This window comes from Solanum pennellii, chromosome 1 (assembly GCF_001406875.1).
Source record: "Solanum pennellii chromosome 1, SPENNV200".
Taxonomy (NCBI): Eukaryota; Viridiplantae; Streptophyta; class Magnoliopsida; order Solanales; family Solanaceae; genus Solanum; species Solanum pennellii.
This window is the reverse complement of record NC_028637.1, coordinates 71,890,763-71,962,851: the sequence shown is the minus strand read 5'-3', so window position 1 is coordinate 71,962,851 and position 72,089 is coordinate 71,890,763. Positions and strand designations below refer to the sequence as shown.

The window sequence follows — 72,089 nt, the reverse complement described above, 5'->3', positions numbered from 1 at the left end:
TAAAATGTACAATGGAAGTAAATGACTAGGATCCTAACTAAGATGACTTAAGGGAGGTTATTTAGGATAGGTGGAAGTAATGAACCCATCTAGACATTTCACAAGTATCTCCTTAGGAAGTCCTAGAGAGGTAATCTAATGTGTATGATTATGCCTATGTCCATATGCATGACGTTGTAGTATTGGTCTACTTGTTGTGATGAAATGCATGTTATGAGCCTATATGAAGTGGTCTTGATTATATGCATAATGTTGGTCATAATGACTATATGATGAAGGTCTTGCCTAGCTTGGATGAAGTTACCTTTACTTGTTATGTTGATGTATGAAGTGTTAAGGTTTATGGTCTCATGAAGAGTTAACTAAGTATGTGTGAGGTTATGGGGCTTCACATGTACATTGCACTAGTACACTAAGATTGGGGTCATGAACAAGGTCTTATAATGATGTATTTGAGAAGAAGTAAATCTATGTGCAAATTGATGTAGCAAACTGTAAAGCCAATGGAGCCTTGATCTAAATGTGTCTTTATATATTATGCCTATATGAGGATATCTGATGACTCGTGTAGGTTGTATATATGTTTTACTTGTGGCCTTAAGGTGATGAATTGCACCAAGTATCACTAGGGGATCACTTAGGAGGTTAATGACTAAAAGAAAAGATAGTTCACTATAAAGAAGGAAAAGAACTCACTGTAATGTGACTTGAAAATGTCATAAATTCTATATGTGATTTTTTATGATGTTTGACCTTTGAATATGTCTATATGAAGTATGTGAATTATATAAATGCTATTGTATAAAGGTTTTATAAATATTTACTCAAAAGGGGCATGATGTATGATTTCAAGAAAATGTCCCTTTTAAATGCATATTTTTGCATGGTTGTCATACTTACTGCATTCTTGTACTAATCCCATTCTTCTCTACTTTTTATACAAAGTGTAGGTTATGGAGTCTTAAAGTATGTTTTAAATGGTTGAGATCTTGATAGATGATTTTCAAGCTCAAGGAAAGGAGTCCTTAAGTTCCAAGGATTTCCTACTCATGTCTTACAGTAAAATGTTTAAATGTTGTATAGTTATGTATATGTTTTAAGGGTTGTGTCCCTAATGTACTCTAAAGGTGTTGAGTCTAAGATGGCAAAGAGATATATGAAGTAATGTTCTAGCATATGATGTGCTAAGAAAGTTTTAAATTTTCGGCTAAATTTACTATGACAATGCGATGAATAATAACTATGGGCTTGTATAAGACCTCCGAGAGGTTGAGTACGCCATGTTACTTCTAGGGGGTGCTCCCCGGATGTTACAGTATGTTCCTAACATTGGATAATTACTACACATGACATTTATTTAGGAAGATCACCTATGAACCTTCAATTTTACCTCTCACGGCATAAATGCACAAATTATCACAATCATGAAATAAATTACGGCTTACCATAAAAATCAAATGAATTCGTCATAATATCACAATTCAGTGCTAATACAATCATGATTAGGTATTAGCCAATAGTTTGGAATCATACCTAAACCCTACCAACAATGCAAGAACAAAACCCTAGCTAATTACGTTTTTGACTTTAGAATTGGGGGAAAACTAAGAGGGATCCATGGGTGGAAGAACCCATATATGAAAATCTAAACATACATTGATTCAAAAACCTAAGGAAAATTTGCTTCAACAGAGAGAAATCAACCTAGGTTGCTGCCCCAACTTCCCTTCTTCTTCTTCACTTCTAGAGAGAGAATTTGGGTTCTTAGATGAATGAGTTAATGACTTAGTTTTACGGTCTTATTAAGATTATATAGGTGGTTACATAATTAACTAATTGACATCTATTAACCCCTAATTAATTAATGACTTCACCCCCAAACCCCTAACTAAACACTAAATGCTTAAAACTGTCTTGACCTGTGGCCCACCCATCCACGGACCGTGGATGGGTATACTGCCCGTATTTGAAAGTCTTAGGTAGGGTTCAGAGGCTCAACATTGCAGGAATTGACCCACCACCCCAATCTACGGGGCGTGAATCCACCTACTGGCCATAAGTGGCCAAGCGTAGGTGACCTACAATTTGGCAGTTTTGGGGCTGCTTTGAGGTCCTCCTCAAGGACCTCTCAGGTGGTTGTACCTTGACGCTTTAACCGTTAAACCTCAATTATAAGTATAGAAATCATTTTTACGACTTTTAAACCTCATACATACTTTAAAAATCTTACGAAAAGCTATAGAACTCACTAGTTCAACTTACTAATTTTCGGGGCATAACAAACTAGGATCAGTTGCCACATTATGACATTAACATGGGATCAGTTTTCACATTTTAGAATAAACATTGGATCGGGTACCACGTACCATACTAACAATTTGGGTTTGCGTTCCAGGAGAGGACTTGTCATATATGTGTAATTGCTCATATATCTGGAAATGTGGAACTGGACATGTTTTTCTGAAATGATTGGTGGATTGTACATTATGTTCTTATATTTAGGGATTGCGATGTTGTAAGTTATCAGAGGTACATAATTATGTAATGAATTGTGAATGGTAAAGTCTCAAGTCGTGTTGTAGTATGGTAAAATGGGAACTAAGGGTCCCAGTGCTATATTTGCTATTTAGAACGTGGTCATGGGTAATATTGTTGAGGTTAGGGTATGGTAATACAAACTGATAGTAAGCCTTTATAGGTGTAAATTGGGGTTATAAGTTGACTAGAGATGGGAAAACGCAAGGGTGTGTCGTGAGTGTTTGGCAGGTTGGTAGTAGTATCTTTGCAACTTACTTAAGGGATTAATTGATTAGGTGTAATCACAAAACGAAGTAAGTGAGGGGTTAGAGGCTCGTGAACTATTAGGATATTAATATTCGGAAGGGTAAGGCCAATCAAAATATAAAGGTGAAGGAGCGATTAGTCTTATTTCATGTTTTGCTAGTTGATTTATTATAGTACGCGGTGAGTATTCGGGTTGACTGATGATGTCTACCAGTACATGTGGTTGTATTGATACTACTCTTGTTATGACTTTTGGGTATAGTCTGGTTACAGGATCAGTGATGTTTCATAGATGAAGACGAAGGAAAATCTCAGGCAACTTCTATTTTTCCTTCCGCATGATGGAAGCTGTGTATTTTCATTAATATGTCTTACTTTTTACTCTTAGTAGCTCTTGTACACATACTTGAGGATGTAAATTACTTTACAAGTTTTAACCTTGAGTCATTTTAATCTCTTGTTTTCATAAAAATATTATATGAATTTCCTTTATTTGACATTTTTCTTAATTTTCCACAGGATTTTAACTATTGGAATATCGAGGGTTCTCCTATCTAGGTTATAGCGCACGTTCCCACACGACCTGGTGTGTTGGGTCGTGACAATCCTCATCTATTTCCATGTGTTCCTATTATAGCTTGGGGTATTTAGTTTCTCATGATTTAATATTTTGGTTTTATGTGTCTTAGATATTTTCATGTTTCCTCACTGATGCATATTCATGAAAAGCTTAAACTTTTAGAAAATAAGTGAATTTGATGAATTTCTCCGTGTTTATGTGCATTTGAGTATGAGTTGCATGAAAAGCTTAAATTTTGAGAAAATGAGAAGACACTTTGGATATGATTTAGCTTGGAGTTGATTTTCTTCCTTGGATATGTACATTTATGTGATTGCATCCATGTTGACTGTTAGATCTCCTTCTACCCTTCTTATGATGTCATGAGTTTCATTCGAGGATGAATATTCACAAGAGGGAGATATTGTGATATCTCGAATTTGATTGAAGGCGTGACCTACGGCTCCCACCGACGGTTGGTGAGAGTATTTAAGAACTGTATGTGGCATCCGCAGGTGAGAAGAAAAATAAAGTGACTTTTTTTTGGATATCTCTTTGGACTTACTGTAACCATGTATAGTTCGTATGTAGACCTACAAATCGTACATAGGACCCATCGTTTGGAGGTCAAAATTCAAGTTCTTGAACCCCACACACGGTCGACCAGGATGATCCGTAATAGGACGTATGAATCATAGGTCCAAATCGTAGGTGAAGGTTCAAACAATTTTATTTTTATGACTTTTAGATATTATACTAATTGTTTTAATACAATACACTATCGTTCTTACCCTATACCCTAGGTCTTATATAAAAAAAAATTTAACCCCCAAATTTCCAATTGAACTCATTCTCCTAAATTCTCAAAAGTTGGTCAAAGTTCTTCCCTAATATTTCTCTCTCTAAAGCTTGAAGAGGAAGTCTGGAGTTTCAAGATCAAGTCTCCAATTCACTACTGATCGTGGGTTTTTGACATCAAGGTATAATAGTATTCACCTATGAAGTTCTTTCCTCCATAGGATTCCTAAATTCTCCAATTTTACAAGTTAGAACTCTCCAATTGAAGATAGAGTTTTCTTCCATCTCACGGGTTCCTTTCAATTATGATCCAATTAATTATTTTATGTCTTTTATGCACGAAATTGGGTTGTTGCATGTTTTTAAGTCGAATTCACTTGAACCCATGAGTGATCTATGATTTCTAGATTTTTGTCATATTATAAAACTTTTGAATTTATGAAGATATGCATGTTTCTTTATGAAATTGATTTAAGGTTGCTTTGAGATGTAATCATCATTTTTTGTTATTAAATGATTTCTCACATACTACTCTAAACGATTGTGAAAGGATTTGTTCACATAAAGAATTCGTAAGGTCGAAAGATTTTCTCACCTAAGATGAATTGAGATTAAAGAGCTATTCTAATGAATTTTAGCTTGGATTGGATACTTGATTGTACTTTTTCATGGGTGATTAAAAGAATAAGATTAATGACTATTCTGTGGGATTTATGCTTAGCACCGAGAGGATATCAATATGGAATCTCTATTGTAGTTGACGTTGAGTTTCTAGCAGCGATCTCTGTATCCCATAACTATGTGCCACCATAGTTTGATCTTGTATAAACATTATATAGTGGATCCACCTAAGCTAGAAGTTTATGGTTCTTACCTTGGCAAGTAAGGACATCTCTTCTCGATGTGGGATTGTTACCGGATCCCATGTTATAGTTTACATTCTTAATGTCGCCAAAGGAAAACTTCCCACAATAATGAACTAAACTTACTTCTATAAGTATCTAAAATATGTTTTAAAGATGTTTAGGTTGGATTGAATATGATTCCAAATTACGTCTTCTAACATATTATTTTATGATTTAGCTTTGTCACTGCATGTTATATAAAGTTTCTTCTAGCAAGATTACATAAATCCTATACATTGCTATCATACTTAGTACATTTCATGTTCTAATACATACTTATGCCTAAATTTTTTCACTAATGTAGGTTCTGACACTTCAATTTCATACACTCGTGGCTAGTGATCGCATATAGAGATTGAATATTGGTGAGTCCTCATGTTCCAAGGACTGAGACTATTTTATTGCTTTTATATACTTTTATTTCAAATTGTGTATGTGATGTATGAGTTACGTCTCAATCACTTCCTTATGATGTAATTGATGGGGCTGAGAATTACGTTAGACTTTCCTTTTTTTTTTATCAAACTCTTTACGTATTAAAAATGTCTTTTGAACTCTTTAAATTCTTGTATCTTGTATGATGTATGCTAAGTGACTGGTTTAGGGGCTTTCGGGGTCCTCTACGCCATGCTACGAGTAGGATGTACTTTGGGCCGTGATAACAATATAATATAATTCAATAAATTTCAAACATCATTATATGTATGAAATACATATCGACTAAACTTAATGTTATGTATCAATCACCACAAAAAAAAAGATTTTGAGAACAATTATATATAAAAAAAAGTATCTTTTATAAAATATAATATTTTTCAATGAGTATAAGATACATATATAGTAATGTATCATGCACAATTTTATCAGCGTGATAGATAAATACTAGTTTATACTATATTATTTGATACATAAAATCTATCACACATTAATTCATCAATCTCAAATCAAACAACTTATGGACACAATTACTTGTTTAATATATCCTTTAAGAAAAAAAAACTTGTCAATTTAAACGAAATTCATAAACAACAATGTATCGTGCACTAATTATTTAGACTTGATATGCAAATTTAAATTTATACGAAATGTATCTTATACATAGCAACTATCACCCATGTATTCATCTCAAACATAACATCTTATGAGCAACAATTACTTATTTAAAATATCTAGTATAAATACAATACATACCAATTCAAACAAGATACATATTATAAAATGTATGGATCCATCAAAGCTATATATCTCTTCAACCTTTTTGTCATTTGTATCAATGCATAGCAGATACAATGAAAAATCAGGCTCTAGTTTCTTCACCTCAACGATGTATCAGATCTACATATTTTTTTCTCAACTCGACAATCTCTAATTAAGTTGCATTGACTGATTTGAGATTCATAAAATCAATATTTTGACGAACAACAATTCTTTCACTTTTTTATCGTTCATACCTCACCTCACTTTTCAAGATTTCGAAATGCCTCAATAAGATTGACAGGTTCATGTTGTATCAGTACAATTTGTCGACAAGTTTGAAAGGTTCTTTGATGTACATGGAGAAGAAATTTGAATTTGAATATGTGATCCTATTAGGATTTACGATTGACTAATTGAAAAGTAAGAAGAAATATGTACACGTAATTTATGAGATCTTAATTCAGTTTTTCGTTCCCCAATTTTTTTAGCATAATAACTTGATACATTATGTATCAGCACTAATGTATCCAACCTATTAGTTATGTATGCGAATGTTGTAAAAATTAAGAAATTATTGTAAACCCTTACATGATGTGATTCTTAAAGTTTTTACTTAAATAATGTATAACGATGATATCTTTATTTAAGAATTCTCATTTGACTTCAACATTACTTATATGAATTAAATGATAAAAACAATGATTTTTTTGTTTTGTATCTTCTAACAAAAATAAATCACAATATTGATATGTTTTTCATATTACTAGGAGGATTACACAAAAATCATAAACTAATATGTATTGAGCAATAACTTATTGTAAATATTTCTTTCTTGACCTGTTTCATTTAAGCAAATTGACTGGTACTTCAACATGATAAGAGATCACAAGACCCAATAACAAAGTCGATGTAAATAAAAAATATACTATAAAAAACTTTTTTTTCTTTTGGTTCATCCACATAGTATCATAAGCTTTTAGATAATTAATCTGAACTCGAAAAGAGACTAATTTATTCCTCACTAATAAATTTTTTTTATGATTTGGCCATCTCGATAACGAAGTGAATATATTTACATGTATGTATAGTATATATCTATTAATATAAAGTATATACAATTAATACATTGTGTACATATTTTGTTAATAAGATGGCCCAAAAAGAGTTTTCTCAGAAAGAAAATGGTGTAAATTAGGTATATAGCATTTTTATATTAATATTCTCAAGATATGACATTAGAGTTTGTATTTCAACATATAACGTTTAATATATCAAGTTATAGCATATTATTAAAAAATAAAAAGTTGATTTTAAATAATTTAAAACATTTGTTTTTTAAAAAAAAAATGAAGAAAAAATCGGACAAAATTTTTAAATGGAAAATGGCATCTTTTATTATTTAAATTAAATACAATTATTAAATGTGTTAATTGATTAGAACATATTAAGAAAATTTAAGAAAATCAGATTAATTAGTTACCTTAAAACTCTCATTTAGTAGAAATCAAATTAAATTTTGATTTAATTACTTAAAAAGCTCTAACAAATTGAAATTTACGTAAAAGTTGTATTTTTTTCTAGTGTTCACGATTCTCTCAGTATTGCAGCAGATATTATTTCATTTTTTTAGTAATTGAAGAAATTTTGCCTTTGAAAAAATGTGATTTGTTGTGATGGACGACATTGTATCAATATTAATTAAACATGGTGGAAGATGGAATTCATCAAGTTAGTTTTTATTATAATTTGTTGATTTTTTTTTGTTATTTTAGGATCTGAAATATAGATTATTGTGTGTTTTTGGATGAAATAGTGTTTTGGTATAACCCATATTTGAAAAAAGCACGTAACAATATATGAGTTTGAGTTTTAATAAAATGGAAGATTTGGGTAATACGCGATTTATGAAAAAAATAGAAAAAATGAAATTGATCGTACAATGTTTTTAGTAACTAGTCAAGAAATAAGTATTTATAATGTTGTGGATTTGAAGTGTGAAATTTGTATTAATCGTGTATGAAATTTATATTATTCTGTTTGTATGATTTTTTGTTTTGATGAGAATGGTGTTGTTTGTTTGTTTGGATGATGGAATGATGTTTTTTTAAAGTATGAATTATGTTGTGGATAGCAATTTCTGTATGTTACATGATGTAAATTTTTTAAAATAATTGTGTATGAGTTGTATGTGAATTATCTATCATTTTCGAAATTTAGTGTAATTTGAATAGATGTTTCTGTTTGGCAAAGAAAGGTAAATGTTGATTTAATTGTGTATGAATTTTGTATGAAATTTGTATTTTTTTTAGTTAGTATGTTATGAAAAGAAATATGTATATATTTGGCATGTGATGATGAAAGTTATAATAATTGTGTATGAAATGAGTATGATTTTTTTTTTGTATGAACAATCTTTTAAAATTAATTTCGTTATGTTATGTTGAAATGTATATTAAGTGTGTATAAATTAGTTTGCAGTTAATATGCATTACGTTGTACTAAATATTATTTTAATGTGGTGAAACAGGTAAATATATCGATTTTCATATGGAGGGCATCATATATGATGTGTCCACTCTGTATAGTGGTCTAGTTAGTGCGATAATATCGCAACTTAATATAGATGTTAATATAAGTGCTATTGAGATAAAATATATTGTTAGCTATATGTGTCCACCTTTTAATATTCACAATGATGTTGGAGTAAGGATTTATCTATATCAAAAGAAAGTGAATGTGGATTTCTTTACAAAATATCCATTGTGCATCTCTTTGACAGATTGTGAGATGTATAATCAAGATCCTGGAGTTATTATTGATAGAATACATTCTGAAGTTAGTTTAACATAGAGTAACATTTATTTATACTCCAACAATTCTATCCATTTGATGGGAGTTAATTTAGATGGAGTTGTCGATGAGAATAGTGAAGGAGATAATGATGTAATAAGTGACCATTCCAACCTATTTGTAGCTGAGAATTAGATTTACAATAATAGGGAAACACTTAAGGAGGTGATGATGCACGTTGGACTTGTCAAAAAATTCAGTTTTCGTGTAGCACGTTGTAATGCATCTCAGTAAGTACACATCATTGTTTTAAGTTCTTTTTTTATTTGATTTGTTTTGCTGTATAAAATTTAAATGTATATTTTCTTATATGTGAAACGGTTATCACCTGACTTGTCTTTCTGATACTTGTTCTTGGATGATGAGAGCATCTAGTTTGAATAAATCAAATTTATTCAAAGTTAGGAAGTATAATGCTGAACACACTTATTCTGTTCGAGATAGAGTGTATTCAAGACGTCAGGGGATAAATGACGTTGTAGTTGTCTTAATAATGGAGAAGTATATTAATCCATCTACTGTATACACTCCAAAGGATATAGCTGATGATATACTGAAATTGCATGGTCTTTCGCTAACACACATACAGGAGAGGAGGGCTAAAGAAAAAGCAATAACATTGGTGCGTGGAGATCCGTCCGAATCATATGCCAAATTACCAGGTAATTTCAATGTAAAGTATGAATTTAAAGTTTTTTTAATGGTAAAAATTAAAAAAAAAAAAGAAGAAGACCATACAGTGTGTTTTCATAATGAATTGAATTTGTTTAGTTTCCTTTATGTATCAATTATGTATCCTTTATGTGTGTTATTATAATTAAATAGGTATAAAAGTATGTATCATTTATGTATCAATTAAGTCTTTCTATGTATCCATTAAGTTATATATATGATATTTTAAGCTGTCAATTATATAATTGTAAAGATTTTAGGTTATTTATACATATTGGAGCAAACATATCCTGGATCGGTTTTGAAAATAGTAAGAAAAGAATGTGATAAATTCTTATACGCATTTGTTGCATTAGAAACTTGTATTAGAGGCTGGGAGTATTGTAGGCTTATTGTAGTTGTCGGGATTAAAATGTTCATATGGTGGTACAATGTTAACTGCCAGCACGATGAATTCAGGAGGCATATTTTGATCCCATTTAATTTTACGCTTATATAATATAATAAAATATGATATAAATTATGTTTCTAATTTGTGTGATATTTTTTTTAAAAAATGGATCATGTCATATACTTCCATTAGCGTATGCGATAGTGGATTTCGAAAACGACCCTTCATGAACTTGGTTCTTTGAACAGTTTAAGAAAACGTATGGAGTTAGATAAAACATGTGTTTTATGTCGGATCGAAATGAGAGCATATTGAAAGGGACTGCTCTGAATCCGGACATTATGCCTGCATATGATACTTATCATGCAACGTGTTGAAGAATTTCAATAGAAATACTGAAGATTTGAAGGTTTTAGTTTTTACACTAGCAAAGACTTATACAAAACAACAGTTTGAGACTATTATGAGAAGAATAGACCAGATAGATCCGCGAATACGACTTTACTTATTTGACATTGATTATAAGAAATGGTCAAGAGCTTACTCAAATTGTAAGTGCACATGGACCATGACTTCAAACAACGCCGAGTCTTTGAATAATGTTAACAGGTTAGCAAGGAGGTTTCCGGTAATTTCATTTTTTTTTTAATTTATGAGGGTAACAATTCAAAGATGGATTCACAAGCACAATAAGGAGGCTGATAAAACAACATCTAAGCTGACAAAAAAATATGATCTTTATCTACAAAAAAGTATTTCTTTGTCTTGCAATATGAGGGTATGTTTTTTACTCTATTTAATAGTAAATAATTGTATTTTTGCTTTCCAATATTTAGTGGCATGTATATTAACAATATAACATTGAAACTTTTAATTAGGTGATACCTTCAACTGTTGATATGCATGTTGTAGCGGAAGGATCAAAGTACATAGTAAACTTGAACACAAAGTTGTGTAATTTCGGGAGATTTCAACATTATGAGATACCATGTGGTCATGTAATTGCAGTTCTTTGATAAGAAGCATATGTCATTCCAGTTGAACCTATACCACGTGAGAGTACATTGGATATACCAAATTATATTTCAGAGCATAAATTGATGTCACCCGATCCAAAAAGATCAGCGGAAAGACCAAAACTAGAACGCTGGAAGGGGTTTGCTGATATGAAATTCAAAAGATCAAAAATCACATGCAGTAAATGTCATCAAGTTGGACACAATAGAAAGACATGTTCAAATTATCCTGTGCAAAAAAAAATGATTTCTTATTGTTACACTTTTTATGTTGTTTTGACTGTTAGACACAAGTTTTGTTTTATGGAGTGCATTTGCTATCATTGAAATTGATAAATTTTGGTTTCGTAAAAATTTTCCAAATATAAATAACATTGAAGAACAATTTTTTCGAATGTGAAACATTGTATATCATTATTGTTCAAATTCCATACATAGTATTTAGTGCATGCGAAATTTATATTAGTTAGATCAACTATTATGTAGTTAAAATTAATCCCCATTAAAAAACTATTCATATAAAATTCATACAAATTTCATAAAGTATTAAAATTCAGTAAATCATACATTTATTCGTTTCTCTTCCATATATTTCAAAGTAAAATATGGCATACGTAATTCATACAATGTTCATACATAAGAATAAATTATTTTTAACATATTTTGGTACATTAATGTATTGTTAAACTAGTTCATACAAAATTAAAATATATTTCATATAAAATTATACATGGTTTATACATATTTATACAAAAGTTAATACATATATAATTCATACAAGGTTCGTACGTAAGGATAATTTTTTTTGTAACATATTTTACATTAATGTAATGTTAAATTATTTCATACAAAGTTAAAATATATTTCATACACTATGCATACATAGATGATACTATTTTTTACAATGATTAATATATGACATACGTAATTCATGCAAAGTTCATACATAATGATAAATAATTCATACAAAGTTCATACATAATGATAAATTATTTTTAACATATTTTGGTACATTCATTTATTTTGAACTAGTTCATACAGAGTTAAAATATATTTCATCCAATATGCACACATATTTATGTGTATCAAAAATATATATTTATGTGGTTTTGTGTATAGATGTAGTAATCAGTTCGTTCAAAATAAGGGGTAACATTGACAATTTGTATAAAACAATCTGTATTTCATATTAAGAAGAAAAACTGAAAATAACATAAATAGTTCAATAGTTAAAAAAATATATCATTCAAAATAATGCAAAGGGTGGAATGACCTTTTTCAACTTTCTATTACGTGGTCTTGGAGTAGGATAATTGGTGGTGTCCATAACTTGTTCTTTTGGCGTGCGAGGTCCACCATACTTGCTAGCAATTGTACCCGTAACTTCATTATTACTTATTGCGCTCTCTTCATTCTTTGATTCTACATAATGCCAAAGTAATGTGGCATACCTCTGACGATTATATGTTGAATTGATACCAATATCAGACACATCAATAACACCATTGTTGATATATTCAGCAAAAAGAGGTGTATAGACCACAATCAATGTAAATAATTTGAAATTAGAAAAAAATTATAATAACTATATAATGATGTCATTTTAGATGAAATAAAATAGAGTATAGTAACTATACATACTTGGATCTGTCTTCTTGTTGAGGAACATCTGTCACATGCTTGATATCAAGAGGTTCGGATTGAGTCTTGTGTTGATATTCAGGGAGATTTTTCGCATACAGATCAAGCTTTTTGCCATAAAATTTGTGCTCGCCAGAAATAATGGTATCATGGTTGCAAGTTTATCAACAACTCCTTTCACTTTCTTGTTGTGAACAGATCCTCCACTCATCGAATCGTATACATGTTGACATCTAAATTTGATTCGAAATACAACAAGCAACCAATGGAATTTCTCGCTGACATTGACAGGGATAATTACTTCATCAATCTTATCCCAAGCAATGTTAACAAGCAGCTTAAATTCTCTAATGCACTGTCCAACATCGTGGTCGGGGGCAATGCATCTCATGTTGCAATCTGAGTGTCTCTATTATTTCTCAATGTTATCAATTCACGTCATAAACCAACAGTCAACAGTGTTGTATGAAGTTAATGTTTGGGAGTATTTTGCCTTCTTGCAAAGATAATACATAATTGTATTAATATGCTGTTACAAAAAAAAACATAAATAAAACACATCGATACTTCATACACAAATTATATATAAAATGTATATACATGTTTCATAACCAATTCATACACAAATCATACGAATATAAATTATATACATGTTTCATAACTAAATCAATATATACTTCAATGCATACACAGATCATATTATATTAATAATTTATATGTATAGAACATTTTACTGAAATATATATATTAATAGTTCAATACATACATCAATGCATACACAATTCCTACTATATTAAATTAAGACAATACATACTTCAATTAACATGTATTCAGACAAAAACTAACTTACAGTATAAAATTTATTCAAGTGTTATAAAATAATCATTCAATATTGATTCAAATTATATCTTTACTCGTCCTCCCAAAGTCTGCACAGTTGACTCATTATATTGAAAAAAAATTCTGCGATTTTGACAACGCCAAAGTCCATTTGAGGATGAAATGTATTTTTAACCTTTGAATAAGCTGCTTTCATTTGAATATTGCAAAAAAGATTGTATAAATTTTGAAATTGTGAATTTAAATAAAGTAAATTTATTAATAGACATTTATACCTGTCACGTTTGTTTGAAACATTTTTGATAATCCATTGGTTGAACTCCTCGATGATGTCATCTGGAACATCAAACCCATTATGACTTTGGAATGGATGTTTGATTTGAAAGAAAATATATACTCTCTTTGAACTGCTTTCGCCTTCCGACAGTCGAATATAAGGAGAAGATTCGTGTTTGCCGGGATTCTTATGTCTTGGTTGCACGTTTGGAGTTGTGGTAGCATTTAGAATTGGATCAAGTTCAATAATATGTGTCATACTAAAATCAAGATAATCATCCAATGTTGGTGGTTTTGAAGTTGATGATCCAGGTACGTCAGCGTTGAAAAATCCACCAATTGACTTTTGAGCTTCATCTACATAAGATAAAAATCGTTATGTAAAAATAAATTTTTAAATTGAAATACATTTCATAATAACGTTTATATCATACCATTAGTGTTTGAAATGTGGATGTGTTCATCCATTGAAACAGACGGCATATTCGTTGGATCTTTAGTAGATTGTGCAACATTGTGAGTGGCGTCGTCCTGATATTAGTTTTCAGAATGTCAATATATTCTGATTTTTTTGTATGAATTAAATTAACAAAATTCATACATGTATGAAAAACGTGATGTCATACATTTCTATAATACTTTTATACATTGTTCATATATATATAAAAAAATCACTTTCATACACAATTGATACCACAATATACATTGTTTATATATATATATATATATATATATATACACACACACACACACACATTAGGCAAATTACCCGTACTTCGCACGGAATTGAAATATTTTATTAGGCTTACATATTATCATTAGGTAATATTTGTATTTTTGATTCATAATTGGCAAAAACATTTCATCGTAAGGCAAAGTGTTTCTCTGAAATCTTAAAGTGCTATATTTTTTTTAAAAAAAATCGTCAGACAAAAATTAGGGTCATAGATAAACTTTAAGTATTAGTAAGAAGTCTAAGAAAATCTCTTCGAAATAGTTGGTAAGATGTTATGAAAAATTATAAATTCTAAGAAGTCATAAAGAACAACATTAGAAGTAAAAAAAGAAACCAGAAAATATTAAAAAATAACACTCCCAAGTAAAGTGGAACACCACGTCCATACAAGATCATAATTAATTAAATTCAAATGGATGATCTTGAACTCCTTTTATATGAACCTCAATCAATATCTTTTTTATTATTGTATAGCATATCAAGTATATGCTAAAAATGACCCTAAAATTGTTATTATCATAAATATTTTTTGGCAGTGTCTCAAAATACTCATTACTATTTTTAAGGTTTCATATCACCGGCCTCAATTTATTTGAATCAAAATATAGTTATTGTTATAGTTATAGTATGTAGTTACAAAAAATTAATGCAATTATCAACCAATTAGTAGGTGACATCTGAATGTTCTCAATGGGATATACTAAACAAAATTTTTGACACATAACATATTATAATCTCACAACATAGTTTTGTGAGAACTTGAACACACAAATATCCAAAAATAATAATAAAGACGGCCTCACTTTCCTAACAATCAAGGAGAAAAATGCATGTGCTTAATATATTTTTCAAAAAGATAGTCTTTCGGGCAGTATCCAAGTTTACAGTTCACAAATTTAATTGAAAGAAGTCAGAAAGAGTTATTACTTCGTAATCAAAAATTAAAAAAGATTATCAAAAGAATCTGTTATAACTACAATAAATGATCTTTAATGATAATTAATTCACATGCAATTGGTACTCTGTATAACTGTCCCTAAAGTCTATAACAACATTGAATTCAATGATAATTAATTAATGTCGTTAAAGGTTGTAGCACTTTTTGTGAATGTGCATATTTATTGCCGATAAATAAATATTTATATTGTAGTGTATTTTGGACATTTGTTAGTTTCACAAAAACTTGATCTCTTATTATGGTAAAAATAGAAGAGAAAAAGAAGTTGGACAAATTAGTTAAAGATGTGGAAAAATTTTCTCTATACAAATATTCTAGCAATAGTACAATGACATACAAAATGTTTGTATCTAAGAAAAAACAATCAAAATAATCTAATTGTGGCAAGCAAGAGAACAATCATTTTGGTTCTTTTAACAAACTTTATCGTTAGTTCCGTATTAGTTATTAAATATTTATTGTTGTGTGCTATTAAATATAGATAGCACAACCCACAAAAAAATTTCCCAAAAGTACATGAAGAAACTTTGTAAAAGGGGATAAAAGAGAAGATAAATTTTCAATCATCCTCGGTGAAATTTTTAAGATAATTAAAAAAAAGTCACCAAAATAGCAAAAAAGAAGTTGCAATCGATACATGAATCACTATGATTTATACTAAAAAATTCAGTTTCATGAAATAGGAGGAAGAAAATTTTGAGAAATGAAACACTTTATACGAAGCATAATTAATGTATTTGAATAAAAAAAAACACATACAAATAATAATGAAAGAAATAAAAGATTTGTTTACTTAAGAACCAAATGTATGAATTCAATCATCAACCATTTCAACAGCGTTATCAGTTGTACATTAAGAGGTTCAAGAGTCGTAATGTCGCATTGCAATTGAAATCAATTTGCCTTGTTTATATGAGCTGACACTTTAACATATTTAAAAAAACGTCACTAAAATAGAAAAAAATTACCATAATTAGATGAATAACTATGACTTATAATAAAGATTAAGCTCCATGAAAACTTTCAAGGATGAAACAAACTTCATAAAAACTCAATTAATGTATTTGAATTTGACTACCCTATAGTGGGAAAACCCCCAAACAAATTACAGTATCAAAAATTTCCTCTATTTATATAGAAAACATAGGGCAGTGTGAACAAATATTTATTGTGTCTTATCGGAAAGGACACAACTCTTTGGAAAACTTACAACCCTTCAGAAAGGTCACTACCATTCATAAAAGTCATAATTTTTCATAAAAGACGCAAGTCTTAATAAAAGTCACAACTCTTCAAAAAAGTTAACAACTTTTCATAAAGTCACAACTTTTTATAAAAGTCACAACTTTTCATGAAAGTCATAACTTTTCATGAAAAGGGAAGGCTAGTTTTAAAAATAAATAAAATTTAAAAGAGAATTATTGTTTCTGGTGGCGCCACATAGGCGGCCTAAGGTTCTCTTTATATATATATATATATATATATATATATATATATATATATATACACACACACACACACACACACACACACACACACACACATAAAGACACTTTCATACATAATCAATACAACATCTATACATTATTCATATACATCAAAATCTATACATTATTCATATACATTAAAAAGACACTTTCAGCCAGAATTAATACAACATCTATACATTTCACATATTTATATGAAATTTTTCTATTGTTCATTTAAAAGTCATACACTAATTATAAATGTAAACACAAATGACATAAAATATCAATACATACTATGATCAAACAACATCCATACATATAAGACACATTGATTCATACATGTTGTTGTGCATCTGGTGTTGGTTGACCTCTTGACAATCTAATCTCTTCAATTATCAGCTTAGTCGAGTTAACGATGTAAGTCTTGATGTCAACCATGTGCTTGTCAACCTTATCAATGTATTAAAAAAATATTAAAATAATAAAATAAAATATAGAGTAATTATATTAGTTCATTAAAATGAGATTGAAACTAACATTAACTTTGAGATATTTCAACTCCGCCTTAACCTGTTCATTAAACAGTAATAAGTTTTGATATGTAAAATGTAATATCTAAAAGCTATTTTAATCGTAAATTTTTATTTATACCTCTGCAATTTCAGCTTTCAACTTTACATATTTTTGTTCAAAATCAACGCCGTGTTTTTCTGATGTTCCTTGCTCTTCAGAATCATGGTGACTGGGAGATTGATTTAAAATGGTCTCATCCATGACATTTAACTCTTCTTCAGTAAAAACCATATTTCTGAATTTATGTTGCAGGAAAGAAAAATATGAGAATGTGTAATAATTAATAGTTACTTTACTAACATTCAATAAAAGATTACCTGATTGCCATGTGTTCTGAATATCGTTTTCTTCAAATCATAAAAAAAAATAACGTCATTTGTTGTATTCCAGTTCAGGATATGCGGTGTGCGATCTGAAGCATGGATAACAATTGTGTTATCAAATGGATGACAACACTCGTAAAATCATACTTGCAAGGCTATATGGAACTGGCTGAACTTGAATGACAAAGAATTTTTTTTGCAACTTACGACTGCACGCTTTTTAAGTGTTAATTTTAAAACTCATTCCCCCATGGAAATATGACATACGGGTCCGACTCAACTAAATCAAAATATAATTTGGGAATTGATGGTTTTGAAGGGTCTAAAGCAGTCAGAAATGACGAAATGAAGTACAAAAAATTCCGATTTTTAAAAATTCGTCCTCTCCCCAAAAGTTTTCTAATCTAAATTTGTGATAAAAATTTGACTTTCGGACTTTGTCCATATCCCCAAAATATTCTTGGATAAGTCTATTTGGAATAGACGGATTAGAAATAAAATCAGAAATTGGTCCAGATTTCAGACCGGTTACAACGACAAATTTTTTTAATCCAAAGTGTAACTATGTACTATTTACGTTGATAATGGACATGTCATCTTTGTCATTTTGCAGTTTCAAGAAGACAAATATGGCGCAACAATTGACATTGGATTTTTATGTTATGTAAATCATAAAAAAACCCAAATGGTGTTCCTTGTAAAAATTGTTGGAACCTATCTTGACCGAGGATGGTCAATAGATCAGCGAACACATTCATGTTGATACATGAAGACAAATGTGTTTGTACCTTCTTCTCCTATAAAATTGGTAAAACTAAATTAAGACTTTTAACATAATACATAATTTCATAGAAACAACATTGATACACTGCCATATTAATGGAAAACCAACTCAATTCATACACAAATCATACAAACTAATACATCAACTCATACATAATTCATACAATATCAATACATATTATAATTTTTTAAAAAATTAATCTGTGACTTTTAACCTACAAAATAAAACTCATGCAGTACCAATACATCAAAATCAAACATAAAATATACAGTGATAATACGCATAATAATAGTCAAAATTATACGATACGATTATGAAATTCAAAGTGTTCGTACACAAAATTGAAAATTCAATTCATACACGATTAATACATAACTCATATAATATTCATACATAAAACAATTGTCAACTAAATTAATGAATAAATTCATATACAATACAAAAAAATCAATTCATACATAATTCATACAAATTTCATATAGTATGCCAAATAAAATAAAAAATTAAATTCACTTTCATATAATATTTTAACCAAATTCAAAAATAATCGTTTTACTGACCTTCACAACTTTTTTGTATTTTTTTGTGTGTTATATCTCTGACTCCTTCTTTGATGGCATTCTTGTCGAAAAAGGAGAAGAGTCTGTTGTCCTTAAGTGAAGAAACCTCTCTTCTTTGTTAGAGTTTTCAAATTGAAAAAATGAAGGAAAGAAATGGGTCACTAATATGGGTTAAAAGGGATTTTTTTAAAAGGAAAAGGTCTGATATACCCCTCAACTTTGTCATTTGGAGCTGATATACCCCTCGTTATGAAAGTGGCTCATATATGCCCTTACCGTTATACAAACGGCTCACATATACCCCTGCCGTTACAAAATGACTCACATATACCCTTCACTTAACGGAAGTTAAAAAAATTAGTTTTAAATTTATATTTATTACTTTTAATTTTTAAAAAAATTATTTAGGGGTATATATGATTCTTCTATCAAAATTCAAGGTATATTTTAATTTTTTTAATACATAAATTATTTTTTGACTTCTTTTATTATAATTATTTGAGTTTCTTATTTTTATTTTATTTTTTTCTTTCATTCTTTTTGTTTAAAGAAAAAAAATTTAAACTATTTTTTTTGTCTATATTGTAATTTGATTTTTGTATTCGAAGAAAAAAATTTGGTCATCTACAATAAGTTTTACAAGAATATTATTGAAACATAAATAAATTTGATTATCAAAATAATAATTCTAAATTAGTCATTGAAACAAAAAAAGGTCAAAAAAATATGTTTGACGAGGATTAAAGTTACTCATATGAGATTATATATTGTAGAAAAAAATAATAAAAAAATTAGATTAAAATTATCTTTTTTTTCATTTCCGTTAGAGGAAAAGGGTATATGTGAGCCATTTATTTATAAGTAGGGGTATATATGAGCCACTTTCATAACAAGGGGTATATCAGCTCCAAATGACAAAGTTGAGGGGTATATCAGACCCTTTTCCCTTTTTAAAATTTGGATGGGTTTTTTTTTATTTAATGTTTTTTCAGAATTTTAATTTTTTAGTATAAAAAAATATATATGATGTGGCCGAATCGTAACTTGCCACATGTAAAAAGTGGTTTTGCAAAGCCACATTTAAAAAATTTAATGGTATAAATGAGTTTTTCTAAACGGTAACGACATAGATGACTAAGATGAGCCAAACTTTTAACAGATGACATAAATGAACCTTTTCTGAAAATTCGATGGCATATTTGAGTCTTTTTCCTTTATTTTAAAAACTGTAAAAGGTAACTGTAATATTAATCTGTAAAAATTCAAAAAGAGTTTGATTTAAAAAAGGTAACTGAAAAATTAAAAAAAAATATTTAAACATATTAAATATTATTTAAATAATTACTTATAATTTATTTTAATTAAATATATTTTTAACTGATATGCTATAACTCAATAATAATATGCTATAAGTAATTTATTTTTAAAGAGTATTTATAACTTGATATATGTCGTCTAAAATGTGTATGAGTTGTTATTTTTATAAGAAAATGTCTAGTGAAACATTGGAGAATAGTGAATACTAATACTATTTAAGCACTATTACACTGTTACCTTTTCATTCACACCATAATGATAGAACAAAATATAACATTAGTTCTTCACTTGTACAATCGCACTTCAGTATCTACAAAATGCTGGAGCTAATCCTTCAAACTAACACTTGAAGAAAGTCTATCATACAAATGCTATCCTCCAAAGCAAATATAAATTGCACCAATATAAATTGCATTTCTCAATTTCCCAGTCAAACATCTCACCTAGAGATTAATTTATTCAACTGTTTAATCCCATCTTAGCTTCCTACAACTAAAAATACAAAATTTCATCAGCAACTTGACAAAAATACTTTTCCCCAAACTATTTGGGGAAAAAGTACATTAACAGAAAATGAAGTTCCAAATTGTCTATTTTTCCCACCTTTTTAATATATCACTTAAATTCCTTCCTTCTTTTAAATATCAAAACTTTCAGATACATAAATCACTTCTACAATTCAGATTCACCACTCCCTATTTCACTCTTTTTTTTTCTCCCTAAATTCACTCCAAAAACTTATCAGTTACAAATCAATATCCAAAATTGATTTTCAAAAATTACCTATCTCCATTTAACCAGTTTCAAACTTATTCTTCTCCGTTCAAACATTTGTCATTAGTTTTCATCCTCTTCCGTTTTTTTTTTTTTTCAATTTTTCTTCTTGATACATATTGATCCAAATCGTACATCAAATCATTCTAAGTACTAATCAATTAGTATACGATTCTGACAATTAAAATTGGATCGGAAATAAATAAAAAAAACCCATTAAACATGAGGAATCAGTGAACAAAGAGATGTCAGAATTGTCTAAACCAAACGTTGAAAAAATCCCCCCAAAAAGGGAAAGAAAAGCAACACCAACTATTGCCTAGAGTATGTGTTTTTAATCTTTATTACACTTGTTGTATTGGATTTGCTCTGTTGGATTTAAATTAACTGATACATTAATTACATGTGTTATGTTATATTGTTTATTGGGATAAAAGATGACACATATAAAACCCAATCTTAGTTTTATACCTACTGATTTGTACTTTGTCGACATATATAAACCCTTGTTTTAATTTAGTATTTAAAAAATTGATACATATAAAATCCAATATGAAGAAAATGTTGAGGAAATTTAACAAAAAGGTGATTAATGTATTAGGCAGGTCATCCTTTTTGCATTCTGTATTTTATTCTTGTAGCAAACATATACTATTTATACATCAAACATTTATAAATCTTACTGTCAGTGGTAGTCAAATGATTTTTATTTTATTAAGTTATATTATAAGTTCAACTAACATTCAATGTATCAGTCATATGAAGCTTGGTACCATAAATTTTATTTATCAAACATGAATCATTTACTGTTAGTGGTAATTAAGTGTAAGGGTTAGTGTTGTTTAGTATGAACTGGTGCTTTATTTATGTATCAGAAGATATCATTATAAATAATATGATTTTTCTTTTCATTTTGCAGTTAATATAATATATTATAAAAAGGTACCAAGACATGTCTTAAGTTTTGGTGCCCCTTATAACACAAATTTATTGGAGGAGTTTAAGAAGTCTATAAGGCTTGATGTTATTGAAATGTCCATAGCTACAATTTTTGGAACATATTTAGACATCCTCAAATGAAATTTTTAGGGTCAAATTACTAAATATTTGTTGTTGTTAAAGTTGGAACAGAACAACTCAAAGGTGTTGCATATTACACACGTGAAGGGGGATATCTTGAATTTAGGATATCAAAAAATTTGCCTTAATAACTGGTCTCAAATGTAAAGGCAATATCAAAGACTTTGCATACCCAAAATCTACTCCCTGTAGGTTATTCCAAAAATACTTTCTTGGAACAGTTAATAGTGTAAGCAAGAATCTATTGATCCAACGATTTCTGATGGGCAATTGAGAGAACAATCTGGATGCACTTCAGATGGTTATCCTGTACTTTGTCCATATATTCATTTTGTCTTAAACTGGTGATTCTTCAATATCTATTAATGAATTCGTAATGGTTGGAGATGATAGCTATCGAGTATATCCTTGGGGCCAGATTTGCATTCTCAAAATTGATGATTTCACTTCAGCAGAATTTCAATCTTAACAAATAAATGTATCGTTTAAATGGAATGTCTTATGCACTTAACATATGTACCTACAGATGTGCATCCTAAGTAAATCTTGAAATTCCATATAAACGATAAATCTATTTGTTAAGACTGAAATTTTGTCACAGTGAAACCATCAGCTTTGAGAATGCAATTTAGCCCCAAAGATATACTCCATAGCTACCATCTCCAACCATTAAGAATTCATTAATAGATATTGAACAATCACCCTTTTAACACAAAATGAATGCATGGACAAAGTACATGATAGTCATTTGAAGTGCATCCTGATTGTTCTCTCAATTGCCCATCAGAAATCATTTGACCAGAAGATTCTTGCTTATACTATTAAATGTACCACAAAAGTATTTTCGAAATAACCTACATGGAGGAGATTCTAGGTATGTAAAGTCTTTGATATTGCCTTTACATTTGAGATCAATTATTAAGACAAATTCTTTGATATCCTAGATTCAAGATACTCTCATGTTAGCATGTATAATTTGTAACACTTTTGAGTTGTTCTGTTCCGACTCTAACGACAACAAACATTTAGTGATTTGACCCAGAAAATTGCATTTAGGGATGTCTAAATATTGTCCAAACATTGTAGCTATGAACAATTCAATAACACCAATCCCTATAGACTTCTTAAAATCCTCCAAGAAATTTGTATTATAAGAGGCACCAAACCTTAAGACATGTCTTGATACAATTTTTTGTAACATATTTAGTGATTGCAAAATGAAAAGAAAAATAAAAAAATCACACTATATATAATAATACCTTCTCATACATAAATAAAAACACCAGTTCACACTACACAACAATTGACTAGCAGTAACAATTACACTTTACTATAACTAACAGTAAATGGTTCATAATAAAAATTGTTTGATACATAAATAGAATATATACTATCAAGCTTCAAATGACTGATGCATTAAATGTTAGTTAAACTTATTATATAACTTGATACACTTCAATAAAAATTATATTACTACCACTAACAATAAGAGATTTATAATAAAAAATGTTTGATATATAAATAATATATGTTTGCTACACGAATAAAACACAAAATACAAAAGGATGACCTGCCCGATACATAACCATTATTTTTTTGTTAAATTTCTCCAACATTTTTTTCACTTGGGGTTTCATATGTATCATTTTCAGAATACAAAATTAAAACAAGGGTATTATATGTGTCGACAAAGTACAAATAGGTAGATAACAAACTAAGATTGAGAATTTATATGCATCATTTTCCCCCAATAAATAATCTAGCATAACACATGTAATTAATGTATCAGTGAATTTCAATCTAACAGAGCAAATGCAATATACAAATCACAAACAAGTGTAATAAAGACTAAAAACACACCCTAGGCAATGAAGGTCGGGCAATGGCAGGTGCTGCTTTTCTTCCCTTTTTTTGGGCTTTTTTTACAACATTTGGTTAGATGGTTCTGGCGCCTGTTACCTGATGCTTAATGGGTCATGCAATGTTTTTGATTTATTTTCGGCCCAATTTTCATCGACAGAACGGTATACTGATCGATTAGTACTAGAAGGATTTGATGTAGGATCTGGATCCATATTGAAAAAAAAGGAAAGGAATAAGATTAAAGTTGATATGACAAATGCTTGAAAGGAGAGAAAATGGAGAAGAAGTTTTGAAACAGGTTGAACGGAAAGAAAACTTTTGAAAATAAATTTTGGATATTGATTTGTAACTGATAAATTTTTGGAGTGAATTTAGGGAGAAAAAAAGGAGTGAAATAGGAAGTGGTTAACATGGGTTGTAGAAGTGATTTATGTATCTGAAGTTTTGATATTTAGGAGAAAGAAGGGATTTAAGTAATATTTTAAAAAAAGGTAGGTAAAAATAGACTATAAGGAACTTAAAGTTGTGTATTTAAGGTATTTTTCCAAATATTTATCTATAATACTAAATTTTTCTACACTATTTATTATACATGATCTTTTATCCCCTAACCATTGCATAGGCACAGTAGTTGCTGACAGTCATACCTTATGATGGCGTCCAGTTTAGGATTCTCAAGTAGAATTCTTTAAACAATCTGATACAGTTGTAACTAGATGTTTGCGCTGAGAGGCTCAAGAGTCAATTGATCACTCTCTCTCTGAGCTGCCTTCTGTTTAAAAGAGAGAGGATGGAGAAGATATCGTGCTAAACGGCTCAAGGGATCCTGTAAACCTTCCATCTCATAGTGCCCGAACCGCCAATCTCTCTTTATATAAGGTCTCCATATGGGCTCATCAAGGCCTCCTGGGAAAAAACAGATAATCAGCAACAACATGCAATATATAATACCGCAAAAAGAGGGATGGTGGAATCACTGCGTAAACAGAGTTTTTACACTACTTATCATTGATGTCAAAGAAAGAATATATTCCCTCAAGCAGGTGCCATGCTTATGGTAGTATGCTAAGGTATTAAGGCAATTAAAGTGACAATTTCCCTAAGCTAACCTCATTCACCAACCACAGCAGAAAGGCTAGAGAAAGGTCAATGACGAGATTAAATCACGAGGAAAGCCATTTTGTCTTGTAGAATACTCTCCCGCAAGAGTACAATATCATGTGAGTTATTTATGGCTAGACCAACAGACAAATGGATCACTATAGAGCAGTGGAACCAAATTGGCATATGGAACAATCCATCAAGGCGTAACTTCTTTTAGATTCAAAATTGTAGTATTTCAACTCTAGATCGAAATCTGGCCCAAGTATAACCTTTATCCATCTATCCAAGGAGAAATGGATCAAAGTTTTGATTACAATCTTCAATTATCCGAAACCTGTTTCACGCCAAAACTAGGCTTGACAATCCTGTATTACCTGCATACATTAAGCCATATTTATTCACTGATCGATAGAATGGTCTCCTTTTTCCTTCTTTAGCAGCAGTTTGGAGCTCACCCCACACCTCTTCCCTGTCTTCCCGCGTTATTTTTCCAGATTCCGCAACCTGGAAATCAAGATGTCAGCAAAATTATCAAGAACAATAAGAAGAGATATCAGAAAGAAGGATGCCTTTGAAAACAAATTGTATGAAGGGCGAGGAAACCGAGCGAGATCATTGGCACGATCAACTGCTACAAGTCCAAACTTGGGACCATACCCATCTGCCCACTCCCAGTTATCAGAGATCGTCCAAAACAAGTAACCAAGTACACGAACACCCTGTATACATTATAAATATATGCAAGTACACATTACCAATCAAATCGAACTGGTGAAAATTTGGATATATTAAAAGAATAAAGTCCCAAGAGAAAAAACCATCATCATGGCGGCATAAGTTGCAAGTAGATGTTCCAACAAGTATGGTTGTCTAATCAAGTCCGTTCCATCAGAAACACCATTTTCAGTTATTATAAAGGGAAGATTAAGATGTTTGTATCTTTCATCAAATTGCAGCAACACACGGAACAAGCCGTCAGGATACACACCACGCCCAGATTCGCTGTACTCATCTGTCTCGACTAGTTTCAATCCTGCACCACAAATGACTTCCTGCTCAAGTCAAAGAAGTGTGGGCTTTAATATTAAAAGAACAGGCAATGGAAATGCAGAACAAGAGTTTTTCTATTTGAACTTTTTCTAGACACTCCAATACCTGTCCATAGTAATTGATTCCAATGTAATCCATTTTGTCAGATATACAATCCAGAAAAGGAAAAAGGGTCATGGAATTGGCAACGGAAACAGCAGCGACGTCAAACAGTCCATATGGACGCATAAATGAGACATGGTGAGCTACTCCAACAATGGCACTTGCTGGTTTGCTGAGTAATATAAGTCCAGAACAATTAAAATAAATCAAGACAGATGAAGGACAAAATAAACTCAAAATAGAATGAAAATAAGTACTAAATTAAAATGTTTCAAATGATCATATGAACAAGGGGCACTGCTAACTGAAGTTCAACTATGCTGAAATAGGAGTCAGTTTCCTAACAAGTACCAAGGTGTAAAAGAAGAAGCGAGACTGCAGCTTTAGAAAGCATGTTGTTGCAACTCTAGGTAATCAAAGAACTCCAAGTTTTCCTGTGGTTTTCTTTTGGAAGGTATGGACCGACATGGTTTGTAACAAGCTATTACTTGAAGTAGGATGATATTGCTTTCAAGATAAGAATATGCAACCTTGTCTATCCACTTGCTAATCACACATTAGTTACAAAAATGTAACATTCCTTCAAATTTGAGGACTTAGTAGCAGAATTTTCTGTCACGAAAATACATCACCTAAAGACATCCCTGAAATTTGAACTGATGTTGCTCCAACACTTGAGTAGTTCACTATTTCAGTTCTCAAACTCAAGAATCCTGCCAAATGCTCTTCTAGATCATATTCACTTTTTAGCCTTTTCTCACATTTTTTAAGGCTCAGCACATATTATTTGTCTTTTCATTTCGATTGTTGTGAGTTAATGCTTGTACAACTATGATTGCACTGAATGGAATACTTATTCGCTAAACTGTTCTTTTCATTAAATATTTATAATTGCTTGAAGAGTCATTTTTACTTTTCTTTTTATTTTAGTCATGTTGTATGTGCCATCTTGCGCACACCTCGATTGGTCACATGGGGTACCTGCTACCTCCTACCATACTGGGTAACTCTATTCACTAAGGCTTGGACAAATGAGAAGAAATCACCTAATGTTTCTACCTCCGCTAGGATTTGAACCTGAGAACTCATGGTTCCCAACCCACTCATTGATTACTAGGCCACACTCTTGGGTGCTAGGTCTATACTTTGGTTGTTTTATAAACATACTGTACAGGCCAGTTTTCTTGCACCTTGACTAAATCCACGGAGTACCTTCCACCTCCCACCAATAACAAATGCCAGGTTACTATATCCACAAATGTCAGATAGGAAGAAATTACCTAGTATTTTTTGTCTCTCCTAGGATTTGAACCTGACCTTATGGTTTTCAACTCACTTCATTGACCAGTAGGCCACATCCTTGGGTGCTGGTATTTACTTTCTATTAATGAGCGGTTAGCTGGCTCTTTTACTATTGTTGAAATTATTGGCCATGATAACAGTTAGCTTGTGCCTTGTGGGATTGCACTAGGTCTGTTGTTTGTAATAGTTAGCATCATATGGGGAGTATGGTTTCTGTCCTACACTGCCATTCGGACAGTGTAGCTATGTCAGTGTTTAACATTAGATGGCTTAAATTCATACTGTCAAATACTCGCCAGCATTTCCTTAACCAAGACATTATGGATTCCGCCTCCACACTCGCCTGCAAATTATATTGACTTAGTTTTTCCTAGGCCCTACTACCCCAAGGCATGAGCGATAGCTCATAACTAGTATATGGAGTTCTTTAATATAGTAGTGTAGTACACGTCTCATGACCTCTTTCCAATCTAACGAAAAATCTCTTTTTCTTTTATCAGTCCAATTTCACAATAATTCGTCTCTGGAAGAGAAAATAGTAATAGTAGCAACAAACTAAAAAGCAGTAGGAAGAAAATTAATCAAATAACAAACTTGCGGTCTTCAAAATGCCTTCAAACATGATGGAGAAATGAAAATATTCATTGTACCATGGAAAGAAAAGAAAAAGGTACAAGGAGTAGCTGGAAACCTCTTTTCATGAATATAATCATATGCCTTTGTATGCGCAATTGCTATCCAGTTCATGGTCTGATTGAAGACACCTGTAGGTAAAGCAGAAGTAGCAACCTCCAGCATATCAGGATTACCACCAGGCCAGGCACCAGCACAGTAAGTGAGCATACAAAAGACATGAGGCTCGTTAAAGGTAACCCAATAATCCACTATATCTGCAACAGAGTCAACAATAAGCCTGTACAAAAACATATCCATTTGTTCATGGGAGAGTAGCACTTGCAAGTATATTACAGTGATAAAAGGCGAAATGCATAAAATTGTGCTGCTTGACAAAGTGCTTTACATATATTTGCTCAAAATTGCTACTAAACGATCATATATAAAGAAAATAGATTGGCAGATAAAGGGAATAGAAGCAAAAGGAAAAGTATCAAGTATCTATAATTGAAGCTACGCTGCTGGGATAATCATCTGATACATATAAACCCGACTATGGAGATCTAAAGTTTACAGTAGCCAAACCTGGTAAATTCCATGAAGTAGTCAACTGTCTTCTCCAGTTTCCATCCTCCGTATTCTCCTGCCCACGGTGGTAGAGAGTGATGAAACAATGTCAACATGACCTTCATCCCATATGATCGGACTCTATTAATGATCCATTTGTATCGCTCCAATGCCGCAAAATTGACCTACAGAATACGTGAAGTAACTTAATGCACCATCGGAGTATTGAAGCATATTCAACATGTTACTTTGGCGAGAATTGAAACAGGGAAGAGAAGTTGAGCGAAAAATTGTCTGATTATTCCCTCCAGCTATTGGAGTTCAAAATTTGAATAGTGTATCTGCATCTTTTCTTTTTTATTTATTGTCATTGTTTTAGTGAAATTTACATGTTCTAAGAAAGGAAATTACATAATTGCATGAGGTAAATCAAGTCAATGGATCTTATGCAATTTTTACAAGATCCTAGTAATATTCATAAGATTCTAACGCTCCCCGTCAAGCTGGAAGTAAATCAAGTCAATTCATCCTACACTATATATACAAGATCCTAGTATCATAAGATGACACTCCTCCACAAGCTGGTGACCACAAATTACATGTACCAAGTTTGCTACATCTATAACTTGTTATAGGACCAGCAAGGGCCTTGGTGAATATATATGTGAGTTAATCAATTAACTTTACAAAGTTTGTGACAATGTCTCCTGAGTGTATTTTTTCCCTGACGAAATGACAATCAATTTGTATGTGCAATATGAATGTCCAGCCCCAAATTTGGGTAAGCCGTTAACTTTGATACCATAACTTGACCGAGCAAACCAACTCTACTTGAACATATTCAAGGCATATATGCAATCGATACGAAATAATGACCTCAACTAACATTAAAAGAAACCAGCAGCAAAGAGCCACTGTAGCTGAGATGTGGTCAAACCAAGGGTGGAATCTGAGCTTTAGAAGACCTCTAAATGACTGGGAGATCCAAAGGTTGGTGGAGTTTTACAAGGTTTTAGGGCAGTTCAAAGGAACTATTCATGCACAAGATAGTTTGGTATGGCAGGATCACAACCGGGACAATTTCAGTGTTAGAAGAGCGTACAAAAAATTTAATCCTTGTAACAGTCAGGGGAATGGATGGCCATGGAAGTTGATATGGAAAACTAAAATCCCCTACAAGGTGTCTTGTTTTACTTGGCTCCTTGCTAAACAGGCAGTTTTGACCCAGGAAATCTCATGAAAAGAAATATTCAACTAAGTCCTAGGTGCCTTCTATGTGCTGAAGAAGAAGTAGAGACTGTCAACCATCTCTTCCTGTACTGTAGAATAACCAACATTTTGTGGAATGTCTTTATCAATCAGAAGGACATGAAATAGTTATGCCTAGGAAAGTTATGCAGACCCTGAAGTTATGGAGTAGTTATGCAAGCATTTCCGGGCATAAAGAAAGATGGAAAATTATTCCAGCTTGCATCTGCTGGTCAATGGTCCGTGCGGAAAGAAAGAAATCTCAGATGCTTGCAAAACAGGAGCAATTCCATCCAGAAGATTAAGATGAACTGCTTAGTTTTGTTTCTTTTTTGGTGTAAACAGGAGTACATGGTAGATCTAGAATCAATTAAAGATGTTTTAGGTTCCTTGTAAATTTTGTATAGGATTAAAGATCTTCCTGGTACTCTCCACAATTGTAATTAGGAATCTGTAACTTATTGTGGCAGGTTCTGGTTTTTGTTTTGGAATAGAATACAAGTTGTTACTGTCTCCAAAAAAAAACATAAAAAAATACTTCATTTATACATATAGAAGTCATTAGTACAAAAATACTTAATCAGTAGGCCTCACAGGAAAAGCCGGAGACTTAAGTCAAAATACATGAACATAACCTGAACGTACTAGTCTATGAAGCTTCTGCTACATGACATAAACTGAAAAAATGTCGGTACAAGGCCCTGGAACCCCAAAAAAATTTATACACCTAACATGAAACATGATAAGGCCCAAACGGTAGTGGCGCTCACCAACTATAACTGAAAGTTTAACAGGAATGCCTATCAATGCGGCATGTCACCATGAATGTTTGTACCTACAGAGTCTACAGTGTGAGTGTAGTGCACTCGACAAAAGGGATGTGAATACATATGGAAAAGGACGCGTATGATTAGGCATACAGAATAATAAGATACATAATGTAGCTCATACAAGAGGAACATGGAAACATAATATGTTGATAGCCTGAACAAGCTAGGAAACATCATACCCTCATTGATGAGATACCGTCTTCTTAGGTTGCGATAGGACTTTATCCTCATTATCTTATTAGGTTGTGACAGGACTTTAACCTTATCATCTTATTAGGTTGTGATGGAACTTTATCCTTATCATCCCATTAGGTTGCGATAGAATTTTATCCTTGTCATCTCATTAGATTGCAATTGGACTTTATCATTACCATCTCAACAGAAAAATATAGCTGACATGTGGACATCCGAGGGGTGGAGCTTGAATTTTAGAAGACATGTCAATGATTGGGAGGCTCAAAGAGAGGCTGATTTCCTCAGCAAACTTGATCGCTCCTGGGGTTCAAGTTGGTGAAGATCATATATGGTATAGGGCAACTCCAAAGGCATTTTTAAGGTCAATTTGCCTATAAAATTATGAACCAGTCCAACCAACAGACAGCAAATTGCCATGGAAGCAGATTTGGAAGATAAAAGTTCCCCACAAGGTATTTATTTTTGTATGGTTACTAGCTATGTTGCTCAGACTCTTCATAAATGTCATAGGGTGCGTGTCGGATTCGCCAAAAGTAGTATATTTTTGAAGAATCCGACAGAGGTGCAGCATCAAAAGTGAAGAGTCCGTGCAACTAAGGTTTCTAGCAAAGGAAGCCACTTTAACAGTGGACAACTTGATGAGCAGAGGTATGACACTGTGCTCAAGATGATGCATGTGTAAAGAAACAGGAAACAGCTGAGACAGTCAACCATCTATTTCTGCATTGTCCATACACAGCTCATTTGTGGAGAATCATCCTAAACCTTAAGGGTATAGCATGGTCAATGCCAGGCAAGATAACAGAACCTTGTAGTAGCTAGGATGGGGGGGGGGGGATATGTTCACATGCTAAGGATAGGAGAAGATGGAGAATTCGGAAGGAGAGGAATTACAGATGTTTTGAGAGCTAACAGAATGATGTGCAGAAGATCAAGTTGAACTTATCTTACTGTCATGTTTTTGGTGTAATCAGATTTACTCTAATGATACTATGTCTATCATAGATGTTCTAGATTCTTTATAGCTATAGAGGAAAGACACTAGAGCTCTATTGTAAATATGGTTTCAGTACTACCCAAGTACTGTAAGACTGTTTTTATCCTTGATATGATACAAAGCTACTGATTTCAAAAAAAAATTGTGATAGGACTTTATCCGTGTCATCTCATTAGGTTGTGATAGGACTTTGTCCTTCTTGTCTCATTAGGTTGCGATAGGACTTTATCCTTATCGTTTAATTAGGTTGTGATAGAACTTTATCCTTGTCATCTCTCTAGGTCGCAATAGGAATTTATTTTTATCATCTCATTAGGTTGCAATAGGACTTCATTCTTATCATCTCATTAGATTGTGATAGGACTTTATCCGTATCGTCTCATTAGGTTGCAATAAGACTTCATTCTTATTGTCTCATTACAAAATTATGGTATCAACATATCTCATATTGTTGGCACATTTGGCCCTTCTCATAAAACATGGCACATTTGGCCATTTCGTAAATCATCATAGGCTCATTAGCCCTTTATTTTTTTTATACTTTTAGCATCATTTAGTAAATCATTGCGAGAGTAAGGTCCATTCAAAAGCATCATGTAAGTATTTAAGGAAATCAAAAGATTCATCATCTCATCGTTAGCATAATTATCATAAAGAGCACTTTAAAACGCTTCTGGAATATGAACCCTTCTTGAAACATATTATTTGGGAAGTACTTATCATAGAGTACTCAAGACTTTAGAATTCTAGATAGTATTATCCTATAAAAGACATATGGTCTTAGGAAGATAGTAGATTCTAAGGCTTTACTTCAATAGAATAGTCACATTAAGGTAATTTAACTCTCACCAACCTCCTGTATCTTACAAGATCACCAAGAGGCTCACTTGACTAGCATTCTAAAATCTAATTATAAGTAATAAATTAAGGTTCTATTTCAACATAGACCTAGTAAAAGCTCAATCTTGGGACCTATTGGAGTATCAATACTCTTAAAGTCCATTATTCTTGTTTCCTCAAGAATATCAAGAGCATAGTTCCTCTGTGCAATGAAAATTCATAATGATGATTTAGCAACCTCAACATCCAAGTATTACCTCAATCGCCCAAGGTAATTGCTTGAAACGTGTTGAAAAAGGTCATGGTGCAATTTGGAACTTCCTTTTTCATCATTATCTATGATGACAATATCATCAACATACACCACTAAATACAGGCACAAATATGGAGGGCAATGATATTAGATTAGACCGTGAAGTGATCATCATAGCCTACATACAGTGTTACTAGACTCCCCTTGAATAACATCAATGGATGCTCCATATAAACTTTTTATCTTCTTGATCCTCATGAAGAAAGACATTATTTTTTACATTTTAATTGAAAAAGAAGAAGAAGTCATTTTAATGTCCAACTAGTGAAATGACCAATGACGAACAGCAACCATAGACAAAAAAAGATGGTTGAAGCAATCCACGCGAGAGAAAATATTTTCATAGTCAAGTCTAAAAATATGTGTAGTAACCTTTGGCACCCAATCATTCCTTTAGCTAAACAATCTATCCATCAGGCCCAATATTCACTATCCATTGTGTATACTATCGACAACTGATAATAGATTTTCGAGAGATAAAGGAACAAGCTCACAAATATCTCTAGAGTGTAAAGCAAACATCTCCTCAGTTATAACTTGCTATGGCCTAGAGGAGAAAGAGTTTCACTTGTAATCATTGGAATAGAAACAAATGACAGTGATGATACAAGGTATAACGAGTTGGTGAGAAACGATGATAACTCAAATAGGTATAGTTAGGATTAGGATTACAAGTAGAAGGAAGCCTTTACAAGGTGGAAGTAGGAGGACTTCGTGGAGACAATTAGCAACCAACAAGGAATTGAATGTCAGTCATGAATCGTTTGGACCCAATGAAGGGGCCAGATGATAATTATAAGTAAAGAATGGTGTAGTAAAGGGTAGAGCTATAGGAGAGAGTTGTGGGGGGAAATGAAGGAGTTAGACAGAAAAAATCCCAAAAGACGGAATTGGTGAACTCTCAGAAATATATACATGTTCAGAAAAAGAGGGTGCAAACTGCAAAGTAGGATTGATTGTGTACCATATAGTATAATAAACAATAAATTTACCACAATACCCTTAATTGTTGTAATGTTAGATTTATCAACAAATACTAAAAATAATTTAAGACTGCTTTCATTTCCTAATATATCGCAAATTATGCCTTGTAAATATTTTAAGCTATTAAATTCATGCAACTCCCAATGAAAATAATAATAAAACTTAAATGGTAAACCAAATCAGCAAAAAAAATGTTTTTGCATAAAGGAAAAAATGATGGATGATCATAAAAGGGATAGCAATAAACAAACCAAAAATCTAAGGTGGAGATGACTAATAGGTAAAAGAGTGAAGCTAAGTAAAATAATAGGGTTAAGAAAAATAAATGTGATTATGAATAACAAGAGTACAGTGAGAAAGAGAAATAATGTAGCTATTCCACCACATTATTTGTTAGTGACACAAAATGCGTCTTTTTATCGTTACATAGCAACATATTTAACAACATAATAATAAATTTAAGTAACAATCAAAATAAACATTGCATTTAAAATAATGATACAATACAATACAATGGGTAACAACCATCCAAACAAGCTGTTAGGATAAATGGGGAACATGTGAAGGCTATTCTCACTCTAGGTTTTCTAAGAAGCGAAAAAGATAAAATGGTTTTGTTGAAACTTGAAAAGGTATATCCACATAAATTCTGGTGTCATATTACACCATGCAGTAGATATGGTTTCTTTAGGTAGAGATTAGTTTGAAAAAGCAAATTGAAAAGTAAAGGTAGGTAAGAAAGTTGGGACAATTGAAACAAATATTACAACTCTTTGACAATAACAAATTAGCTGAAATTAGGGATGCTTAGCACAGGTGTTGTACTCAAATCCATTTCCCTTGGGATATCTCTCAAACAGGATGATGTTAGTGATCGAAGTAGGTTTTACAAAGTTGTAGACATCAAGGTGTCATCATGATTTTAAAGAAAGGTTACATACAGGATATAATAATAATCATATACAACTAGACAATGAATTTCATTGTAATTTCTTACAGTTTCTTTCAGTCCACCGAGTGGCTCTTCAGGCATGATCCTTGACCAATCTACCCCCATTCGAAAGACTTGCACTCCAGTATTTTTAGCTAATTTCAATTCAGTGTCAGGATCAGACCAAAACCTTAGCCTTTCCTCCCTAACACAATCCCAAACGTTAACCGAGTCAAAGCAAATAGAGTGCAATGGGTTTGTTAATGTTTAGTATCAGGTTATCTATGGTTCACAGGTTCAAAGAACAAAGCTTACAAGTTTAGTGTAATTATAATTCAGCGTGTTATGCACCATAATTTCTGAGACTACAATCAAAATGCTAAACAAGATCCATAAAACTTACGGGTGTGGGACGTTATGCCAGGCAGCAACATTATGATGACATTGCTCAGTTGGAGTTGGCTCTTCCACTTCTATGTACTTCTCAAATCCTCTTATTTGTGCTTCAATTGCTATCTTAAGGGACTTTTTCCTCTTTATGGTCTTGGTAGCTTCTCTCTGAGGTAACGGTGCTTGCTGAGATCCACCATCACCTGTAGCGGAGCCCATAATAGCATCTGCTGTTTGAGGCTGCTGGATTTCATGTGATTCTGTATTTTTGGCAAATTGGAGCCAAGCATCATCAAGCCTGTCTTCCACATGAGCAGGTGCTGTAGCCAATCCAAAAAAGAATCCTTTCTCCCCTTCTAGAGAGTATCACAAATGGGTCAAACCACATACTCACACATATACAGATATTCAATTACTATGTTAAATTTTTGTGGACAGTCCTATGCAGCTATGTGAAGGCATCGAATAATGGAAAAAGAGATACAGCATTAAATTGTATGATAACATAGAGCCCGTTTGGATGGGCTTATATGCCAAAAGCCATAAGTTACAAATTCTAACTTAAGATACTGACTTTTTTGTTATTTTGGCTTTAACACACTTTTTTATCTAACCCTAACACTACAAAAGTGCTTAAAAGTTATTTTAGCTTAAAAACACTTAAAAAATAACTCAATCCAAACAGGTTACATCCCTGCGGGGTTCTATTGGGAAACCATTGATTTTTGTGTTCTCCTCAACTACTATTTTCGGGTCAATGTTGGGTTAGTTACAACACACAAAATACTGTCTTAATCTTAGGAAATGGTGGAACCAATGCAGAGTGAGTTCATTCTCTTCTTTTTAAAAAGTAGATAACAGTAATACTATCAGCAGCACAAAGATACTGCTGGAAATCATATTTACAAGTTACAAAAGATGCCCCCAAATAAAAGCTGGAAGAAACTATATCCTGATCAGCTTATAGGGATTCGATGCAAAATGAAGAACTTCCAGCAATCAAGAGTTTTTGGAAGGTGGATATACAGGTAAGGCTGTTGAGATCATGTAAATAAGCAATGTAAATAAATTAGTTAGTTGTTGTAGTTAGTTACAGAAGTTAGTTACAAATGTTAGTTAGAAAATTGGTTACAAGTTAGTTAGAGAAAGAATCTTAGTTAGTGATTTTTCTTCTCATCTTTTTGTATATATATTCACATACAGATTGAATGAATAATACTTCTTCATTCTCCCAAATACTCTCTTCTCCAAATACTCTCTAAAGCTCCTTCACTCCCATTAATGGAGGTTCTCAACATGGTATCAGAGCTGTAGGATTTCAACTGTAATTTTCGGCCAAACATCACGTTTCTTCTCCTCTGTTTTCCCTCAATTGAAGATCAGGTGTTCATCTTCAGTTTCAGTGATCTGTTGCCATGGCAGTTGAGGAAGTAGCTGCTGTTGCCGGTGAGGTTAGAGTTTCTACTTCAATCTCTACTTCAATCGATCACAATCATCCACTGTTTATTCATCCTTCTGATACTCAAGGCTCTCTACTCACTTCAATTCAACTTCTAGGATCTGAAAATTACTCCTTATGGAGTAAATCTTTGAAGCTTGTATTACTTGGTAAAAATAAGCTAGGCTTTTTGTTAGGAACCTGTACTAAGAGCTTGTATCCTTCTTCTATGCATGAACAATGGGAGAGATGCAATGCTATTGTTTTAGGTTGGATTATGAATACGGTTTCTAAAAGCTTAGTTAGCACTGTGATCTATGGATCTGATGCACACACTGTTTGGGAAGATCTTAGAGAAAGGTTTGATAAGGTTAATGCTTCTAGAGCATTTTATCTTCACAAAGAAATTGTTACCCTGTCTCAGGGAACTGCATCTGTGTCGAATTATTTTTCAAGACTAAGAGAACTTTGGGATGAGTTTGAGACACTTATACCACCTCCTTCTTGTGCATGTCCTGAATCCAAACAGTATGCAGAACATTTTCAGTTTCAGAAGTTATGGCAGTTTTTGATGGGGCTAAATGAGTCTTATGCTCATGCTAAAAGTCAGGTGTTAATGCAGATTCCTACTCCAAATGTTAATCAAGCTTATGCTATGATCATTAATGTAGAAAGTCAAAGAGTGAATGGTGCAAGTAGTAGTTCATTCTCAGCAGAAACTTCTTCAGAAACTGCTCTTATGAGTAATAGAATGTCTGGTTATAATAGTGGATATCATAACAGTGGTGGTTCTAGCTCAGGTTCAGCTTACTATCCTAACAATGGTTCTAGTGGAAATAGTGGTTATAAAGCTAGAAACAATGGTGATGTACGACAAGGAGGAAGATCAAATCTCTATTGTGATTACTGTCATTACAGAGGACATACTAAAGATTCTTGTTACAAACTTCATGGCTATCCTAAGAAGAAAGGAAGTTCTTCTTCTCATGCTAACAGTGCTACTGCTGGAGGATGTCAGTCACCTGAAAATGGAACCTGTGATAATTCTTCTGTAAATACTAATGCTAAGTCCTTTGGTACTTCTTCTAACAATTTCTCAGGAGGTACACAAGGCATGTCACTCTTTACACATGAACAGTACAATCAGATTTTAAAGATGTTGAGCAAAGGTAAAGGCAAGGAAGTAGATTCTATGGCTAATGTTGCAACTGCAAGTTCCTCAGGTACTTTTACAGCTCTTATGTCTGATATGGCTCATACAAACTGGATTATAGATACAGGTGCTTCAAATCATATGGTTCACAATATGAATCTTATGAAACATTGTACAGATCTTGGAAGTAGAAATGATATGAAAGTAAATTTGCCTACTGGTACTCAAGTGGATATTAGTCATGTTGGAGATTCATTAATTCTTGAGGATAAATTGGTGAAGGATGTTCTCTATATACCAGAATTTCAGTATAATCTGTTATCAGTCTCTCAACTTACTAAACAACTAAAGTGTGCAGTACTATTTTTCCCTGACTTCTGTGTATTTCAGGATCTCTTCAGTGGGAGGGTCCTGGGGATTGGTAAGGAAGATCAAGGATTATATCTTCTCAATACAGACACACAACCAAGAACTTTGCAAGACAAGATTAATAAGAACACATGTATCAGTTCATGTATCAGTTCTTCTAGCAGCTTTACTTCTGTTTGTTCAATACATAGTCTTTGGCATAAGAGACTGGGGCATGCTCCTTTTACAGTTCTCAGTAGAATACAATGCTTACAAAATGTACCTATGGAAGATCACAATTGTACTGTTTGTCCTATTGCAAAGCAAACAAGGTTACCATTTCCTACTAGTGTGTCTCTATCCAATGCTTGTTTTGATATAGTGCATGCTGATGTATGGGGGCCCTATAGAGTCTCTAACCATGATGGAAAGAGATATTTTTTAACATTGGTAGATGATAAATCCAAATATACTTGGATTTTCTTAATGCACACTAAGTCTGATACTATTGTCTTGCTGAGAGATTTTATCTATATGATCAAGACACAATTTGAGATCACTGTCAAGTGTGTAAGATCAGACAATGGAACAGAATTTTTCAATTCCCAGGTAGATGCTTTGTTCAGAGAGCATGGGATTATGCATCAAAGTTCATGTGTTCATTCTCCTCAACAGAATGGTGTAGTTGAGAGGAAACATAGATCTATTCTTGACATGGCTAGAGCCTTAAGATTTCAGGCCTGTATTCCTATTAGATTCTGGGGTATGTATGTGTCTGCAGCAGTGTACATTCTTAATAGATTACCTACAAAATTACACAAAGCCAAATCTTCATATGAGGTGTTATATGGTCAGGTTCCTTCTCTTGATCATGTAAGAGTTCTTGGTTCTTTATGTTATGCCACTGATCCAAAAAGACTTGATAAATTTGCCCCTAGAGCTATTCCTGCTGTTCATATGGGTTATTCTTCTACTCAGAAAGGATATATCTTATATGATCTTAGTTCTAAAAATTTTTTTGTAAGTAGAGACACTGTATTCAAAGAGGATATTTTTCCTTTCAAAGATATTAAATCTTCTCCTGAGACTTTGTTTCCTGTTCTTGATCTTCCTAGTGATCTTGATTCTGAATTACCTACTTCTAGTTCTACTTCTTCTTCTCAGGATCTTCCATCTAGTAGAGATGTTGTTCAATCTGTTACTCATCCTAGAAGATCATCTAGGCAGTCTAAGCCTCCTGTTTGGCTAGATTCTTATATTACTCCAACAACAAAGAATGCATCTCTATATCCTATTTCTCACTATGTATCATATAAAGCTTTGTCTTCTACCTATAGAGCTTCTCTTGCTGCCTATTCTGCTACCTCAGAACCTCATACCTACTCAGAAGCCTGTCAAGATCCTCTTTGGGTGGCTGCTATGCAGGATGAAATTGCTGCACTTGAGAATAATGGTACTTGGTCTATTGTTTCACTTCCAACTGATAAAGTTGCTATTGGTTGTAAGTGGGTGTTCAAGATTAAATACAAGGCTTCAGGGGAGGTTGAGAGATACAAGGCAAGGCTTGTTGCTAAGGGTTACAGTCAACAAGAAGGCCTAGACTTCACTGAGACTTTCTCTCCTGTTGCAAAAATGGTTACTGTTAGGTCTGTTATTGCTCTTGCTGCTTCTTGTGGTTGGTATATATTTCAAATGGATGTTCATAATGCCTTTCTACAAGGTGATCTTCTTGAAGAGGTCTACATGCACATTCCTGAGGGTTTTGCAAACCAGGGGGAGAAACACATGGTTTGCAAGCTTCACAAGTCATTGTATGGACTAAAGCGAGCCCCTAGACAATGGAATCTAAAACTTACTGAAGCACTAGTTGATATGGGGTTCTTGCAATCTCATTATGACTATTCATTGTTTACAAAGGAAGTAGGGAAAGAACTTCTTGTCATACTTGTGTATGTAGATGATCTTTTGATCACTGGGAGCAGCTTAAAGCTGATACAACAAGTTAGAAAAGACTTGCAGTACAGGTTCAAAATGAAGGATCTTGGAGAGTTGAAATATTTTCTTGGAATTGAGTTTTCCAGAAATGCAGATGGTATTCTTATGAATCAGAGAAAATATGCACTTGGACTTGTATCTGAGCTTGGACTTGCAGGGTGTAAACCTGCATCTACTCCCTTAGAGTTCAATCACAAGCTGACATCCACTGTGTTTGATAAATGCACAGGAATGAATGCAGAAGATAAAAGTCTTGAGGATTATGGAAAGTATCAAAGGTTGATAGGCAAACTATTGTACTTGACTATGACTAGGCCTGATATTGCCTTTGTAGTTCAAGTACTTAGTCAATATATGCACTCACCAAAAAACTCTCATATGGAAGCAGCACTTAGAGTTGTGAGATACATAAAAGGTACAGCAGGTCTTGGGTTGTTTATGCCAAGCAATAACATGTCTGAGCTTGTGGCTTATTGTGACTCAGATTGGGGAGCATGTATAGAATCCAGGAAATCAGTTACTGGCTACATAGTCAAGCTGGGAAGTGCTTTAGTGTCGTGGAAAGCAAAGAAACAGAATACAGTCTCAAGAAGCTCTGCAGAAGCAGAGTTCAGAAGCATGGCCACCACAGTAGCTGAAATAATCTGGCTGAAAGGGTTGTTTAAAGAGTTGGGAGTAGAAGTTAAGCTACCTATTCAACTATTTTGTGATAGTAAAGCTGCCATTCAAATAGCAGCCCATCCTATATTCCATGAACGGACAAAACACTTTGATATAGATTGTCACTTTGTAAGGGAAAAGATCATGAATGGACTCATTCAAACTCAACACATAGGAACTAAAGAGCAGCAAGCTGACATACTCACTAAAGGATTGTGCAAACCTCAACATGATCTGCTGATTGACAAGCTTGGAATGAAAAATATATTTTTCAATTCTCAGCTTGAGGGGGAGTGTTGAGATCATGTAAATAAGCAATGTAAATAAATTAGTTAGTTGTTGTAGTTAGTTACAAAAGTTAGTTACAAATGTTAGTTAGAAAATTGGTTACAAGTTAGTTAGAGAAAGAATCTTAGTTAGTGATTTTTCTTCTCATCTTTTTGTATATATATTCACATACAGATTGAATGAATAATACTTCTTCATTCTCCCAAATACTCTCTTCTCCAAATACTCTCTAAAGCTCCTTCACTCCCATTAATGGAGGTTCTCAACAAAGGCGCATCCAACTATTCTTTTTTTAGGGAAAAGGCCACACCACCAGCCTATCTAACCTTTAAGCAAACAAAAGCTAAACTGAAGTCATGCTTCAAAATGGATAGACCAACAGAAGTCCATGTTCAGTTACTGATGACTGATGAGGGTCATTTTACATCAAGTACCATCCAAAAATGGAATAACGTACTCTCTCCATTTTAATATAGGGAACTCTTTCTACTTTACCGTTCTAAAAAGCCTTAACCCCATTACATTAATAATATCATTTTCATATAACTACTCAAACTTTAAACTGAACTAAGTTATACACCCAAATCACTTCCCTAACATCTTACTTCATCGTGCTGTAAACTCCATGTTCAATTACATACTTAGGTATAAAATGAAATAGACGTATGCGTTAGCTAGTAAGCTAATTGCAATAAAGTTTGAATTAGGCTTAAAAGCTAAAAGTAGTTGTGTTACCAGACGGATTGAGATTGAAGTGAGCAAGAACGTCGGCGGAGTCATCTATGGGAGAGCGAAAACGCTTGAGGTTCTTTTTCCGGTAGACGGAGAAGGAAAAAGCATTGGCGGCAACGGTGATAGTTACTAAGACGCCGGCGAGCTTGGTAGCCGCCGTGAACAGAGCAATAACTGACATTCTTACCAATTCAAAAGCGTCACAGTTGCTGACTTGCAGTGTGGGCGGGCTTCTTTGTGGAGGATAGCGCCCTCGCCCGCCAATAGAAATTCAGACTGAATTATTCAGTTCCGTGAAGCATTATGCTACCTTTGCGCTTGTTTGGATGGTTGTTTTTTTATTGGGAAAAAGTTAAAAATACCTCCAATTTTGATTTATTGTTTAAAGTTACTATCGCAGTTAAAATTAATTAAAAATAAAGTTAATTTTATCTCTCTCATTACTAATTTCATCAAATTTATCCTTTATTAAACGGATTGACCAGAATTTAAAAAGAAAAACCTTATTCCTTATTTTAACCCAATAACCCGACTCCATTTAAATAATCCGACTCATTCTCCCATATTTCCTCTGTCAATTTACCCATTCTCCCAAATTTCCTTCATTCTCTCTATCTCGTATGATTCTAAGTATTACACTGGTGCCTATAGAATTTTTAATTTGCAAGAAATTACCCTGATTAAGGTTTTATAATTTCACTATTGTCCTTTAATATGTTATATGTTGTTTATTCATATGCGGGTGAGATTTTCTTCAATTACTCAGAATGGGATAATAAAGAAGTATTGAGGAACAATTGTCATAAGATGCTCATGAGAACGTATTCGAGGTCATAGTAGTTGTTCTTCCTTACCATGTCAAGCCTAATGGTCTCCAGAACTTCAGCACAAATTGATCTGCCCCAAAGGAAGAGACACAAGGTTTGATATCACCAGTTCCAAAGGCAATCAAGTAGATCGAAACAAAGAATGTTGCTTTCTGTAATGATGTTGGGTTGCAAGTACCATTATTACAGGGTCTTATTCCTTTCGCGGAAGCAGATAACGTCAGGAGTGTTATCCCTACATAAACAAGTTAAGTTCATCAATTCCTCTGCCAAAATCAGTGTGCTCGAGTATAATAACTCGTAAATCAACAATTAAGTGTTATAGAAAGACAATTCTCGAAGAAGATTTGTTCAATTTGATACCTTAAAAACGATTAATACGAATTGTGAAGGAGAAACTAGGTTGTCTTTTCTTCAACTCAACAATCTGTTCTTTGACTTAGCTTCTGAGGGAGAAAATGAAGGAAATATGGGAGAATGGTAAATCGGTAGAGGAGATTTGGGAGAATGGGTCAGGTTATTGGGTTAAAAATAAGGAATAAGATTTTTTCAAAAAAATTCGGATCGATTTGGGTCAATCCGTCTAACGAAGGGTAAATTTGGTGCAATTAGTAACGAGAGGGGTAAAATTAACTTCATTTTAACAGCGAGGGTAAATTTAAACAATAAATCAAAATTGGAGGGTATTTTTTGATCCTTTTCCCTTTTTTATTTGTATTGTTAACTTAAATAATAGTACTAAATTCACTTTTAGACAAAATTCGTAGGTGATCCTTTAAAATTGATGTTAACTTTTATTTAGATACTTCAATTTACTTTATTCATTTTAGACACTTCATGTCATGTCTCATTATTTCATTTTTACACTTTCTGCACAATTTCCTGGTGACTAGAAGCGTGTGACACAATCTTGTCCACATGAATTAATTAATCAGTTATATAATGCTAACTCTGAAAACCTTTTCAGGTCATATTGACTCCAAATTTAAAGTTTAATTGATCTTTCAACTCCTATTTTTCTCTTTTCTTCAAATTCACCGAATCAAAAACATAGGTAGATTTCTCTTGTAACTCGTTGAAATTTATCTTATTTTTCATTCAATTCATAATTAATACTAACTATTATTGTAAATTATGCCACCATTTTTAGGTTTAAGGCTGAGATCAAGTATTGAAGATTATCATTTTGTCAGGCTATACGACATTGGAGAAATTGAAGGTTCGAACAAATTTTTCTTGTGTTTGTATGTTTTATTCTTAAATGTGGTGTATTTTCTTTGTTATTTTCACTTTCTTTATTATCATGTAGTAGTTCCGCAATTTCACTAAAAAAGTAAGAGACTTATTGGGTATTTCCTTGTTTTGGGGGTCATCTTTTTAAAATATAGACAACGATATTTTGACATGCTTTTATCATGGGGGTAATGTGGTCGGAGACCCTGACCCTACTTACAAAGGGGGAGTAGATACATTTGTCATTTCCTTTGATAAAAATCATTTTTGTCTTGTCGAATTTCTTTCGCACAGTAAAAATCATGGGTGAGCAAATGTGAGGAAATTTTACTATCAAAATCAAAATAACAATGAATTTGTTCAAGTTACTTCTAATATTCAATGGTTAGAGTTTGTGAAAGACTTAATAGATGGTGATGATCTTCATACATATGTGGTCCATAAAATTGATGAGTCAGAGGAATTGCCGAATCCAACTAGTCTTTTAGTATGGTCAAGCTCGTGTTGATGAATCTGTGTATATAAATACTAATAAAACTATGGAGAATGTGGTTGTTTTAGATGTGAAAAAAGTTGATTTAGTTCTCCATGGGGCTGCTATAGATCTTCCTAATATAAATGTTATTCCAGATGAAGATGGTCCAAATGTTGATCAAGAATTGCGAATCTTTAGGCCTGAAAGGAGGAACAAAAAAGATCCTAATCCTAGAAAGAAAAAGGAAGTACCTGATATTGACAAAGGCTTTAAAATAGTGGAAAAAATAAGAAGGATAGATATGTTAGCGAATTAGAAGGGATGAGCAGTATATTGATAGTTCAAGATGTAATAACGACGATAGCACAAATGTGCTAGATGTAGAAGCTATTAGGGGTGTTGATCAAGAAGGAAGAGTAAACAAAATCATATATGATGATGAATAAGAAGTTGATATTTTTGAACTTGAAATGATTTTTTAAAGTATAAAAAATTTAGAAATGATTTGAAAAATATACAGTAGAATACAACTATCAAATTATGTTAAGGCCTAGTTAATGAAGCTCATAGAGTGAGGATTAAATGTAAATTAAAAGAGAAATGCAAATGGTTGTCACGACCCTAACTGTCGTGAGTCACACCCACACTAAACCACTTGGTGGGAGAATAAAAAACTAAGATAAATTCAGCATACAAAAGCAATGAAATCAGTTTAGTCAACTAAATAATTGATTAAACTTAATCAATATTTCAAAAATAGTTAATGCGAAAAGCAACCCATAAGAACTGAAAGTCATCATACCAAAACTCTAATAATCAAGACAGGGAAAACAATCTCAAAACTAAACATAAAACTAAACTCTAATGTATGTGTCCAACGACATGGACAAGAAAAATAAAGGAATCCATGAAAGCTTGAAAGATGTAGCTCACCCTAAAATTCGAATTCAAACATCTCTTAACTAAGGTCTTGAATTTGTAGTGGTAAGATACCCTGTACTTATCAAGGAAAGAATAGGTAAAATATTATTATACAAACCACAGTATACTAGTAGGATCACACAGACGGTCAAAGATACGAATGTAAACAATTCACTGTAATTCAGTAACACAGAACAATGCATATAACAAGTAACAAACCAGATAGACTCTTAGTCACATGTTGTGAAACAACAATAACTAGATTCTTGTCCCATATGATCACAAATTCAAATGTATGGTCTTCTCTTGCAACCACAATCATATACCTAGTCCTCTTGCAGAACCCAAACATAAATTATTAGTGTGCCGATGTGGTGTCAGAGCTATTTTGTAGTTAGTGTACTAGTGTGGTACCTGAGCCATCCATAGTTAGTGTCATGATCCAAAGTACACCCTAGAAGGGACATGGAACATTAGACCCCAAGAGGCCCATACAAACTACTTGACATACATACAACACAACATAATAGAAAAAAGTAGAGACTCTCATAAAAGGAAAGAGTTTGGCATAAAAGTGGAAGTCGACAAATAGTCTTGACAAACAAATCTAATACATTAAAAGAAGAATATGAGACGTAACCAGTACACCACGTACAACATCTGGAAACTAAAACATAAGTACAAAGTAAAGGTGACATGGTCCTTGGAACATGAGGATTCACCAAGTCTTCGACAATCAAGAACTCAATCACTAGCCACACGCAAGAGGAGAAACATCTGACCCTACATTATGAGACAATGTAAGCACAAATATGCATTAATACAAGAATTGTACTAAGTATGAGTGATATGTATAAGAATGTAAAACATGATCATAAGGGGACATAAAGGAAAACATGGTATGCATGACCAATCTAAATTATTCTAAAAACTTTTGAAGAAGCATCATAAATCATGAACATGGTCAATGCATCTTAAAACACAGTGAAAGACTCATAAAACATTTGAAGTAACTTGAGTACGTTTTGTGGGATATTAGCCTTAAATGACAATAGAGCGTACGAGCTATAATATGGAATCCGATGTAACTCTCATACCGATAAGGAAGAGTCTAATTTCCAAGGTAGAACTCTTTGATTCATATGCTATTTTGGATCCACTATCTAGGTCATTTAACACAATCCTAGGGGGCACGTAGTTTGAAACTAGAGGTATCTACTAGAGACTATTCTATTTGAGCCTACATCTTTAAGTTCTCCCGATGCTAAGTCAAATCCCAACAGAATAGTCTTTTCATAAACATAACATTATACATAGAAAAGCACAACTAATTACAAATAGAAGATTAAATCATCATGGAGTAGCTCCTTAAATTATGCATCATGCATGTGTAAGAAAACCTTTAACCAACCATGATTCCTTAAAATGTGAGAAAATCTTTCACAACTTCATTGATGCTTATCTTAAAAGCAACCTTTAGATTACAAAATCCCTTTTTATAAATTATGCATGGACATTCATAAATCAAGTTCAGAAATTCATAGCTTTGTTCATAAATCCATATCTTCATTAATTCATAGTCAAAATCATGAATGATGCATGGATTCATACAAAATCAATTGTAAAACATGTAACGAAATTAAATTAAGAAGACTAAAATCAAACAATTGAATAATAACAATGAAGACGCATGGAGAATTTGATGAAACCCTAACCAATTTTGATGAAATCAAATTTAGAGAATTGAGATCTTTTGGGACTAAATGGGTGAATTAAATCCATTGATGAATTCACACATACCTTGATGTTCAGATCCCAAAATAAAAGGAGGAAAAAGGAGACTTTAAACTTTAATCCTAGTTTTCAACCTCGAAACTTGAGAAAATCTAGAGGGGATGAACTTGGATGAAATGTGAGATTTGAGAGAATGAAAAGGTTTGGGTAAAATTAGGAGTTGAAAGATAGTGATAGGTCTTAGCATTAGGGCCAAAACGATATAATATAGGTATTAAATACATAGGGAAAGATCCAAATGCCTTTATAAATACATATTAGATGACTTCTACAAAATGGACCTACGCCGTACTGGTCAACCGTTGAACCAATTTCAGAAACCTAAGATTATATTACTTTTCACTAGACCAAACTACGATCTGTCATCAAGTTTGCAGTCCATAGACCTTAAATTCAAGTCCAAAATTTTGCTAAGCCGAGATCAATTCTACGAGTGCCATCTACGAACCGTCAAAATTTCCAGGCTCGTCCTCGCTACCCGTAAGCTTAGGATTCCAAAATCCTACCCAGTGTCTAAGGGACCTTTCTACGATACGTAGGAAGCTCTACGAACCGTAGGTCAATCCGTAGCATCAGATTCCTGTAATAATATCTTTTTCTGAACTTCTTCAATTCAACTCAACTTTCTATTTTTGAGGCGTTATAATATCTGCCCATTCGGAATATTTGTCCTCGAAAGAGACTCAAGATAGTATGGATAGATTAAGAGAGAAACTAAAACCCAACATGAATGCAAACTTTATTATATGTACATATAAACATGGAGAATCACTCCAAGATAAACCATAACATAACATCGACTTTTTATGAACATGCATACATATGTAAATACAAGAATGACTAAAACACATGAATCTGAAAAAATTAACCATGAGGGATTAATACCTCAATCTAGAATAAAAGTAGAGGGAAAGTGATGAAGATATCGGGATATCATATCCGCTTCGTCCTCCCAAGTATCACCCTCATAGAATTGATTCTTCTAAACAACCATTACAGAAGCAACTTCCTTGTTTTTTAACTTCCAAATTTGTCGATTTAGAATCTCAACTGAAACCCCTTCATAAGAAATTTTTTCTTTAAATCCTAAACCTTCCAAAGGTACAATGGATGTCAGATCTCCAACAAACTTATTCAACAAAGAGAGATGGAATACCATATGTACCGATGCTAAATCATTAGAAAAGTCAAGTTCATAAGCAACCTTGTCAATACACCTCAAAATTATTGCCCCACATGGCAAAGACTAAGCTTTCCTTTCTTTCCAAATCTCATTACACTCTTCACAGGTGGAATTGTCAAGTAAACCCAATCATCAACATTATATTCAAGCTCTCATTTTCTAACATCAGCATAAGATTTTTGTTGTCTTTAAGCCATTTACAACCTTTGGCAAATGATTCGAACCTTTCTCATTACCTCATTTACCAACTCGATCCCTATTAAGAAACCACACCAACTTCAAACCAACAATTAGGAGAGCCTCACTGTAACAACGGGGAGCACCCCCTAGAAGTGGCATGGCACACTTGACCTCTCAGAGGTCTTGCACAAGCCCACAGACATCATTCATCGCATTGTCGTAGGAAATTTAGTAGAAAATTTAAAACTTTTTGATAGCACATCATATGCTAGCACATCTCTTTTGCCATCTTAGACTCAACATCAATAGAGTAGAATAGGGACACGACCCTTAACAACATAAAATATATTTAAGCTATTGCACATACTTTAAATAACATCTTGACATAGGAAATCCTTGAATCTTAAGGATCCCTTTTTGGTGCTTGGGAAACAACTATCAAGCTCTTCACTTTAGGAGACATCCTCTAGCCATCACCACCTACACTTTGTGTAAAAGATGAAGAAGAATGACATTAGTACAAGAATGCACATGCAAAAACATGCATTGAAAGAGGACATTTAGTTAGAAACCATGTGTCATGTCTTTTAGTAAAACTTCATGAAGCATTACCACAATAAACATCATATAGTTCACATACCTCATATAGCCATGTACAATAGCAATAACATCACATAAAGCGATATTTCACATTTAAGGCACATTCAACATTTTCATAGTCTTATCTTCTTTTACCTTAATTCCTTTTCCCCCAAGTAACCCTTTAGTAATACTTGGTGCAACGCATAAATAGTGTCCCATTAACTTAAACATATTCATAAAAACATAGCATACCATAAGAACATACTTCACATATGACCCAACATAATTTATGAACCTTATATAAGACTCATTGCATCATAATATTGACCCATTTAGTCCTTATACTCATTTCAAGACAACATGCAAGTCAATGCTACCAATATCATCATAATGAGACAGTAGTCAACAAATGCATATCAAGTAAGCCTTTCATCATATAGTCAATGAGACCAACATCATACATATAATCATGCAAGTAGAACAATATTACCATGTCATGCATAAGAGAAATATACATATACATATACATTTAAAACTCCCTCCTAGAACTCCTTTCAAGAGCTACTTGTGCAATTAGGTAAAGTCCCATACCCTCACATACACTAAGCAACTTCTCTTAGGTGATCCTAGTTAGGGTTCATCATCTTACTTCCATTGTCCATTTTACTTTAGGAAACCTTAGCCTCAACCAACATTAGACCATGTGAGCTAAACATGGAATCCGGTCTAATGGAACCCCAAACCGAAAGGAGGTGCTCTACATTCCAAGGTAGAACATTAAAATCATGCTAGCATATTAGGTAGATCCACTTGCTAGGTCCTATGGGGGAAACATAGTTAAGGAACTAGGAGATGTATAATTGAAACCCTCTTTATGCCAATTGGCATTGTAGTTTCCACCTTATGAGGACATTGGTGAACATACCTTTCCTTTTTGGGAAGGGGCACCTCTCATTGTCAAGTTCACTCGGTGCTAAGCTAAGTTCCCTTTTTGAAAAGTCTTTACTAACATTACTTATAAAAATAGGCTTTAGGAGATTAACCCCTCATATGCATAGCTCATAGGTTAATGATGAGAATGTCCTTTCATCAAAACCTAATCATGTCAGAATATCCTTTCACATGGACATAGCATACTCATAGCATAGTCTAGTTTAGAGTACAATTGAGCAATACCTTTCAAAAGACCCTACTTTACTAGATTATCACAACATGCTTCATTCATTCATTCATTCATGTGCGTCTACGTGTACATATATGAGGAAAATTTTCACATAAACACATTTAGACACTACATGATCATTCGTTATCATTCATATACCTTACTTCATAACATAACATTAAGATCACTTCTAATCCCTCACAATCAAGAATTTATTATCATCTCAGAATTATCATGTTCATAGTTTAATCATACAATCATACTTTTATCCATAAAGAATCACCGTAAGAACTATTCTATCAAGGTACACATGACAATGTATAGGTAAAGTCCCATATTCTTACCTATACTAGTACACCTATCAAATCTTCCTAGTTAAAATACATCTTTCATACTTTCATGAACATATTACACTTGTAGTCATGCATGAGTTGTGTGTGTGCCCGCATTGGTCATCTTGATCACATAAGAGAGATAACCACTCTTCAAGGAGTGCACCACATATTCATATCCATCAAGTCATAAGCAACTCACACATAGATTATTAGGGACTATAGACCACACACCAACATTATAGCATAGGAGACAAGACATCTTCATCATTTGATCTAAGACTCCTAATCATACTTAAGACCACACATTCATATATGGGTACATAGGTAGGGGGTCATTCTAGAATGACATTCATCATAACCAAACAAATATAGACCATACCTAACCCTAACATAATCATTCACATGTAGGAAACATCATCAATACACCTATAACATAATAATAGTATTAGAGACTACAGAACTCCTTCACAATCATGATACTCATCACATTGAATCATACTACACAAATTGCCTTCAAGGCCATGATACAACACATAAAGAATGACAAGAATGTAAACACCGCCACCATAAGTGGACCATACCGCACAATGTCAATTCAATTACCATAGGCTAAGGATTAGGGTCAACTTACAAATTCTCCAAGCTTTGATCATCATTGATCAATTACCAATAGTTAATTACCAATTCAAATACATAACAATAGTAATAGGCAATTCAACACAATCGAATCATAAATACATTATCATCTAATCAAGATCACAAGACCCACATTATAAGTCAATTTCAGAAATTAGGAGGATCAAGAGTTATTCATGAAATTGGAATAGAATTCATCATTAAACACTAGATAATCATAAATTCATTATTAGGATGCTTTTGAAATCAATTTGACAATGAACCAATGGCTAGATTGAAAGATAACAATTTTGATCATGAATTCTCTTTGAAAACCTTTGGAAGAACTCCTTAGATGGAAGATTAACTAAGGAACAAGGATTACCATACCTTACTACATGAGTAGCCCACAAAATTTTGAGAAGAAAGCATGAGAATCCATCCCCTAGGCTATTCTTGAGCTTGATCTCCAATGGAGGTTTCCAGAGAGAGTTTTTTTTGAGAGGGAAAGTCTAATTTTGAAAAATGAATTGTGAATGGGGTTTTCATGTTATTAACCAACTTAATATACCTAAAAATAGACAAAATAACAGTGTAGAATCTATTTGGAATGTGGGGTGAATTTCCCAATTCACCCTCACTTGGCAGCGTTTAGCAAATAGATTGCAGGTCTAAACTATGAATGACAGTGACAGACCGTTGGTGGAACAACGACACTAACCTGCAAATTCGTTGTTTGTGACCGAGGGTCTTAATTTGGGGGCTGATCTCCCATGTCTAAGTGTGAAGATTGCCCCTAATCGACGAAGCATAGGTCAGCGAACGGGGCGTCGATTGCATGGTCGTTGATTGACACTGCCAAGGCAGTGCACTACCAGCTTTTGGGTCCTCCACAAGGGCCTTTTGGGTAGTCCTTCATGAGTCGTGCCCAAACATTTCGACCCTATATATGATCATATACATTTTAAGGTCCTATCCTATCATTTTATGCACCAAACAATACGTGAAACATGCTAAGGCACACTAGCACACCTAAAGACTAACTTTTGAGCGTCTTGATCATTCTTGGACTGACCTCCAAGCTTCTTCAAATCAATTATACAAGCTGTAAAACACTTCATTAACATGTTATTAACCTTTTAAGAAACATGTGAGGATCTAGCTACCTTAGTTCATTTTTGAGGGTCTTACAATATCCCCCAATTGGGAACGTTCGTCCTCGAATGGCACTTGGAACATTCTAAACACTTTCAATGACTCAAAGACCGATATAGCAGCTCACAACATTCAACATATCATCATTAAATAGTCAATGCACCAAACTTACAAGGAACACCAACTCCATACCATCATGCACTCAAGGCAACACAAGCAAGTAGAAACCTTCACTCATCACTCCTTAATGTATCAAACGCATAGTCATTTCTCATGTTCATAGGAGGAACATACTTCTCCTAATGATGATATGGTCTTTACTCTTGATTTCATTAAGAGCTCAACATACATTATCATTTAAATCACACATAAGCGTATTCAGCATCATCACTCAAGGAGAAAATAACCAACTCATACTAATTGCACATAGGTCATAAGTAATGTAGATCAACAAAGATCCTTATCACTTAGACAGAATACCATTTAGGCCATACATAACATCTTCATGTTTAGTTATGTTCAAGGAGAAATGTCCTTCTCCTCAACATACTAACATGTCATCATAGAGTTCATATAAATGAAATGCACAAAGGTCAATTCATTTTTTTGGAGGACTTTTCCACTTTTAACCAAAGCATACTAATAGTCCCTTCCTTATGAAGTCAAAATGGTAAATCACGCCACACACATCAATACAATAGGAAGTTATTTCACATAGGTTTCAATTTCTAGCATGACACTAGTTTTCATAAACACACATCATTTAAGGAAATTCTTACAATTCATAGGCACACATAATGACATTATCTAGACATACCATCACTTCTTAAGAGTGAGCCTATGTTCACACTTCCCAAGTCACAAAAGTCACATATTTTTAGAGGGACTAATCTTTTTCTCATTTAAGGGAGACTCAATTTCTCATTAAGGGACCAAAACACCACCCATTATACGTGACATTAAGCATGCTCCTTACATCATCTCATGAAGTCAAATGCACATTTAACATTTAAGATGCACAACAACATGAGAAACATGAATTTGATCAAAAATCCAACTTCATGCAACAAGAACCTTTCAAACCATGCATAACATAGTGTCATTTAAGACATGTATAATATACGGAGAACATGCAACTTATACTTATATGCAAGACTCCCATCATGAACAAGCTACTTAGGAACTCTTTGGTTTCAAGCTTGAGTAGGAATAGAAGGAAAATATAGAGATACCTACCACCTTACTCTTCACGTCATCATCCCCCACTCAGGGTAAACCCATTTAAGATCAACTTATCCCTACCTTAAGAGATCTTTAACTCACCAACCTTAATAACTAAGCACATCATCCCTTTCTTGGGATCTAAGCTTATGCAAACCCTTCATTATCATCACACCAAAGTGATTCTCAACATAACAAAAGTTCAAGAGAACTCAACATAGGACCATTATAGGCATTCATAACCGTATTATCTAGGCACATTATCCCCCACTTGGGGTAAGACTAATCACATCATGCCCTTAAACACCAAGGTCAAGGCAAGTCAAGATTAATCCCATACACCCCTCACATAAGAAGGTTTGACATCCTTGAGGGTTTCCACTCCTAATATCATCTCAAGGAGCTTACTAACCCAACCATCAGGAGGTACTTCTCAAGCATCTCTACTCCTATAAGTTTATCACCTAAAGGAATTCATAAAGATCAAGTTAGGTCATGCTACCCAACCACATGAGGCCTTAAATACACGATGAGTGCCAAGGGTAATTCAATATCTCATCACATTCTACCACCAAGTCTTATCAATGTAACTAGTTCCGGATTCAAGCCTACAAGGGTCATCACATTAGGTAGTTCATCTATAGCCTTTAGAGACTTCCCTCCAACTTAGGACTATAGAAATCCCGGATTCTAACCAATCATAAAATACATGTTGGAAATCTTAAGGTCCACTACCACTCCTTCTAGAGATTTAGGGTAACAATCCTCTCTAGTTCAAATCTTAGGGGAGACATAGAAGAGATTTGGCCATAGAGGCCTCTTCCGTTTCTTCCATTACTAGGAAAGGTAACTTCTAGGTCATTTCAACCCATATCATCACCTTTGGTGGAGCCTTCTAACCAATCATGCCTAGGTACAATCTAAGCACCTTCTTTAGGGTGACCTTACTTTGAATCAAACTTAAAAGACAACTAACAACTTCAAGTTGGTCAACATGAATTCTCTTCTCCTCTTTAAGGGTTAAGGGGTACATATATCCCTCTAAGTCAACTATAGGGAAAAACACAATCCCAACTTATGGCATAAAACCCTTTCTTTACTTTTTCCCACTCTTAGAATAGGTTCATACAAAGACTTATCAACTAGTCCAATAGCATGCTTCACAACTTCCTTATAAGGTTCAACACCCATATTCCCTCCTTAGAAGCAAGCCTATGCAAAAGACTCCAATCCACACAAACACAACTATGATGCATTACACATATACAAAGGCAATATTCATCATTCACATTTCCCCCAATTTATCTAAAACATTTCAAGTCTATCTCATGACATTATACTATCATCATGCATAACCATAAAACAACCTATCATTCCAAAGGGGACTCCATTCAACCATAACGACTATTAACAAGATATAACCATATCATAACTGAACTTTTCCATCCCCTCGGAGGTTCTTGAGCTTGATCTCCAATGGAGGTTTCTAGAGAGAGTTTCTTTTGAGAGAGAAAGTCTAATTTTGAATAATGAATTGGGAATGGGGTTTTAATATTATTAACCAACTTAATATTCCTAAAACTATACAAAATAACCACCCAGACTCTATTTGGTATGTAGACAGATTGCAGATCCAAACTATGGATGGTAGCGACGGACTATTGGTGGAACGACGACACTATCCTGCACATCCATCGTTTATGACTGAAGGTCGAAATTTGGGGGATGAGCTCCAATTTCTAAGTGTGGAACAACTCCCCCAATCGACGGAGCATAGGTCAGTGAACGGGGCATCGATTGCATGGTCGTTGATTGACACTACCAAGGCAGTGTACTGGCAGCTTTTGGGTCCTCCTCAAGGACACTTTGGGTGGTCCTTGGGGAATCGTGCCTGAACATTTTGACCATAAATAAGATCATATACATTTAAGGTCATATCCTATCATTTTAGGAACTAAAAAATACATAAAACATGCAAAGGCACACTAGAATACACTAGTACGCCTAAAGACTAACTTTTGAATGTGTGGTCGTTCTGGGACATTTGACCTCCTAACTTCTTCAAATCAACTATAAAAGATGTAAAACACTTCATTAACATGTTATTAACCTTTTAATGAACATGTGAGGATCTAGCCGCCTTAGTTCATTTTTGAGTGTCTTACATACACCTACTACCATAAAGAGCTTAAAAGGGAGCCGTCCTAATACTAAAATGATAGTTATTACTATGATCAAACTAGAGAGGTAAATGGTCATCCCAATTAACCTTAAAATAAATCATGCAAGATCTTAACATATCTTTTGAGGTTTGATTAGTATGCTTGACTTTTCCATCGGTCTGAGGGTGGAAAGTCGTATTAAGTTTCCCTTGGGTACAAAGAACAATCTGAAATGACTTTGAAAATTGAGATGTGAATTGAGTGTCACGATAAGAGATAATAGAAAAAGTCACTCCACACAACATTACAATTTCCATAATATAAAATTTAGCGTTTGGAAATATAGTTTTAACGAGAAGAAAATTAGTCAATTTTTTCATTTGATGCATAATAATCCAAATCGAATCAAACTAATGACGAGTACGCGGTAAATTCGTAATGAAGTCCATATTCAAGTCTTCCCACTTTCACATAGGGATACTAATGGTTTGAGCCAAGCCACTCGCTTTCTAATGCGTAACTTTCACTTGTTGACAATCAAACACTTAACCATATATATTTCAATAACCCTCTTCATATAATTCCACCAATAGACTTCACACAAATCAGGACACATATTGGTGTCTCTCAGGTGAATATAATACTGACAATGTTGAGCCTCTATCAAAATTTGATTTCTCAACTCATCACCATTCGGAACACATGAAGTACTTTGATATTAAAGGACTCCACCCCCTTCTTTGGAAAAAAATCTCAATGGCCTTTGTGGAAACTGACTTTTTCAATTCAACTAATACAGATCAAGATCTTTCTTAGCCTTCACATCTGGTACAAAAGATTATTCAAAACCTTTAAGAACAACCACACCACCTTCATTAGAGTTAACCAATTGAACAAACTAACTCCTTATCATCCTCAACATGAGCAACATTTCTCACTGATAGTCGACTGAGATCATTCACTACCACATTTACTTGAATGGATGATCTAGGACACTCATGTTGTAATCTTTTAATAACTCAAGTTATATCCTTTGGGGATTATTGGAACACTTTTGATTCCACCACATATTTCAAGATTTTGTGATCGGTAAACACATCTACATGAACATCATATATGTAATGCCTTTAAATCTTTAGAGAAAACACTACCGCTGCTAATTCCATATCATGAGTTGGATAATTCTTTTCATGCACCTTCGATTGCCTTGAAGGTAAGTGTTAGCTTTCCCATGTTGCATCAAAACACAACCCAAACCAATTTGTGAGGCATCACAATAAACCACAAAACCATTCGATCTTTCCGTAATGTAAAATTGGGGCTGAAGTGAGATTATCTTTTAACTCTTAGAAATACTTTTCACATGATTCTGACCATAAAAATTTCAGTTTCTTTTGAGTCAATGTCGTCAAAGGAGAAACGATAGAGGAAATTCCTTCCATAAATCCTTCTATAGTAACCAACCAAACTCAAGAAACTTCGCATATCTGAAGTGAATAATGGTTTAGTCAAATTTAGCTGTCTAAATATTTTTAGGATCCACTTGAATACCTTTACTGGAGATAATATGTCCAAGGAAAACAACATACCTCAACCAAAACTCACACTTTCTAAACATAGCATAGAATTCAGAATTATTGAGATTTAGTTTCACAATCCCCAAATGCTCAACATGTTCATCCTCATTTTGGGAGTAAATCAAAATATCATCGATAAACATAATCATAAACATATCAAGATATTTCTTGAAAACCCTATTTTTCAAATCCATAAATGTCGTCGGGGCATTAGTCACACCAAAAGTCATCTCAAAAAACACATAATGACTCTACCGGGTTCGAAAATCATCTTCAAAATGTCATTTTACTTCACCTTTAATTGGCGATAACCCGACCAAAGGTCACTCTTTGAAAAGTAACTCTCTCCTTAGGAGTTTGTCAATCAAGTCATCAATCGTTGGAATAGGATACTTATTCTTAATGGTAATTTTATTTAATTGTAGATAAGTCAATGCACATTCGGAGGGGACCATTCTTCCGTCGAACAAACAAAATCAGAGCACCCCATGGAGAGATACTTGGTCTAATTAAACCCTTACCCAACCAATCTTTCAATTGATTGTTTAAGTCCTTAAATTTTTCCAAGGCCAAATGATAAGGAGGAAAAGAAATAGGTCGCATATCTAGGAGAAGTTCAACATTAAAGTTTATTTTCCTTTCAAGGAATATCAGAAAAATAATCGGGAAACACTTTTAGTAACTCATTTACTATCAGAACTAACTCAAGAGTAGGGATTTTAGAATCTATGTTCCTAACCTGAACATGATGATAGATGCAACCCTTAAAGATCATCTTCCTAACCTTTCTGTGAGATATAAAACAACCCTAAAGAACATAATTTGCCCACCATTCTCATAATGTAACAGGTTCATTTGGTAGCTTGAATGGGATAAATCGGGTCCTACAATATATATAAGCATAACATGCATAAATCCAATCCATCACAAGATTAACATCAAACTTTAACATACGAAGCTCAACAAGATCAACAACAGTAACTTTATGAGAAATGGAAATAGGAAATTTCCTATAAACTCTTTTACCAACAATAGTATAACCAACAAGAGTAAAGACATGAAAGGGATTAGAAAGTGTTTCGGGACCAAAATAAAATCTCATCGACACATAAAGAGTAACAAATGATAACTTATCAAGGAATACACATCAATATGAAAGACTTTCAACATAGCGGTCACAACATCCGAAGAATCCTCATGACCATATCGAGTCTAAAGAGCATAAAATCTACTCTGATGATTGAAGACCACCCAAACCAGAACCATTGGCTGAGTTTGCGTACCATCCTTAACTTTAATAGCTTGGAACATACAACACTTCACTTTATGACTACTTTTTCCACAACCAAAGAAACCATCCATACTGGCTTAACATTTGCCATTATTTTGTTTTACTACACCTAGTGCAAGTTGCTATAGAAAATCCACAACCATTACCGCCTTGAGGTTTATGGTCAAACACCCTATCTTTTGTTAACTTAGAGGTCGGAGCATTGGAAGAACCTTGATCGAAAAAACATTGCTGGAATTGAGGACGCTTATGTCAATCAAACTAGTCACCATTATCTGTTCTTGCCCTCTTGGACTCTCTTTCCGTTTTCTTGAGCTTTTCCTCTTCAATATTTTGGCCATGTATCATCAAATGAGAGATATCCGTCTCCTTATCAACATAGTGTACCACACTCTTTGAAATCCAAGTAAGACACAATTGACACAAACTTACTACTCATTGTTTCCCTAGACTCGGCAACCATAGTTGGATCATACTTAGACTATTAAGTGAACTCCAAAGCATATTTCTTCAGACTCAAATTCCGTCGTCGGAGGGTAATGAACTCAAGTAATTTTGCTTCTCTCATTTTAAGAGGAAATCAACTATCAAGAAAAGCTCATTTGAATTTCTCCCAATAAAGAGAACTCATGTCAACCACCCTCTATTCCTTCCATTGGTTACACCAAACTTGAGAAACACCCCTGAGTTAGTAAGTGACTAATTCCAACTTCTTCGTTGTAGAAAATCCCATAATTCCTACTATGTTATACACATCATCAATTTATTATTGAGTATACTCATCCACTTTTAACCAATGAAACTCAAGTGATTCATCCTACTGAACTTCCTCATCCTTGTTGTTGTCGTACCCATATTTGGGTTCACGGGAACAACGACTTCCCTATTTTTTTGGGCCATCATAGCTTGAGCAAACACTTGAAAAATGGCTTGGGATTTATAATGTGTCACTTACTTATCCGAAGGACCGACTAGAACTTGAGGAACCTCAGGCTCAACATTCTCATCCACATTCTTCTCTACATAAGTTCTTTAAGGGGACATCTTTTGAAAAGCATCGAGCAAGATTTAGGAGAATGATCTTTATAAAGATAGACTCTATGTCACATATTTGAAGTAATAAAGCATTGAAGTTCCCAAAATGCTTTGTAGCCTCCTATTAATAAAGGTAGCACGCTTCATACTAATGCACATGACTCTACTAAAGGCGTTTTTTGGGACATCCTAGGACCTTTTCTAAAACCTTGTACGCTAAATGCAAAGTTTTTTTTATAACCCACTGTACACCCTAGACCTGACACAGATATAAAGACCCAAAGAGGACCTACACAAAACACTTTACATATATACAACATAACATACTAGACAAAAGTAAAAAATCTCAGAAAATGAAAAAGTTTGGCATAAAAAAAGAATTCTACACAGCTTTGACAAGCTAATCAAATACATAAAAAGACGTAGTAATGAAATAACTCATACACCATATATAACATCTAAACTTTAACATAAGAATAAAAATTAAGGATGACATGATCCTCAGATTGTGAGGACTCATTAAGTCTTCAACGATCAAGCATTCGATCACTAGCCACGAGTGGGAGAAGGAGAAGAGCTGACCCTACATTATGAGACAATGCAGGGAGAAGTATGCATTAGTACATGTAATATACTAAGTATGAGTGATATGCATAAGAACGTAAAACACAATCATAAGAAGATATAAAAGAAAACATGGTATGCATGACAGTGCTAAATCATAGTAAAAACCTTTAAAGAAAAATCATAAATCATGAATATGGTCAATACATCTTAAAACATAATAGAAGCTTCACAAAACATTTAAACTAACTTTAGTTTTTTTTTTTTTGAGATATTATATTTAATCAGATATATACAATACAAGCCATAACATGGAATCCGATGTACCTCCCAGAACGAGAAGGGAGAGTCTAATTGCCAAGGTAAGCCTAATTTCATGATTCATATGCTATTTATGGATCCACTAGCTAGGTAATTTAAGACACATGTTGCTATTAATACTATCCTCTTTGAACCTCCACATCAAAATTCTCTACGTGCTAAGTTAAGTCCCAAGGGAATAGTCGTTTTCACAAAGATAACATCATACATAGAAAAACACAATCAAATGCTTAAATCATCATAGAATAGCTCCTTAAATCATAGATCATAAATAAGGGAGAAAATTTCACTAATCATGATTCCTTAACATGTTAGGAAACCTTTCACAATTTCATTAATGCGTATTTGAAAAACAACCTTTAGATTATAAAACGTCATTTCATAAATCATGTATATACTTTCATAAATTAACGTTAATAAAATCATAGTTTTCTTCCCAAACTCATATCTTCATAAATTCATAGTCAATCATGAATGAAGCATGTATCCATGTGAAATCAACTGGAAAACATATATTACTCAAATTTATTCATAAAAAGAATAAAATCAAATAATTTAATCGTAACAATGAAGACCTATGGAGAATCTCATCAAATCCTTCAAATTTTGATGAACTTGAATTTGGAGAATTGAGATCTTTTGGGACTTAATGGGTGAATAGAACTCATTGACGAATTCCCACATACCATGATGACAGAGCTCAAACTTAAAGGAGGAAAATCGAAACTTGAATCTTGAATACAATTTTTCTTCCTTGAAGCTTTAGAGAATTTAGAGGGGGATTTGAGATACTAAAAAGGTTTGGGTAGAATTTGGAATTGAAATGTAATTAAAGGTCTTAGAATCAGGGTAAAAACAACATTGTATAGCTATTAAATTCACATGAAAAGATCCAAATACCTTTAAAGTTAATTGTTAGATGACTTTGATAAATCGGACCTCGGACCGTAAGACTTCCTACGACCAGCACTAGTCAACGATGGTAATACCTTATATGTATTGTGTCTTTTGTTTGAAAAAAATAAAGAAGAGAAAGAGTTAGGGATAAGATTATTAAAAATAGAAAAAATAAAAAATAAATAGGGATTTAGCACATTATATGTATATGGAAAGGTTTTACCATTTCAATATTCCCTCACCACTTTGAAAAAATATAAAAATAAAATGAACGCTAGCTGCTGCGTTTCTTTTCCAGTGAAGGAGCAAGAAAGAGAATAAAGAGTTGAAGGGTTAGATTATGAGGGGTATAGGATGAGAAAGAGGTTTGATGTGAATTTTTGTTTCCTTTATTCTTCTACAAACTTGCTAAGATACTAGTCTAAGTAGTTTACTTTGGGGGATGCCAATTTTATTACTAGAGAATATAGAATTAGATGACTCAGATGGATAAATTATATGAAGTTATAGCTTATTGCTCCAACTAAATTACTCATGGTCTGAACATATATGGTTCATAAAATTGGTGGGCAACGAAGAATTCAAAATAGGGGCTAGGTATGCTGAATTAAGCATGAAAAAGCCTAAATGAAGGAGTTAATAAAAAATCGTTATGAATGTGTTTATAGTTTGACCAAAGAAATTCATACGGACCATTCGAGTGATGAGCTTGGTAATTCTACACGAGTATTGTGAGTACAAATCTTACCATAATTTGTGATACATGGTTTCTTAAGTGAATGATTTATCGAAATTCTCTGAACTTGCATTTGAGTTAAGTCTTTTACTTGCTATGCTATAAAATGATTACCATTTTCGAAAGAGTTAATTATTTACTTGAGAACTAGTATTTTGACATAATTTTTTTATTAGAACTATATATACAATGATTTTATAAGAACCTAAATGTCTTATAAAATTTTTAAATGTTTCTAGTGATAAATGGGAGTAGACATTGATGGATCCCGTACCTAATGACATGTTTGTTAGACCTGGTGCACCTAGTAGTTACTGATAAAGCCCTTGCTAGTGGAAAGGTAGAAATATCATACCGTAACCGATATCCCTCGAGTAGGGATCTAGAGATATGAATATTTAATTATTTTTTGAGGAGTTCATCATTATTATGTTACTTCTTAAAGAGAATGTTACACTAATTACATGATTTATCCTTGGAAACCTCCTAGCTATAAGATTGATATGAAAGTATTTTTCTAAAAGTTTAGATTGATTTTTCTTCATGAAACAAATAAGATTGAATATTGTTATCATATCTGAATGACATTGATTTCATCCTTTTGATTATTAAACTAGTATGTTTTCTAAATTTTCCCTTATTAAAATTGTTGTGGTTAAGTATTATTACTCACTGAGATGTCGTCTCACTCATTGCTAAATGTTTTTACGGAGAACTTAGTTGACATTGGAAAAGATCTCATTAATTAGAGAGTGTATACTGATAGTATCTGGTGAGCCTCATATTGTTTCACATGGAAAGAGACATATTGAATTGCTATGATTTTTTTAAAACTCTTAGAGTTGCTCCATTTGTCATTCTTTTTATTTGAGTCATGATTATTCTTTCATATTGTAGTCCAATGACTAGTTTTGAACTTATTTTTCTGTACTTAAAGATGAATTGGTATCATTGTTGAGAAATTAGATCATCGACAAATATTTTGTCTTGGGCTATAGTTCTTATTAGTCGTTTGTGGATATCTGAGACAAGAAAAAATCATTATACGCCTAGAAACAAAAGAAACTCTATTTGATTTTCCGTAGAATTTTGGTAAGGTTTGCTTTGAGATTCTCCCCCTTAGCCTCAGTCACATTCCTAAATTGGGTCTTGAAAAAGTTGGTATGAGAGGTTAGGTTATTCTCGTGACTTATGGAGCATAAGTTAGTAGTAGAATCTCAATTATAGATATGTTGTCATCCATTTCTATAATCGTGATTCTGCAAAGACGTGATAGGATGTGTCTGTCTTTTGTCTCATTCCTCATGTTTGTGTGATATATGCCTGTTGATTGCGACATTGTATGTAGGCATGTATGTGAATAGGGAAATGGGAGTTGAACCTAATGAAATGATAATGTGTGAACAATACATGCCATGAACTTTTTACTTGATTGTATGCTTCAAGTATTGTTCATTATGGGTGTGATTGTGGTTTTGCTGATTGGATCGAGTGTCACATCCCAACACAAACATTGGATCGGGTGTCACGTTTCGACACATATATTAGATTAGGTTTCACGTTCCGACACATATATTGGATCAGATCTAACATTCTGACACTCTCACAGTTTGGGTGTGGGTTTCCATGAGAGGACCATTGTGATTGTTATGTTTATGTCTGCTTGTATTTGATAACGAAAGATGATATGTTGCTCTGAAATGATGATTGAACTATATTTTGTATTTTTATGCTTATTCTATTGTAATTATTCATTGTATATTGTGTTTATGGGAGTGGCCGCGTGATCCTACCAGTATGTTGTGGTTGTGTATAGATACCACACTTTCTCTTTATTCATTTAGTACAAGGCATCTTCATACGGGTAATGATAGACCTCAGCTAGGTGACTATTGAGCGTCATCAGATTCAAGGATGAGCCATTTTATTAAGGCCACCATGGATATTTATTGTTTAAGTCCATTCTTTTCGAACTAAGGCTATTTGTTTTAGAGTTTTTTGTTTAGGTTTTAGGGTTACACTCCTTTTTGTTAGAGTTTTTAGTTAATCAGAGTTTTGGTACAATGACTTTTAGGTTCTAAGAGTTGTTTTTCACAAATTTTTTGGAAGTTATTTTTTTTCAAACCTTCGAAGTTTATGGGAACTCGATATTTTCTTGGACATTAAACTCACTTCTTTTTCTTTAAATTTTCTAGTTTTCATTATGTTGCTTGGTTGGGTTTTAGTAATGGTTTTCCCATTGGAGGGTTAGTGCGGGTACCAATCACGACTGTATGGGACGTGACAATGAAATTCATGTTGATGATCCTTAACACATGTATCTGCATCATAAAAGGATTAAGGTTGAATGAAATTGGTACATTTGAATGTTCGAGTATGCAATATAAAGGAACAAGAATGAAAGCACTGAAAAAGAAGTAACATAAACTCAATTGAATGTGAAGAAATAAACAAGTAAAATCATTTAAACTTTACAAAAATACTTACTCATCTTGCAAATTCAACATAGTAAGTGATATGTAAAAAATACTCTATACGTTTTTTAAGTCGCTCATGGGTCGCTCATGTGGACCGACCCAACCCGACCAGATCTGACTAGACCACGTGTAACATCTCACAAATAAAAATAACAAGGAAGAAGCTTAAAATTGGAAATAGTCATTTTTGGAAAGAATTAAAATTTGGAAATTTACTTAAGTTAGGAAAAAGTGAGTTTTGACCAACTTCAAATGGATATAACTCATAGCTTAGTATGATTTAAGTTGTTCCAAATATGGTTGAAAATCCCTTAGAATGATCTTTCCAACACCGCCGAGTTTGCTCTATTCCGAGTTCTATAAGTGTGTTATGCCCTTTTATAGTGTGCTGTTGGAATAATGAAAGTCCAATCTGGATTTTTTAAAGGGTGTTTTGGTCTTTTCATTACCATTTTATTTCACATTGTTTTTTGTAATATTATTAAGGGTCTAAACTGAACTTGATCAGTTTTATACTTTTGGAGAAACGTTAGAGTTTCAGAGAAAGAATGCAAGAGAAGAAGAAAGAAAAAAATGAGTCAAGATCATTGAGTTCTTCAAGAATAACTTGTGGATTTCATCGAGGCCGATCTCTACATGGTATATGAGATCACATAACATTGGGTTATTTCACCCACTCTCCAATCATGATTTATTTCAGCGTATTTAAGTTCTTAAAAGCTTAGAAATTGAGTTCTTGATGGGTTTGATGAAGTTATATTAATTCCTTGATTTGTTGAAATAAATGAGGTGTTGTTTGAAACGAATCCATGAAGTTAGGTTGATTTTGAGTAGTATCTGATGTACTTTTAACATTTTATCGGTTTTAAGTGTTTGGGGACAGAACCCCTGGAGTGTAGAGGGTTTAGAGTTGAAAAACGAAAAAAAACATCTCGTTGGACGATATTTGAATTGATGGTGTATCGCGCTCCCACCTCCCTGATTTGAAAATTTCTGCTTCACGTCGCGAGCTGACAAGAGGTGTTCTACCTCAAAATTGGTTTTGAAACAAAATATTCAAAGCTTCTCTGCGCCGCGGACCCACCTTCAAATCTTGATTTTTAATCTTTTCTCATGTTTAGCTATCTAAAATCATTCCTAAACAACATGAGATCCTTCCAAACACAAATCTCAATCTTTGAATCAATAATTCAATTCATTAGTCTTTCTCAGATATTTTAACTTTGACTTAAGACAAGTTTGAGTTCAGTAAAGAGTAAAATTGAAGTTCTTATTTCAAAGAAGTATATGGGGACTATGCATTCCCAAAAGATATTCAAATTGTTTACACATTTAAATAAGAATTAAAACTAAGATTGCCAAAGAGATTTCATTCTAGTTTTTAGAAGAGATTAATAGTTTTCTAAATGAAGTAAGCAGGGAAATTGTGATTTCTATGATAGCCTTTCAGCTATGTTTTTGAGCACTAATATCAAATCATAGAAGAAGTATGTTTTTTTTTAAAAACATGAGAGATAGTACATTTTGGGAGTAGTATTGATCACCGATATGTGGAGAGTTCAAATAACTCACAGCCCCCATAAAATGGGTAGAAAAGGGTCTTACTTTTTATATGAACCGTTTTCACAATATAATAGTAGATCCATTAGGCAGCTCATGTCTTATACCTTTGGCTGGGTATAAGATGTGTTGGCAGCGTAAGGTAAAGTGTTGTATCATCTCTATAACTCTTAAGTGATGGTTGTCAATTAGAGAAACTCCCACAACAGTAATTGCATGTTTCCTCAAATGGTTCTGCTTAGAATGAATGGGGGTATGGAACTTCATTCATGCATTGCACAAGTAGACTTGAGGGGAAGCATGATATGTCTTTTATTATGAATATGAATTGACATAAGTTTATTTTGTACTTTTACATACATTTTAGAGTTATTTGTATCTTTGCATTTACACAAATTTGACAACCATGTTTTGAACAACTTTTCTTTATAATGCACATGTCTTCAAACTGCCTTCTATTGGAATGAGTTTACTTAAGTATTCATGAGTTGAGGAGATCCAATGTAAGTGTTTCTTTCATAATCTCTTTCAAGCCTATGTTGTTTTAGCATTCCAAAATGCATACTCGTACATTCATTGTACTGATGCCAGTTGGTCTGCATCGTATTATGATTAAGATGCAGGTAATGAGGATTGGTATTCCGACGTGTCGTTGATCCAGTGAGCAGTTTAAAGTCTATTAGTGAGCCTGCTTGCATTTTGGAGGATCCATTTCATTGGTTTCTAGTTTAGTTCATTAGGATGTTGTGGGGTTTGTACCAACATCCATCTCAATTATTAGAGGCTTCATAGATAGTGAGTTAGACGTTAGTTCATTCGTCATCTTTTTGTTATTGACTTATGTTCAGATTTGAGCTTCCACTTTGGCTAAGGTAAATGTTTATTTTTAAAACATTTTGATTTTGTGTTCTAGACAGTTGATTTAGTTAACATTTGAAGTCTTTTTGTAATGCTTTGAGTCTTCCGCTAAGTAAGTAAACCAGGCGAAGGATTTGCTTGGGGCGAACAATGGTTCTCGAATGCCGACCCTGCCCAAGGTGTAGGCTCCGGGCATGACAAAGTTTGTAGCAGAGCACAAAGTTCAAGAGTCCTATGGAGTCTATGAAGCCGTGTCTGTAGATTCCTAATTATCGCTGTGAAGAGCGCCTCATCTATAATTAGGAGGCTATAATATTTAGGAAATCATCTCACTTCTTTCACACTCTTTTCGTGCGTTAGAGTTTAATCTCTATAAAGTTTCTCTTTAATTTGTTCTTGCGTGTGTTTTCAGGAAATCATACCTCATGAAGGGCAGTCAGAGGTCTTCCTAGTAGGAGAAATGTCAAGTAACAACAGGTAACTAATGCACCAGAAGTGCAACCCCAAGGATAAGCCACCCTTGTGGAATTCTATGAAGTTATCCGTATGTTAAGTCAAGTTGTAACTCATCAAGTTGGACAAAGAGGAAATCAATAGAAAGTGGCTGATACTTCAAGGATCCGTGAGTTTTTAGGGATGAATCCACCAAGCTTCACAGGTTTAAGTGTTACAGTGAATCGAGAGAACTTTGTTGAAGTACTTCATAATTTTTTTGACATATTGCATGTTGTTGATGTTGAGAGTGTGGAATCAGTTGCATACGAACTAAAGGGTATCTCTAGTGTCTGGTTCAACCAATGCAAAAGAGTAGGGTTGAGGATGCACAAATAGTGAGTTGGGATGTGTTTGAGAGTGCTCTCCTGGGACGTTTCATTCCCTGTAAATAGAAAGAGGCAAGGATAAAAGAGTTTTTAATCCTTAATACAGAATCTATGAGTGTTCATGAGTACAGTCTAAAGTTCTCACAACTTTCCCGCTATGCTCCAGAGATGGCTGTTGACATGAGGAGCAGGATTTGTTTATTTGTTGTTGGGTGGTCTCGTCAGTCAAGCAAGGAAGGCAAGGCAAAAATGTCGATAGGGGATATGGACATAGAAAGGCCAATGATCCATGTGCAACAAGTTGAGGAGTATAAGCTGAGGGATAGAGAATGATTTAAGATTAAAAGGGTTAAGACATCAGGCGACGAGTTCAGGCAGCAAAGAGTAGTACGAACTGATCTTTCTTTCAACATAAACATAAGGGACTTTCTCCACTATCTTCTAGTGCCCTGCACCCAGAAACAAAGGTGAGCATAATGGACGGAGTTCGCAGCTCTTCAGATCTAGACCCGCCAAGTCTCAAGGTAGTGAGGCTCAAGGAGGTAGCTGCGCTCCTACATGTGCTAGGTCTTGTATAACCCACTCAGGTATTTCTCATGAGGGCTCCTGGGGTTGTTTCAAGTGTGGTGAGAGTGGGCATTTCATGCGAGGGTGTCCAATAAACATATAAGGAAATGGTACTAGCGGAGGAATAAACCGCTTGTATGCTCTCAAAAATCACCAAGAGCATGATGATTCTCCAGATGTTGTCACTGGTATGATTCAGGTCTTTGACTTTACTGTTTATGCATTGCTAGACCCAGGAGCAGTTTATCTTTTGTAACTCCATGTGTTTCTATGAACTTTGATATTATTCCTAAGCATCTTAGTGAACCATTCAATATTGCTACACCTGTTGGTGAGTTCATTCTATTAGAGAGTGTATGTTGATTGTCCCATTTCCATCAATCACAAGAGTACCATGGTTGATCTAATTGAGTTATAGATGGTAGATTTCGGTGTCATTCTTGGTATGGACTGCCTCCATGCATGTTATGCCTCAGTTGATTTTAGGACTCGAGTAGTAAAGTTTCAGTCTCCAAATGAGCCAGTCTTAGAGTGGAAAATAGTTCAGCAGTGCCTAAGGGTCATTCCATTTCGTACCTTAAGGAAAGAAAGTTAGTTTCCAATGGGTGTGTCTAGGGGTGTCGAATGGGCATGTTGGGTTAAAATTAGAAATATTAAAATGGGTTGAAGAGAAATGGGGTTGGGTCTTGACCCGCCCAAGTTTACTTTGGGCTCAAATGGGCTAAAAAATAGGTTGGGTCTTGACCTTACTAATTTGATTCAATTAATCTCAATAATTTAACATATTGATATTTAATTTTTATAATCACGATTTGAATTTCAGCTCAAGAACTTTTTTGTACAAAAAGTAACAAATGGATAGATAAATCCTTAAAGATGTTAAATAGATAATAATTCATACCTTCAATATAGTAATATATCTTAATAAAAAGTTTTAAAATAGGTTGAAATTGGAGATTGAATTGGGATTAATTGGGAATTCTCTTCAAAGGTGTTAAGCTTGAATGGATTGATATTGAACCCAATTCAAATAATCTTGAGCCCAACCCTTAAAATTTTGGATGAGTTACATATGTTTGAGTTCATTTTCGACACCCCCAGGTGTGTCTATCACTTAGTCCGAGTTAATGATTCTAGTGTTGAGATACCTGCTATTCAGTCAGTTTGACTTTCATTAGTAAAAAGTTTGAGAAGTCTTCCCAGATTATCTACCTGGAGTCTCTCCCTAAAGAGATAGACTTCCAGAAGTCTTCCCAGATTATCTACCCGGAGTCTCTCCCGAGAGAGATAGACTTCGGCATAGACATGACCTGTCCTATCTCTTTTTTGCCATAAAAAATGGCACCAACAAGGTTGAAAGAGTTGAAATATTTTCTATATAAATGTCTTATTTGATCATATTGACTTAGATGACAGTTAAGTTACAATGGTGAGAAGATTGTGAGAAAAGCTTTCAGGAATTAAAAAAGAAGTTAACTACTACCCAATTTTGACTATACCGGAAGGTACTCAAGGTTTTGTGGTGTATTATGATGCATTTATAGTTGTTTTGTGTTGTGAGAAAATACAGATTGACAAAGTTTTAGCATATGCCTCAAGACAGTTGAATGTTCATGAGAATAATTGCCCAACCCATGACTAAGAGTTGGCTGTTGTAGTTTTCGCCTTGAAAATGTGGCGTCGTTATCTTTATGGTATTCGTGTGGATGTGTTCACCGATCAAAAGAGCTTTCTATTTGTTTTTACTTAGAAAGAGTTCAATGTCAGACAGAGAGAGTGGCTAGAGTTACTCAAAGGATATGACATGAGTATTCTTTACCATCCAGGTAAGACTAATGTGGTTGTTAGTGCCTTGAGCAGGTTGTATTTGGGTAGTACTACCCATTTTGAGGGAGGTAAAAGAGAGTTAGACAAGAGGTGCATAGACTGACCTGATTAGGAGTTCGAATAATGAGTCCCACAAAAGAAGGAATAGTATTGATGAATGAGGATGAATCATCATTACTGTCAAAAGTAATGAGCGAGCAAGACAAATACCCTATTTTGATTGAATTAAAGGCAAAGGTTCATAAGCAAAAAGTGATTGCTTTTGAACAAGGGGGACATGGAGTATTGAAATATGAAGGTAGGTTATGTGTACCAATAATAGATGATTGATTCACTTGAAATCTTGACCTATGAAGAAGGGTATTGTGAGATTTGGTAAGAAGGGGGAACTTAGTCCCTAGTATATGGGTCCTTAAGAATATCCAAGGGGATTGACTATGTAGTGTATGAGTTAGATCTACCACCAGGGTTAGTAGCATCCCATTCGGTGTTCCACATCTCCATTTTTAAGAAGTGCATGAGAAATTCACCTATAATGCCAAATGAGGATATTGGTATCAAGGATAGCATAGATTATGAGGAGGTTCTTGTTCAAATTCTAGATCGCCATGTTTGCAAGTTGAGAACTAAGGAAGTAGCATCAAGTCCAAAAAAAATTCTATGGAGAAATCATTTGTAGAGAAGCTACTTGAGAAGCTAAAAAGGATATGGAGAAGAGATAGCCACATCTTTTCGTATCCGGAGAAGTTATTAAGGTACTAATCTTTTACTTGGCATTCATATTAAGTTGGCATATTTTGCTTGTATTTTGGTTGTTGGGTGTTTGAGTTGAATGTTAGATGTTATACCCTAATGCCTCGTAAGAGTAATCTCATTCGAGGACTGTTCCTAAGGGGGAGATATTGTAACATCTCGCAAATCAAAATAACAAGGTATTAAATTATAATTGGAAAGTAATTCTTGGAAAGGATTAAAATCTGGAAATTTACTTAAGTACGGAAAACGTAAGTTTTGGTGAACTTTAAACGGCCGTAACGCATATCTCAGGATGAGTTAGGTTTAGTTCAATATATGGTCCAAAAGATCATTCCAACGCCGCCAAGTTTGTGCGATTTCGAGTTTTTATTAGTGAGTTATGCCCTTATGTAGTTGGGCTTTTGGAATAAGGAAAGTCCAATCTGGATTTTTTAAAGGGTGTTTTGGTCTTTTCCTTACCTTTTTTTTTTTCGTTTTATGTAATATTATTAAGGGTATAAAGTGAACTT

General features: G+C 33.4%; 1 protein-coding gene across 2 annotated transcripts; it reads right to left on the bottom strand.

Moving 5' to 3' along the window:
* Nucleotides 1–20,827: 20,827 nt before the first annotated feature.
* LOC107006431 (beta-glucosidase-like SFR2, chloroplastic) lies at nt 20,828–42,746 on the bottom strand. 2 transcript variants are annotated; one of them, XM_015204987.2, is made up of 11 exons: nt 42,452–42,746; nt 35,848–36,190; nt 35,511–35,649; nt 29,125–29,291; nt 28,616–28,837; nt 26,626–26,794; nt 26,289–26,522; nt 26,040–26,189; nt 25,845–25,974; nt 25,014–25,272; nt 20,828–21,141 (listed from the first exon to the last, which is right to left on the bottom strand). In XM_015204987.2, the coding sequence occupies exons 1-10, from the start codon at nt 42,627–42,629 to the stop codon at nt 25,079–25,081; spliced, it is 1,926 nt and encodes a 641-aa protein (XP_015060473.1). In that variant the 5' UTR covers nt 42,630–42,746; the 3' UTR covers nt 20,828–21,141; nt 25,014–25,078. The 2 variants fall into 2 exon arrangements, with proteins under 2 accessions (XP_015060473.1, XP_015060478.1); XM_015204992.2 differs by having other exon boundaries at nt 35,848–36,187; nt 42,452–42,731.
* Between the last annotated feature and the right edge of the window lie 29,343 nt (nt 42,747–72,089).

Bases quoted from the DNA above. Each gene is read 5' to 3' on its own strand.
- LOC107006431 (XM_015204987.2), bottom strand. From the start codon at position 42,629: ATGTCAGTTATTGCTCTGTTCACGGCGGCTACCAAGCTCGCCGGCGTC. The intron at 26,523-26,625 runs GTATTGGAGTGT...TGACTTGAGCAG, and splicing joins GAATCAATTACTATGGACAG to GAAGTCATTTGTGGTGCAGG. The intron at 25,975-26,039 runs GCATCCTTCTTT...CTTGATTTCCAG, and splicing joins CATACAATTTGTTTTCAAAG to GTTGCGGAATCTGGAAAAAT.